Below are 65,375 nucleotides of genomic sequence, written 5' to 3' on the forward strand. Positions count from 1 at the left end.
ATAACATATTGGGTATACATACTTGAAACAATTCATTCTTCTCTTATTTTTTCCCCTTGTTATCTTACAGTTTACTGATCAGTGCAAACTTGCAGCCTCAAGCATTTCTAGGTCTGGCCATTAATTATGGAGTCTTACTGGGTTGGTCAGCAGTTAAAGGGAGCCTAAATCTTGCTGACATCTTCCCATTATACGCTTCTGCTCTGTTTTGGACCCTTGTATACGACACAATTTACGCTCATCAGGTACATCTATCTTCAGAATTCTAGTTACTACTTTTTTGTGAAGAATGTGAGTTAAAATGTACTGTTTCCTTTTGTGGGTAGTCATTAGTTCTTTGATCTTTAGTGACCGTGATTCCAATTGAATCAGGATAAGAAAGATGATGTGAAAGCTGGTGTAAAATCTACAGCCTTGAAATTTGGAGATTCAACAAAGAATTGGCTAAGTGGATTTGGAGTTGCCGCCTTGGCCTTCTTCATCCTTACTGGACACAATGCCGACCTCGGTAAGCGTGGCTCCCCTTGTTTTGTTTGATGATCTCTTCCAATCAAAATCTGATTAGCGCCCAACATCTTATGTTGTTGGACAGGATGGCCATACTATGCATTTTTGGCAGTTTCAGCTGGACAACTAGTATGGCAAATTTGGACAGCTGATTTATCAAGCCCTGCAGATTGCAACAAGAAGTCAGTAGCGAAAATTAGTGTGCTATGAATCATTCTTTTCATCATGCTCTCTCTATAGCTACAAACACGGAAAAAAGGAAAAAAAAATGATTCACCTCTAACATTTCGGCGAGAAACTAAGGAACCATGCTTTGAATAATGGCATCAGATAAGTTTGTAGGCCGTTGATATAAAAAGATTCCTTAAGTTTAAGAAACTGATGATAGTGAAGGCTTTCTCACATAGCTTATATAAGCCCATCAAGTGAAACTGTACTGCCTAACATACTGGCAGTACAGAATTTTGTTGGCCCTCCACACATCATAATGCCAACTAAATTGAAAATTTTCTGGATTGTTGGACTTTCAATATTCAAGCATCCAGATCTTGAGCTAAGCTAATCCACATTAGCATGGTCTCATGCAATCATAATCCTAGTGCAAGTGCACGTCTGTGATGGATTCAGATCTCTTGGTCCAATTCACAGTATGGTTTATTCTGTACTATAGAATGAAAGGGTCATTAGCGAACAGTCTACAATAGAATCAAAGCCCATTACATAATAGAAAATGATTTCTTGACCTTTTTTTTTGTTCTGGTTTTTTTTGTCTTTATCCTTGGTGTTGCACTCATGCATACTAGACTTGGTAAAAGTTGAAACCCCACGTGAAATAAGATGCTTTATTACATGGTGAAGGATTGCCAACTGACACTATAATCAAATAGGGAGTTTTTAACCCCTTGCTAGTCTCAAAAGGTCCATCTTTTTTAACTTATAGTTCATAAATATATTTCAATTTCATTTATAGGTTTAAAAGTCATTTCTATGGTCACTTCTGTCAGTTACATCTCTCTCTAGGATAATTTATTTATCGTATGACTTGGGATTACGTAGTTGTATTAGTTTCAGCAGAGCTCCATACCTCCATCTGCCTCTACTTCAGTAATATTTTATTGTGCTTCTGTCCTGAAACATCCATGAGACTATCAGTGTGTTAAGGTTTCCATAGTTCATCTCCTTCTGTGTTCATTTCCAGTAACCGATTCTGAAATTTGAATTTTTGGTTTTATCCCGAAATTCAAGATATGGGGATTGGGCTCGCTATTAGGTAGTTGTTTAAGTAATAAAAAATTAACAAAAAAGGTTTATCTTCTCTTAATTTAGAATGATGTATGACCTTCACATTGCTAGGCCTTTTTAGTTACATTTCTTTCCTTATTCATGTCAGGTTTGTATCCAACAAATGGTTCGGAGCCCTCATCTTCAGCGGGATTTTGTTTGGAAAACTCATGCAGTGAAAACTACATATGGCGCCACAATCTCTCACTTTATACCAGATTAATTAAGTTGAAGAATATGTGACCTGTCCATTATGATCTCCATAGAATGCGCTGTGATGCTTAAATCCCTTTCACATTATTGAAGGATTTGGTTGGTCAATACTATAGGCTAAGCAGATAGAGAGTGGTTTTGTTTAAAATTTCTATTTACCAAGAAATGTACGGTTTGCTGTTGATTACATGATACTTTTGGCTTTGCATTGACTATGTACTTTTGTCTTTGGTTTTTTTGTGGCAGTAAAGCTGCACTTGTGAGAGAACATTCTTCAAATGCCTTAAAAAAGTGTTCAATTCAGAAGCTGCACACTCACAAACACACACAATTGGTTGTAAGAAAATTGTTAACATTCAGCAGCCTCAAATAATCTAGAGAGAGAAACAAAGATGCTATTGAAAGTAAAACATCCAATTCAACGAGAGAGAGAGAGAGAGAGATTATTAGAACGGAACTATAAATCTGACATAAACCACTTAAGGGTATCCAAAAAAAGAAAAATTCACTTAAATATTAGAACGGAATGCATTCAAATATATATATATATATATAAAATCTAAAAAAACTGCACTCAACGCAAAGACTTGATCATGCTGGCTCAACCTGCTATAACCTACGGCCTGGCGGCATATCAGTTTGGGACTAGGACCACTATGTATCTCATTTTTAAAATCTTTATGTGGAATAATGTGTTGGGTTTGGTTGGGGTATACAGCTAAACCCAATTTATTTGCACCACTTGCTTCCAAAGTCCTAAAGTCTAATAGCATCGGAACGGCACAAGAATATTGTATTTCTGTTTCTTGTGTGGCGCGTAGATTTATTTTGTAGTGTAGTCTAGCTTGACGAGACCATGTGCTCTAGGATTTCTGTGTGGTTGTTGGCAGATTTATTGTGAACCATGTGGCTTATGGATATTTAAAACCTACAGTAGTTAAATGTCAATTCGTTGCCTATATGTAAATTATCATTTTAAGCATCCAGATCTTGAGCTAAGCTAATCCACATTAGCATGGTCTCATGCAATCATAATCCTAGTGCAAGTGCACGTCAAAAGTTTCTGTGATGGATTCAGATCTCTTGGTCCAATTCACAGTATGGTTTATTCTGTACTATAGAATGAAAGGGTCATTAGCGAACAGTCTACCATAGAATCAAAGGCCATTACATAATAGAAAATGATTTCTTGACCCTTTTTTTTTGTTCTGATTTTTTTTGTCTTTATCCTTGGTGTTGCACTCATGCATACTAGACTTGGTAAAAGTTGAAACCCCACGTGAAATAAGATGTTTTATTACATGGTGAAGGATTGCCAACTGACACTGTAATCAAATAGGGAGTTTTTAACCCCTTGCTAGTCTCAAAAGGTCCATCTTTTTTAACTTATAGTTCATAAATATATTTCAATTTCATTTTCAGGTTTAAAAGTCATTTCTAAGGTCACTTCGGTCAGTTACATCTCTCACTAGGATACTTTATTTATCCTATGACTTGGGATTAGGTAGTTGTATTAGTTTCAGCAGAGCTCCATACCTGCATCTGCCTCTACTTCTGTAATATTTTAGTGTGCTTCTGTCCTGAAACATCTATGAGACTATCAGTGTGTTAAGGTTTCCATAGTTCATCTCCTTCTGTGTTCATTTCCAGTAACTGATTCTGAAATTTGAATTTTTGGTTTTATCCCGAAATTCAAGATATATATGGGGATTGGGCTCGCTATTAATCCATAGGTAGTTGTTTAAGTAATAAAAATTAACAAAAAAGGTTTTTCTTCTCTTAATTTAGAATGATGTATGACCTTCACATTGCTAGGCCTTTTTAGTTACATTTCTTTCCTTATTCATGTCAGGTTTGTATCCAACAAATGGTTCGGAGCCCTCATCTTCAGCGGGATTTTGTTTGGAAAACTCATGCAGTGAAAACTACATATGGCGCCACAATCTCTCACTTTATACCAGATTAATTAAGTTGAAGAATATGTGACATGTCCATTATGATCTCCATAGAATGTGCTGTGATGCTCAAATCCCTTTCACATTATTGAAGGATTTGGTTGGTCAATACTATAGGCTAAGCAGATAGAGAGTGGTTTTGTTTAAAATTTCTATTTACCAAGAAATGTACGGTTTGCTGTTGATTACATGATACTTTTGGCTTTGCATTGACTATGTACTTTTGTCTTTGGTTTTTTTGTGGCAGTAAAGCTGTACTTGTGAGAGAAAATTCTTCAAATGCCTTAAAAAAGTGTTCAATTCAGAAGCTGCACACTCACAAACACACACAATTGGTTGTAAGAAAATTGTGAACATTCAGCAGCCTCAAATAATCTAGAGAGAGAAACAAAGATGGTATTGAATGTAAAACATCCAATTCAACGAGAGAGAGCGATACCTGTGTTGAGCCCAATCAGCATCTGAGTAGATAGAAATCGTCTTGAACTCTGATGGCCTTAACAACAATTCATACTGTAAAATACGTTTTAACGGTTGCCTAATGCTTTGTAGTGGGCCTATGCATGTTTTGACAAACTTTATTGCTACTGTAAGCTAGGTCAAAGCACCAACTACAGTTCGGCACAAGGAAGGATTATCAAATGCCGCACCACTTGAAGCCGAGAGTTTGGATGAGGAGGCCACTGGAGTGGTATCTGGACAATCTAATGTACCAAATTGGTTTATATAATGGAACTTCGCTCACAATGAAAAACGTGAGAAAGAGAGAGCATCTCTAGTTCGTGGATGTAGGTTCAACGTTAATCAAACCACGTAAATCGTGTGTTATTGTTAGTGTGTGTGAATGGTTTTGTTTGAGTTTAACAAAATTAAGTTCCAGGTTAATGTTTTAAGTATCTTGAGAGATAAATGGTGTATAGGTTTTATGATGCAGCACATCCAGATGACATTGAAGAGAACGTGTTGAAGACAAGTTCAGGAAAGATATATCATCCCCAAACACGCAGACCCGATCCATCACAAAACTAAGGTGGAAAACATTTATATTTTGGTATATTCTAAATTTTATGGAGTTTATTTTGGATAAATTAGACATTATTTTTAACCAGAAATCGTTCTGTAGGATTTAGATAATATTTGTGATTTTTGAGTATTTTTTTCAGTTTAAAACTAGGACTTTTCTATTTTTTTATTAATTTATCGATTCCAAATCTAGGTCTAATAGCTCGTTAGGATTCATTTGGGCTACTGGAGGGTGTATGTGGGTTAAGGTAGTTTTATCTTTATGTAGGTAGGTCCAACCCACTTTCCCTTAGGTGTGGGTCAAGTTTTGGGTCATGAGTCGGGTTCGGAGGTATTTTGTTGGAGTTGGGTCCATTTCAAGTTTTCTTCAACCCATTGGAGAAGACCCGCCCTATTAGTCACTTGAGCGGTGTCTCAAGTTCCCAAAGGAACGAGACTTTGTCTCTCCTTGCCTCCCTTGTTGTTAAAAGGCTGAGACATGACAAAGGAAAAGGAATCTGCATTTTATGAAGAAGAAAACCATCCCTGAAAGAGTTGTGTGTGTGTGTGTGTGGTGTAGAGGCGCCCCTCTGCTCCTCCTTGGTGGCCACCAAAGCTGTGAGTGCTACCTCTAAACCTCGGTTGAACGTGGATCATTTCTGATCCGTCTGCATGTTGTGAACGTGCTGAACAACCTCCCTTTTTCTTGGCCAACGTGATGGACGTCGGAGCTAAGCTCGTTCTCTCTCTATCTCCCTCTTTCCCTTAATCGCTCAGAATTGTGCTTGACTGAACCATTGGGCTCATTGTTGATTGATTACCCTTCATTTGTATCAGTCAGTCTTAATAAGGAATGTATTTTTTGGGTTCAATTTGATTCTCGATCGTGCATATTAGAAGGTATTATTAGGACATGTTGAACTTGCTCTCTAATTTTCATGAATTTTCGTGTTGAACCGAATTTCCCCCAGTGTGTTTTCAAGGTCTGTTAGGGAATGTCCACCAAGTGTTCGGTGAAACTGCCCAATGACCTTGTTGATACACATTGGGTCCTGTTTGAACAACCCTCTTTGTGTTCTTCTGTTATTGTTGTTTCGTCAGCTTGGTCGCGACTCACTTTCTTCTGTTGGACGCCATTTTGTTTGTTGTATTTTGGTCGGTATTTTTCTGTAGTCGTCATCTGTCGCCAGATCTCGTATCCAATATATTTAAATCCTACTGAATGCACGTCCTATAGACCTACCTGAATTGTTCTTAATCCTAACTGGTGTGGGATGTATATTGAAAGTTAATTCGCTTAAATATTGTTACAGGCTATTAAATAATTTTTAGACTGTTGTTAGTGACTGCATATGTTTATGCAAGTTTGTTGATCGATTCTAGTGATTCGATGCTGGAAATTGTCGACTATTGCTTCATTAAATTGTTTATTATATTTGTGGTTCATACCAACTGTTGGTGTTTCCCAAATCTAGGTTTATTGCGCACCAGTCTAACCTTATCAGTTGCATACTAGTCATTGCCTGCCAGGTATTTGATGAAATTACTTAACCAATGCACTTGGCTCGTTCAAGTGATTTTTTGGTTCCTCCCTAGTGCCAGGCATTAGCTAGGGTATTTTAGGTCCTTATTGTCGTGAGGTTGGTATTAGATCTGGGCTTCCTATTTCAGCATGGTTCGACACATTTTCGTGCCTAGGAGAAGATGGGGTGGAGGTGGACATATGGAGTGAGAAGAAGACGACAAAGTTACATCTACAAAACAATGAACTATGATGCCAATTGGATGTAATGGTCCAAAGGATAGCAGCGTTAGAGGTCAAATGTATTCATAGGTCTAATGAAGAGGACGATGGTTGCCTCTCATCCAATTCACCAGCCTCCTCTCTTAGACCGCATAGCCATGTTCAACAGAACAACTCGGTTGTGGAAATCAAGTTCAAATTTTTTTACTTTTCTGGGATATGCAAGCTAGTTGAGTTTATCGATTGGATAAATTAGATGAACAAAATCATTGACTTTAAAGAAGTCCCGTATCAAAACTGCATTGGTCTAGTCGCCATTCGCCTCAAGGGTAGAGCAACTGCTTAGTGGCACTAGGTGAGATAAACCAAACAAAACCAAGAGAAGGCTCCTATTATGGAGTGGGCGCAAATGGAGTGCATGCTCCATACCAAATTTTTACTTCATAACTACCATCATGAGCTATACCTAAGATATCAAAATCTCAAGTACGGTAAACGAAGTGTAGATCACAACACTGACAAGTTCCATGAACTCGTAGCTCGTAACAACCTCATGCAAGATGAGAAACCGTTGATCTCAAAGTACATTGGTGTTCTCAACTTTCAAATCCATAATATGCTAAATTTCATCGATTATTATACCTTTGATAAGTTTTGATGGGCTAGGTTAGGTTTAGATGGGCTTGGCTAGGTCTAAGGTTAAGTAAAAGGTTAAATCGGGTGACAGGGTAGGTTGGTTTTGACAGGGTTCGGTAAAAAAAACTGGTACACCAAAATGACACCATAAAAAATTCTCAAATTTTAGGAAAAGTTTCTCGACACCTAGGACTAGCTCGGGTTAAATTTTTAGGTTTAGGGGACTTGTATTTTAAGAATTAAAAATTAGACAAGTTGTAGGTCAAGATTGGGTTTTCTACAGGATGAACTAGGTTTGGGTAAAATAGACCCAACTTGTAAAATTAATATCTTTGTACAGAGATATGATAAAATTTTGATTTTTTTAGAGTATAATATAGATATCCTAAGGGTCTTTGGGGTCAAAGTTTCATATCCAAATGACTAACGGTTTGGGTTGGTCGACTTTTGCAAGTTTGACAAAATTTCAACTATGTCAGAAACTGGATTCTTGACATGTTTGGACTTATGAGGGGTTAAGAATTAAGTGGGGCTTACAAGAAAGGTTACAATGACTTGCATGTCTTAAGATGAAGGTTCTAAGGTTAGTGAAAGGTCTAATCCATCCGGGTTTGGCCAAGGTTCCACATTCAAGGCTGGGTTGGGTCGAGTCCTCCCAGATGTTAATGTAGTCCACATGAACCCAAAGTAAAGATAGTCACTACTTTACACTTAAGAAAATTCATAGCAAAGCAAGGTCTAAACCACATTTATTTGATAAGAAAGAACTCTTAGAAAAGGTTAATGAGTCGGGGGCTAGAGACTTACATGGATAAGGAGAGAGAGTGTGTGAGATGTCCACAAGAGAGGGGGCATTAACTAGAGAGAGGAGAGGGAAGGGAGTAAGACGATTTGAGAGAGAAGGGTCCAATTCATTCATCATACTTTATTTCTTCATATTCATATCCCAAATACACTAACTTGAGCCTCTTTTATAGACTAAAAGAGCTCTCATGAAAGCTTCACAATAGGGGTGGCAATTTCTGACACGACCCGCCAACCCGACCCGCCACCCCGCCTCTTAGGCGGGTTCAGGTTGGGCTTAAGCCAACCCGTTTAATAAACAGGTCGACCCGTGTAACCCGTTTATTAAACAGGTCGGGTTCGGGTTGGGGGTATGCCAACCCGGCTGACCCGTTTAATAAACGGGTTAGGCGGGTGGGTCAACCCGCCAACCCATCTGCCCGACCCGTCAACCCGACCCGCCAACCTGACCCGCGAACCTGAAAACCCGTTTACCCGACCCAACCCATTTATTAAATGGGTTGGCGGGTCGTGTCGGGTTACCCGTTTATTAAACGGGTCGGGTTCGTGTTTGCCACAGCCGACCCGTTTAATAAACGGGTCGAGTTCGGGTTGAGGTATGCTGACACGCCAACCCGCCAACCCGACCCGATTGCCACCCCTACTTCACAATACATAAAGCAAACTAAATTAGAATATACCTAATTCTAGATAAACCTACTCCTTAGATGAAACCTCCCTTGGCTCATCATTGTAGAGACCAATTCACAAAGATCATTTAGGCTTTGCCAATATCCATTAAGTAGAAACCCCAAGAGGTTGCACGAGTCCCATAGATAACTTAAATACCTTGGGGCATCGAAGAGATGGGTTCCACATGTCCATCCATAGAGACTTCTAGAGGAGACATCCCATGTGAGTCTCACTTGCCTTCAATGTCAGTGCTAAATGAGAGGGTGTCCAAGGGTGGGTCCCACACGAATTATATGGTCGTTGGCTAAGATCGCTTGACCACTTGGCTAAGGTGGTTTGGAGCATTGGGAGCTTGGATCTCATATTCAGATTAGCCACACTTGGATCCGTTTGGAAGATTTGGATCCTCAGAGTTGGGTCGGGCTCTTTCACTATTTGGTCTGTATCAAGGACTTGGGGCAATCGATCCAGAATAAGGTCTTCAAAATTTTGTATCTGTATCAACCGTCTCTGAGGCCCACCAACTTGCCAAACATTAGAAAAAGTCCTTTCAGCAAAAAGCCACAAGTCACCCCTGTGGCTAAAGCTCTCATGTGAGCACATAGCACCATAAGCTTGCCACTTCTTGCCGGCCTTCTCCTGGGTCTAGCCAAAATAGACCCCAAACCAACCCTCCCCATTAGTATCAACCACAAGCAATACCATTAAGTACTATACTTGTGGTGGTTTGGGACGCAAAGCATCAGAATGTCGGTCCAAGGCTCTCTTCATCGGTGAGGTCCATGAGGAACCCAATCAGGATATTGAGAGTGACCCCATTTATGATGAAGAGGTCAAGGAAGAGACTCTTTATACGGACCAAGATGAGGCCCTGATCACCCGAAGTATGTGCTTAGCCCTTCAGCAAGATGCAGATGATCGATGGTTGGCATGTACCATCAAAGGCAAGGTTTATAGATTCATCATGTTACGAGAATCTTATATCTGTAGAAGCTATCTCTAAGGTCAAACTTGAAACCTGCAAAAATCCCAGACCTTACCAAAAGTCATGGCTAAAGCTCTCACGCAAGCATACAACGCTGTAAGCTTGGCACTTATGGCCAGTCTACTCCTAGGTCTAGCCAAAACAGACCCCCAACCAACCCTCTCCATTAGTATCAACCATAAGCAATACTATCAAGTGCTATATATTTGTGGTGGTATGGGACACTGAGCATTAGAGTGTTGGTCCATCACTACGAGAAACATGTGGATTAGCGACGACCTAAATCCGTCGCTAATTCATCGCTAATTCGTCGCTAAACAGTTTAGCGACGGATTAGCGTCGGATTAGAGACGGATAGCTTTCATCGCGAATTTTTCGACGCTAAGTAGCGACAAAACTTATTCTTCACTAATTAGCGATGGATTAGCGACGAAAATGATCTGTCGCGAGTCTGTCACTATTTTAAATTAGCGATGGATTAGCGACGGAAATGATCTCTCGCGAGTCTATCACTATTTTAAATTAGCGATGGATAATATCCGTCGCGAGTCCTTCGCTATTTTAAATTAGCGACGAATAATATCTGTCACTAATCCGTCGCTAAATTTTAAAAAAAAAATTTAAAAAAAATTTTGCTCGCTGCCGAGAGGTATTCCGGTAGCAATAGGCCAGACTTGGAGCGATTCATCGGCGGCGACGGAGGAGGAGGACGACCCACCACCGGATCCCTGCAAGTCGTACTCCCTCGACCCCAAGATCTCTGATTGGGTCTCGCAGAGGTCGGAATGGACCGATCTCGTTGTTGACGGCCATGACGGAGACGAGGCCGATGTCGGGGCGGATGGCGTCGCAGAGGCGGTCGAGGTCGAGGAGGTCATCAGAGCCGACGGGGAGGTAGGTGGCGTGGAAGCAACCTGCTCCCTGGCGCGCTCGACCGCCTCGTCCGACTCCCAGCCGTAGAGGTGAGTGCGGGAATGGGGGTTGCCGAAGCGGCCGGTGAAGAAGGGCAGCATCGCGTCCAGCACCCGTGGGTCCACCGACGACGTCGTCTGCATGTCCAGGTACAACGGCCGCCCTGCGATCCGCACGCCCTTCATCGAGATTCCTCTGCCCTCCTCTGCTGCGTCGGAGTTGGGCGACGGCAGTCGCGGCGGTCAACATCGTCCAGCAGGATCGTCCGGTGAGCCTTACTGCGGCGAGCATGAGGCTCGGCTTCATCGACCAGCGGGAGCACGAGGCTCGGTTTAAATCGAACATCAATTTAAATTTCGAATGGGGGAGAGAGGGAAAATTTCGCGGCTTAGGTGGAACGGTTTAAATCGAAAATTAGCGACGGATTTAGCGAGGGAATTTTTCCGTCGCTAATTAGCGATAGATTAGCAAGGGAAAAATTTCCTCGCTAAATCCGTCGCTAATTTCTTACAGTTTTGCAATGAAAAATTTTTGTCGTCGATCTGTCGATAATTAGCGACGGATTTGAGACGGAATTTATACCGTCACTAATTTCAAAAATATTTCAAAGATTGGCGACGGATAATGTTCTCTCGCTAAGTCCGTCGCTAATTTGCGATGAAAAAAATCCGTCGCAAAAATCCGTCGCTAATAAGGCTTTTTCTTGTAGTGCATGGCTCTCTTCCTCAATGAGGTTCATGTAGAGCCCAGTCAAGATATCAAGGATGACCCCATCTATGATGAAGAGGCCAAAGAAGAATTCGAGAAAGAGACTCTTTATAAGGACCAAGGTGAGGCCCTGATCACCATACTTATATGTTTAGCCCCTAAGCAAGATGCAAGTGACCAATGGTTGAGAACCAAACTTTTTTAGTCTGCATGTTGTGAAAATGTTATATATGTAGAAGTTATCTCTAAGCTCAAACTTGAAACCTACAAGCATCCTAGACCTTACCAAATGCCGTGGCTCCAGAAGAACGTTGATATGAAAATGACTAGCGAGTATCTTGTCAAGTTATATATAGGCAACACATATTTCGAACAAGTGTGGTATGATGTGCTACCCATTGATGTTAGCCATGTCATCTTAGGTAGACCATGGCAAACTCGTTCTTGTTTAAAGGTAGAAAGATCACATTAGCACCATCTAGAGACCTACCTACATCATCCTCATCACCAAAGCCTAGCACTACTGAGCCACCTACAATATTGTTAGTCAGGAACGAGTTGAAGTTCCCTCTGTCAGGCATGACCATTTGTTACCTCCTTGCTTCAGACCCTATATTAGAAGAATGAGTTATAGATCTCCAAGTTCAGCCTCTGCTCGATCAATTTAGCAATCTTTTTCCCGAGGAGTTACCAACTGGACTAGTTCCCTTACAAGATGTCCAACACCAGATCGATCTCCAACCCAAAGCATCCCTCCCACACCTCCCACATTATCACATGAGCTAGAATTACGTACCTAAGTTGAGTACTTGTTATAAAAGGGATATATGAGTGAAAGCTTGAGTCCTGGCGGTGTTCCTATACTATTAGTTCCTAAGAAAAATGAAACATGGTGAATGTGCATAAATAGTAGAGCTATCAATAAAATCACTACCCAGTATAAGTTTCTTATCTCCAAGTTAAATGATTTGTTTGATCAGCAAAAGCTAGGATATTCTCCAAATTAGATTTGTGTAGTGGGTATCCTCAAATTAGGATTAAATACCATTGGGATTTGAACTTGCAACGTCCCAACAAAAAGTGACGTGCACTAGCTGCTCCTACCAAACAAGCGGAGCCCCAAACGCACCTTTTTTTGAATTAGAATATTTTGATGCACTGTGAACTAATGATTTATGAAGGTCTTGAAAATCAGGATTATACGTTAAATAAATAAACATCCATAATGATCATGTTGCACGAGAGCTTCGCTCATATGAGGTTGGGAACGTCCCCTGTACTGGGACATCGTGACTTCAATACCCACAGGTATAGTTCTATAACCCCACATGAAATAAGATGCTTTATTACATGGTGAAGGATTGCCAACTGACACTATAATCAAATAGGGAGTTTTTAACCCCTTACTAGTCTCAAAAGGGCCATCTTTTTTAACTTATAGTTCATAAATATATTTCAATTTCATTTTCAGGTTTAAAAGTCATTTCTAAGGTCACTTCGGTCAGTTACATCTCTCACTAGGATACTTTATTTATCCTATGACTTGGGATTAGGTAGTTGTATTAGTTTCAGCAGAGCTCCATACCTGCATCTGCCTCTACTTCTGTAATATTTTAGTGTGCTTCTGTCCTGAAACATCTATGAGACTATCAGTGTGTTAAGGTTTCCATAGTTCATCTCCTTCTGTGTTCATTTCCAGTAACTGATTCTGAAATTTGAATTTTTGGTTTTATCCCGAAATTCAAGATATATATGGGGATTGGGCTCGCTATTAATCCATAGGTAGTTGTTTAAGTAATAAAAATTAACAAAAAAGGTTTTTCTTCTCTTAATTTAGAATGATGTATGACCTTCACATTGCTAGGCCTTTTTAGTTCCATTTCTTTCCTTATTCATGTCAGGTTTGTATCCAACAAATGGTTCGGAGCCCTCATCTTCAGCGGGATTTTGTTTGGAAAACTCATGCAGTGAAAACTACATATGGCGCCACAATCTCTCACTTTATACCAGATTAATTAAGTTGAAGAATATGTGACATGTCCATTATGATCTCCATAGAATGTGCTGTGATGCTCAAATCCCTTTCACATTATTGAAGGATTTGGTTGGTCAATACTATAGGCTTAGTAGATACAGAGTGGTCTTGTTTAAAATTTCAATTTACCAAGAAATATACGGTTTGCTGTTGATTACATGATACTTTTGGCTTTGCCATTGAATGTGGATCATTTCTTATCCGTTTGCGTGTTGTGAACATGCTGAATAACCTCCCTTTCGCTTGGCCAGCATGATGTACACCATAGCTAAGCTCGTTCTCTCTCTATCTCCCTTATTCATGTCAGGTTTGTATCCAACCGTTGGGCTCATTGTTGATTGATTACCCTCATTTGTATCGGTCGATCTTGATAAGGAATGTATTTTTTGGGTTCAATCTGATTCTCATTCGTTCATATTAGAAGGTATTGTTAGGACAGGTCGAACTTGCTCTCTAATTTTCATTCATGAATTTTCGAGTAGAATCGAATTGCCCATAGTGTGTTTGCAAGGTCTGTTTGGGAACGTCCACCAAGTGTTCGGTGAAACTGCCCAACGACCTTGTTGATACACGTTGGGTCCTATTTGAACAACCCTCTTTGTATTCTTCTGTTATTGTTGTTTCGTCAGCTTGGTCACGAGTCACGACCCACTTTCTTCTGTTGGATGCCCTTTTGTTTGTTGTATTTTGGCCGGTATTTTTCTGTAGTCGTCATCTGTCGCCAGATCTCGTATCCAATATATTTAAATCCAACTGAATGCCCGTCCTATAGACCTACCTGAACTGTTCTTAATCCTAACCGGTGTGGGATGTATAGTGATAGTTCATTTGCTGGAATATTGTTAATGACTGCTAAATCATTTTTAGACTGTTGTTAGTGACTGCATATGTTTATGTGAGTTTGCTGATCGGTTCTAGTGATTTGATGCTTGAAATTGTCGACTATTGCTTCATTAAATTGTTCATTATATTTGTGGTTCATACCAACTGTTGGTGTTTCCCAAATCTAGGTTTGTTGCCCACAAGTTTAACTTTATCAGTTGCATACTTGTTGCACGCCAAGTATTTGATGAAATTGCTGAACCAATGCACTTGGCTCTTTCAAGTGATTTTTTGGTTCCTCCCTAGTGCTTGGCATTAGCTAGGGTATGTAAGGTCCTTATTGTCATGAGGTTGGTATTAGATATCGGCTTGCCGAGTTTTCTAATTCAGCATGGTCTGACATATTTTCATGCCTAGGAGAAGGTGGGGTCGAGGTGGACATATGAAGCGAGAAAACAATGACAGAGTTACATCGGCAGAACAATGAACTCTGATGCCAATTGGATGTAATGGTCCAAAGGGTAGCAGCACTAGAGGTCGAAGGTACTCATAGGTCTGATGAAGAGGACGATGGTTGCCTCTCATCCTGTTCACCAGCCTCCTCTCTTTAGACCACATAGCCTTCTTCGACAGAACAACTGGGTTGTGAAAATCAAGTTCAAAATTTTCTACTTTTCTGGGGTATGCAACCTAGTTGAGTTCATCAATTGGCTAAATTAGGTGAACAAAATCATGGACTTCAAAGAAATCCCCGATCACAAACGCATTGGTATGGTCGCCATTCGCCTCAAGGGTAAGGCGGTGGCTTAGTGGCGCCAGGTGAGACAAACCAAGCAAAACCAAGAGAAGGCTCCTATTATGGAGTGAGCGCACATGGAGTGTAAGCTCCACACCAAATTTTTCCTTCATAACTACCATCGTGAGCTATACCAAAGATATCAAAATTTAAAGCAGGGTAAACGAAGTGTAGATCAGTACACTAACTAGTTTCATGAACTCGTAGCTCGCAACAACCTCATGGAAGATAAGGAACCGTTGGTCTCAAAGTACATTGGTGGTCTCAACTTTGAGATCTATAATATACTATATTTCATTGATTATTGTATCTTTGATAAGTTTTGATGGGCTAGGTTAGGTTTAGATGGGTTTATGTGGGCTTGGCTAGCTCTAAGGTTAAGTCAAAGGTTAAATCAGGTGACAGGGTAGGCTGGCTCTGATAGGGTTCGGTAAAAAATTTGGTAAACCAAAATGGCAACATAGAAAATTCCTGAAATTTAGGAATAGGTTTTAGACAGCTAGGACTAGCTCAGGTTAAATTTTCAGTGTTAGGTGACTTGTATTTTAGGAATTAAAAATCAGACAAGTTGCAGGTCAAGATTGGGTTTTCTACAGCTGGACTGGGTTTGGGTAAAACAGACCTGACTTGTAAAATTAATATCTTTGTGCAAAGATATGATCAAATTCTGATTTTTTGAGGGTCTAATATAGATATCCTAAGGGTGTTTGGGTCAAAGTTTCATACCCAAATGACTAACGGTTTGGATTGGACGGCTTTTGCAAGTCTGACAAAAATTCAGCTACATTAGAAAACAAATTCTGGACAGGTTTGGACTTATGAGGGGTTAAGGCTTAAGTGGGGCTTAGGAGACAGGTTACAATGACTTACATGTTTTAGGATGAAGGTTCTAAGGCTAGTGAAAGGTTTGGTCTATCCGGGCTTGGCTAAGGTTCTACATTCAAGGCTGGATTGGGTCGAGTCCTCCAAGATGTTGATGTAGTCCACATGAACCTCTAAAGCACATTTATCTGATAAGGAAGAACTTTTAGAAAAGGTTAACAAGTCAGGGGGTAGGGACTTGCATGGCTAAGGATAGAGAGAGTGAGATGTCCACAAGAGAGAGGGGAGGCATTAACTAGAGTGAGGAGAGGGAAGGGAGTAAGACGATTTGGGAGAGAAGGGTACAATTCATTTATCATACTTCATTTCTTCATATTCATATCCCAAATACACCAAATTGAGCCCCTTTTTATAAACTAAGGAAGCTCGCATGAAAGCTTCACAATACATAAAATTAAATTATAAGATACGTAATTCTAGATAAACCTACTCCTTATATGGAACCTGCTTTGGCTCATCATTGTAGAGACCAATTCACAAGGATCATTTGGGCTTCCCTAAGATCCATTAAGTAGAGACCCCAAGAGGTTGCACGAGCCTCAGTTAGGTCGTACGCTGGTGACTTAGATGTTTTCGTAAATGCGGATTTGCGCAAATTTAAAACCTTTCTAATAGGAGTTTTTTCGCCAAATAATGTTTTGAACGAGGCAAGGCATTCGGAATCGCTTTGAACGATAGGGATTAGTCACCATTCATACGCTTATTATAGCGCAATTATATTTAGTAAAAGCAGGAACGTGTGCACATAACAGTACAATGACAAAGTAAAGCCTGGTGAATGAAACCATGCATTGGGCTAAGTAAAGTGCGTAAGCATGGCCCAGTGAATGAAACTGCAGATCGAGCTAAGTAAAATGCGCAAAGCAACATATATATATATATATATATATATATATATATATATATATATATATATATATATATATATATATAGTAAAGTAGTCGCAAGGATACACGCGTGGACACCGAAGCAAGCTTATGATGGCCTAGAGGGCGTAAACTAAGGACTAAGACCCTATGACACATATTTCACTGTAAATATCGAGTGATAGTTGAAAGGGTAACTGCATGAACATCGAAGTAAGCTTGCGATGCTCTAAAAGGTGTAAACCATGGACTAGGATCAAATATTATTTTAAAAAGGTGTACGGTAAGAAAATTTCTACCGTACTCGACAGTTAATCTAACAAATAACTTGAAAGGGAGAGAACGTTGTGCAAACCTGTTAAAAATAGATAGTTGTAACCAGATTATTGAGGGTTTCCAAAAGAGACCCTTGAGTGTTGAACTCCTTGCTTGGTATGGTTCTCCTCGCCTTAAGAGTTATCCATCTATTCACACATAATTAATGTGATTTAGTTCATACGATTGTATATAAGGAAGCAAAAAATTTACTTGTATATACATTACAGAGCAAACAAACACATATTGTCATAATTACAAGGGTCACACATCGCTGGCGGACATAGGCTGTGAAAGCCTCACACATAAGTCCACTGACTCAAAACACGACCAATTTTTAAGAATTGGGTTTTTTTTTTTTACATAAATTGTCTTAAATGGGCCTGTTTATTCTCACATCGCCTTGGCTTGGGTGTGGAAGGATGTGCCGTTGATGGCAAAGTTAGAGTGTGCTCTGACAGTATTTATGCATACTAGAGTGAAGTTGGGGTGTAGACCGACAATGTTTATCCATACTGAGGCATGTTAGAATGATAGCAGTAACCCCTTGGGTCGTGAGTTGCCATCTATATTTGACAAAATATTTTTTAGAGGTTATAATCTTAAAAGTAATACTTAGAGTGTGACATCGCGAGCATGACGGATCTCGAACTAGGTTTCCCAAACTTAGGCTCTGATATCAATTCTTTAATGCCCCAGATTTCCAAAACAAAACTTTGTCCAAATTTCATAGATTTTTTTTCCTTTGCAGCGAAATTGAAAAAGACTTTAGTAGTGAAAATAGACGATAGTTAGTCATCGATAAGTCACAGGTATGTGGACAATCCCTTATTGGTCACCAAAATATTTCATTTAAGCAAAACATTACTGCTTGGTAAAGCAGTACTAGATAAACTAGGTTTGTAAACGATATGTCCAACACAGTCTGGAGAAACCATGAATCTTGATGTTGCTCTACTCCACATATTGCATCGCATGTTCAGTACTTATATCCCTCATAAAATGGGGTTAGAACCATTCCTAGTCTATTAGAAAATATTTCAATTTTAACAAGTATAATACTTTGAAGACATAAAAAACCACTTTAGGGCCGTCGTTGAATTTATCGTAGTTTAATTCTCCATGACTTAGCATATCGGTATCCCATGAATCAAAGCAGGGGCTCCTCGAGCCTAGCTTAGCCATGCGTATACAATTTGGGTCATTCACCCGATCAGTCCAACTGTGTATCGAGATCAGTGCGTTACACATATTGATGCATAAGTAGCACTAACATACATGCATTCATTCATTCGTCGATGTACGTATAGCTAATGCATTGTTTTAATAATTATGAGTTCACTCCTTGGTACACAGAAGAACTTCGCTTCGACGTCAAACGAAGTCGTCTGAGTGTTTATTATGCTATATATTTTTGTATGCTCAGAAGACTGAGTGACACTGTCCGTAGTGGGGTGACAATTTTTATGTCGGCATAAACCCCCACTAAGTTATTTCGGATGCATCCTTCTACTTCTATAGCGAGGTTGAATCCCTAGATCTTAAGGATAATCCAGCCTCCTAACCTCTGAGTGACTGGGAGACCACCTGAACTCTTTGGTTCATAAGATAATATATGTCACTCGCGGTGGTACCATCATCGTCTGCCTCGATAAGCGTAAAGTCTTGAAGGGATTCAATGACATAATTTTTCTTATTAGAACGTCTAGTGCCACAGGCAATCCAATGCATTCTACATGTAGGGAATATGAACTCAACCCCAATCAGTTTTTCGAAGCACGGGTCGATTCCTGTGTGGACAGGGCTACCTTTATGTTTTATTTATATGCATGTAAACATCACTCTTGGCGTCTATGGCCTTTACGAGCGCTTCACCCCTTGCGGGTGGATAACCAACTCCAACACAATGGCGCCTACGAGTATTATTCTTGTACAGTGTTTTACATAGGCATACATAATCAATGATCTTTTTTGATCGATTGTTCGACGTGTTTAGCCGCAACGAGCATTGGCTTAACAAGGAGGGCATCATCGTGCCATCCATACTAGCTTAGGTGAGTATTTTGCCAGAAATTTTGGCAGCATCCCTCCTTTTTTACGGGAAAAACACGTTCCTTTCTAGCTCGGAGAGCACCTTGTCAAAATTTTTGGCAACATCTTTCCTATTTAATGGAGAAATCACTACGTTCATTTTTAGATAGATGTGCACCATTGTTTATACATTGCATCTTCCATGGTTCATTAGAAACCTAGGCCTTACACTGGTGACTTAGATGTTTACGTGAATGTGGTTTTGCACAAATCAGAAACCTTTTCAATAAGTGTTTCTTCACCAAACAATGTTTTGAAGGAGGCAAGGCATTTAGAATCGCTTTGGGCGATATGGATCATTCATCATTTTTATGCTTATTATATCACAGTTATATTTTGTAAAAGTAGGAGCCTGTGCACATAACAACGCGATGACAAAGTAAAGTGTGCAAAGCAAGGCCCGGTAAATGAAACCACGCATCGGGCTAAGTAAAGTGTGTAAGCAGGGCTCGATAAATGAAACCATACATCAGGCTAAGTATAATGCATAAAATAACATATATATATACATATATATAGTAAATAGAGAGGTAATCACAAGGGTACGCGCGTGGACATTGAAGCAAGCTTGCGGTGGCTGATCATGCATAATATTTGCACTTTATTCATCTTATTTTATGCATGATCCATGATAAAATCGCTTTAAAAACCCTTTTTTATTGTTAGTTTCGAGAAACCGCATTGGAATAAAAATTATCAGAAAATTGCATATTTTAAAGCTTGCCCTACGTTTTTCGGTGTTTTATTTAGTTTAAGAATTTTTAATTAGAGTTTTAATTAGTTTAGAAGAGTTTAAGTAGAAGTTTTCATTGGTTTAGGAAGTTTTGTTTTATGAAACATGTTTTTCAAAAGATCTCTTTTTGGAAATTACTAAAAATTATTTGGACTTGTTTTGAAAAATATGTTTTAACCTAATATGTCATTATAAATAGTTATGCCAAGGAGGAGACATTTTTTCCAGCATTGTAAAACACCCCCCCCCCCCCTTTCCTTCTCTCTCTTCTCTCTCTTTCCCTTTTGCCGATTTATTTCTCTACCCCTTCTCCGCTTTTTTCTTCTTGCTTTGAACCGCGTTCGTCGTCGGCAACTTCTTCTTCGTTGGGGAGGCGTGTGTGTAGCTGGGATCAACCTTCTTCTCAACCCATCTATCGGAGGCAATCCGCGATAGGTCGTTTCTTCTCCCTCTTTTTCGTCATAGTTTTTATTTCGCATTGCATAAATCATAGCATCGCTTCATCTGCATACTCGGTTCACGTTTTATTGACTGTCAACATATGTTCTTATTTTAGTGTTTTGTAGTTAGATGAGACTTAAACGTCTTTTGTCATTTAGCATCATAACAATGTTTTTCTGTTATTTAGTATGCAGCAACGTCTTTTGTTAGTTAGTATCCCAACATCGTTTTCTTTAGCATGTCTTTTGTTCTTTTTAGTTTTGTCAATTAGTAAGCATCGTCTTAGCCTTTCTTTTATTAGTCATTTAAATCAATGTTTTAGCTTTAGCTGTAATCTTTTCTTTGTTACAGGTTTTCATTAGAACTGCAAGCTAATTTAGTTTTTTTATCTTATTATCCATCTGCAAGTTAGCATTAGCTTTAGTTATTGATTTGAATTAACCGATTAGTATAGTCCCTTCTTAGCCGATTCTTTTAGCTCTTGTTAATTATTTTCTTTATCAATTTGTTAATATTAGTTTAGTTAATATTAGTTTGTCATGTTCAGTTGAGTGCTTTCTTGATCCTTAGTTTACTTTAGTTTCTTTAATTCTTGCTTTCTTGAATTAGTTAAGCTTAGTTTGTTACATTTGCTTTCTTGAATTATAGTTAGTTAGGTTATTTTGCTATTTTGTCTTTTAGTGTTAGGTTGTTACATTTAGTTTGTTCATAGTTAGTTCTTATTTTTAGTTTAGTTTGATCAAATCTTGTTTTTGCTGAATTCTTTTTAGTCATTAGTAGTAATTCTTGTTTAGATCGATTCGTATGGCTTTGTTTCTTATTTTTGTTTCTTGCAGGGAAGCATTTGGACGTGTGGTGAAGCCTTTTTTATGCCCTCAAAGTACCCTCAGAGCCTCCCTTCAAGCCCTCAGAAGTGCCTTCAGGGAACCCTCAGAGGGCAAAAGAAAACATGCGTTACCTGTTTCATTGAGGGAACAAAAAGAGAGAAGGACAAAGGGAAGCAAATCAATCAAGAAGGGACTAAAAGCCTCACTGAAGACACTTTTGCTTTTATTTTTAGAATAGGCTTTATTTTATTCAATTCAATTTATTTGGGTCTATAATAAAAATTGTTTATTATTTTTATTTGTTTGAGCCCTCTAAAGGGGCAGCACTCTCTTGTTTATTTAGTTAATTAAACTTTTAATTTTTAAGGCAATAAAGCGTAGTTTAGATTATGTGTGAATACAAAGTATATCCCGCTCTTCGAAATCGACCCAGACTCCACCACTCGTGCGAGCCGGTTTTTATATTTTTGGTGTATGGCTTTCACTTGATTTTGATTAAAAATATTGTTTTAAAAAGTGTTTTCTAAAACTCACACCGGTGGCCTAGAGAGCGTAAACTAAGAACTAAAACCTTATGACACATTTCATCATAAATATTGAGAGATAGACGCAAGGGTACGTGCGTGAACACTAAAGCAAGCTGACAGTGCTCTAGAGCACGTGAACTAAGGACTACCCATATGTGTTTGCTTTACATCGGTGCTTTGTCACAAACAAACACATATGGGTAGCTTAGTACTCTCTCTCTCTCTATGCATATATACATATGTTGTTTTTAGTTCTTTTTCTTTTCATGGTTGAAGCGGCATAATTTTCTTTATTTTCAAGCACACTAGATGTTTATGGTATATGTTACTAGCAAAAACATTCAAGAAATTGCATGATTTATTTGTTATTTGATTGTGGGAAATCCTGTAATTAGGCGGTCACTGTTTTGTTTACTTTGGAAAGTTAGTAGGAAAAACATTGTGAAACTGAATGGAGAAATGTTTTTTGGAATGTTAAAAGTACAACTATTAGTGAAAAAGAAATTTGATTCTTGAACCAGATTTTTTTTAAGTAAAATACAAGGACCTTCAGAAAAAGTCAGTAAAAGTATACGACACACTCGAAATATGAAAATTAAGTATCCATAGCCAACTGGTTAAGCGACAGGCTAGGGATTCTATTGAACCATATCAAGGACAGTTTTTTTTTAAATGTGATACTAGAGGGTTTAGGGAGTTTTTGGTTGCATATCTGAAGAGATGTGAGTTTAGGATAAAGTGCATTTCGAGTAGAATTAGATATACATAAATTTTATTTTGTAGTTAACTTCAAGTAAAACTTGAAAAACATGGTACACTTTACACTCAATTATCGGAAATTCATTTCATAAAACCAAGGTTTGCTCCAGTAGCAAGAATGGTTCCACTATAACACCTTTGATGCATGTTAAGAACTCTTGAAGATGAGTAAGTAGCTTCTGACCAATCTAGGTTTTACTCATCCAGGCCTCTATACCTAAGCCCTATGTTGCAAAGACACAGACATGAACTAGGACCTGGTACAGGTAAATCAGAATGGGGCCCCAAGTCCAGCTTGAGTCTCATGTTAATATTGCTTGTCTATTGTTAGTCTTCTTTCAGCATGATTATGTCTGTAAAGAAATCTTAGACAGTTTTAATATGAGATGCAGTTTCTTCAATAATCTATTATACTCCTAGACAGGGTTACCAGAAACTCCACTTACATGCGGGAAACCTTGCATTTCAGAAACTTGTGGGAAACTTCTGAAAATGTATGGGAAAGCTACTTTACATCACATGAGAAACTTTATATGGAAAACTTGTTTCCCTTATTTGAGAAACATGTTTCCGTATATTTCTTGAAAGTTTTCCTTAAATAATAAAAGTTCTTTTTCAATGAAATGTTGGGAAATATGTGTTATTCAAAAATTTAGTTGAAATCAATGTAATCATATATTTTATAGAAAAATTTATTAAATCTAACTATTTATCATAATATTAGTAAAAAAGTAAAGTTTGTGTAAGCCTATAATATTTTTCATGCATATTGTCGGCATTTGCATTTTTGCTACACACACACACTATATATATATATATATATATATATATATATATATATATATATATATATATATATATATATATATATATATATATATATATATATATATATATATATATATATATATGAACATTAGAAAGTCTCATTTCCCATTTTCATTTCCCAACACATTTGTCGTTTGTGTTTCCTTTGCTAGCAACCTTGCTTTTAGAACATTCCCAAAGGTAAGACATTGATATGGGGTACTTATAATACATTGCAACAGTGTATGGCTCTATGAGTTTTCATGAACGGTGTACTGTCTCAACTGTACTGACTGTTCCCTTTTCACAGGTTGGTTGTGGGGGTAGCAACATTGTTGCAGGCCTTCTCTTAGCCTTTTATGAAGAGACTAACATATTGGGTATGTGAGCTTAAAACAATCATTCTCCTAATCTCTTCCTTTGTTATCTTACAATTTATTGATCATTACAAAATTGCAGCCGCAAGCATATCTAGGCCTGGCCATTAACTGTGGAGCCTTACTGGGTTGGTCAGCAGTTAAAGGGAACCTAAATCTTGGTGACATCTTCCCGCTGTACACTTCTGGTCTGTTTTGGACCCTTATATACACCACTATTTATGCTCATCAGGTACATGTATTTAATGTGAGTTAAAATATACTGTTTTCTTATGTGTAGTCATAGTTCATTGATAACGAGTGTGAATCCAATTGAATCAGGATAAAGATGGTCTGAAAGCTGGTGTAAAATCTACAGCCTTGAGATTTGGAGAATCAACTAAGAATTGACTAAGTGGATTTGGAGTTGCCACATTGCTTTCATCATCCTAACTGGACACAATGCCGGCCTCGGTATGCATGCGCACACCCCTTGTCTTGTTTTATGATCTCCTCTGACATCTTATGTTGTTGGACAGGTTGGCCATACTATGTATTCTTGGCATTTTCAACTGGGCATCTAGTATGGCAAATTTGGACTCTTGATTTATCAAGCCCTGCCAGATTGCAACACAAAGTCAGAACTGAGAATTGACGCACTCTAAAATATCCTTTCTCCTCTCCATAGTTGGGACTTGGGAACATCAAGAGAGAGAGAGAGAGAGCCGAAAGTAATTCAACATTACCACTCATGAAGATCAACAAAATGTTGAACCCATGAACCGAACAAGAACAAAAGTCAAAACAAATAAAGAGAGCACAAGATAAAAGAACATTAGACAGATAAAATGAGCTCACGCCATAGCCGCGTGCCCAGATTGAGACAAAGGATAGGTAGCATCAGCAGGAGGGAGTGGAAGATCACTAAGATGCATACGCAAGATCGCATAAACATCTACCAAAATTTTATGCACCAGGTTTTGAATGTTAACTCGAATATGACGAAAATGAGCATCGTTACGCGCCATCCAAACAAACCACCAAGAGGTAAGCAACCACGTCCGCCAGATGAACCTCCACCTCTTGCTGCGCCTAATACAAACCGGCCCCAAGATCAGATCTAGCGCAAAGGACTCCTCCTTAACAAATACTTCTGGATGCCTCCAGGTCCTACTAAAGATTTCCATAAATATTGGGCAAGACCAGAACAAGTGAAATGTAGATTCTTCTGCAGCTTGACAAAGCACGCACCAACTCGGGAGTTGAATGCCCCACTTCTTTAAATTACTGTGGGTCTGGATCCTATCGTGCAAAATTAACCAAGCCAGGACTCGCGAACGGGGGGAAGGACCCTTCGCCCAAAGCACATCCTCGGGCAACCAATCAGCCCCTGGCGGTAGCAACGATCTATAGACTTTTTTGGTGCGAAACTCTCCGCTTGGTGCCAACGCCCACTGCAGCCACTGACCAAAATTTCTGAAGACCTCAAAATGGTCTCTAAAGCAGGCTAAAGCCCTCAACCACGATTTACGCAAGTGCGAGAGCGCCAAACCTCGGGTTCCCAGACGAACCGGAATAAGAGTTGGATCCCTATATTTAGCAAGAAGAAAACTAGCACAAGGGTTATCCGGTTGGTGGGCCAACCAACATTGCTTGGCGACAAGAACAATGCTTCGCAGTCTGGGCACCGGGATGCCTAAACCACCCATACGCCGAGGTAGAACCACCGAACACCAACCAATCAAGTGACGCTTACCTGTGAGTTTACACCCAGACCAATCTGGTGATAATTACCAACGGGGGCTCCCCTTGTGGCAGTAGTTAGTGTACGTCACCTTTTGTTGGGACGTTGCAAGTTAGAATCCCTACGGTATAGTTGTATAACTGGTAGGGGTCTGCCTAACCCCAGCTTTCTCTGTCAAATAAAAGAAACTGATGATAATTAGTAAATCCAATACTACTATACTTGGGCAAAAAAGGGTAAAATTTTATTATAAAAAAATAGTCAAAAACTTTTTTCTTTCCTTTACACACAAGCAGGTTTCCTTGGCTTAGTAAAAAAAAAAGGTATGGCTCCATGTATGTGGAGATCCGTTGTTACCACAATCTTTTGTTTATACTAGAAAATGGCCCGTCCTTATGAACGGGATACACGCAAGCCTGCACACACAATCACCCTTTCTCTCTAACTTGAAAATTTTTCTATTAATTTGGCCAACTTTAATTTAATCTATTATTAAGCTCAAGAGAGAGACTAGGAAATTCCTATCTTTTGTAAAATTACCCACACGAGGACTTTAGGCTTGGATTACTTTAGCCCCCTCTCTCTGGGGGTTAATCTAATTTAAACATAAAGTCCTCTCTCTCTCTCTCTCTCTCTCTCTCTCAGGGATACCGCCTACTCCCATCCGTGCCTACCGCCAAGCCACTGGGCTTTTCTCATGTTTTTCTCAAATCTGACCATACAAGTGCATTTCACATGCTTGATTTTATGAAAATAAACTCTTAGATCATCCTATTCTGAAATGCAGGTTGATTTTAATAAGGTTTGAAAATTGACCTTCTAGATTTTTTAAAATTTTCATAAATATTCAACACTTGAAAACTTGCATTTTCATCAAAAAATACAATCCAAGTATTGGTTCCTAGCAAATTGACAAACAACCCAAAAAGACTTGTACGGTAGTGGTAGGCACGGATTGGAGTAGGCAGCGACTCTCTCTCTCTCTCTCTCTCTCTCTCTCTCTCTCTCTCTCTCTCTCTCTCTCTCTCTCTCTCTCTCTATATATATATATATATATATATATATATATATATATATATTCCCATGTATATAATTTTCCTAAATTCTCTCGCTTGCACGACGGGCATTATGACAATGTTTTGACAAATTAAAAAAAAAAACATTTAAAATTTGGCTTGACCTATTCATTTTAAAAAAGTTTATAAAGAACAATATTTTTGTGTACCATTGCCTCTCATTGCTCATTTATAAGTAGTATAGATATAGATAGGGGTGGCAAAATCTGACCCGACCCGCCAACCCGCTTCTTAGCCGGGTTAGGGTTTGGCTTAAACGGGTTCGTGTCGTAAACGGGTCGACCCGCCTAACCCGTTTATTGAATAGGTCGTGTTCGTGTTAGGGGCATGCCAACCCGTTTGACCCGTTTAATAAACGGGTTAGGCGGGCGGGTCAACCCGTTTACACGAACCTGTCAACCCGCAACCCGTTTATATATATATATATATAAAGTTATTAACTTATCTAACCCGTTTAATAAACGGTTATCGTGTCTATGTTATCGGGTTGACTTGTTTAATAAATGGGTCGCCGTGTCGTGTAATCGCGTCAACCCGACCCGTTTATTAAACGGGTTAACCATGTTGTGTCGGGTTACCCGTTTAATAAATGGGTCGTGTTTGTGTTTGCCACATCCGACCCGTTTAATAAATGGGTCATGTTCGTGTTGAGGTATTCTGACCCGCCGACCCGACCCGATTGCCACCCCTAGATATAGATATGGTGCATGGGACTTGCGCACATTAGATATTTTTCTTTTTTTGTTTCTTGAGTTGCATTTCCTTATTCTTGTCAGGTTTGTACCTAACAAATGGTTTGGAGACCTCATCTTCAGCGGGATCTTGTTGGGAAATCTGATTCAGTGAAAACTACATATAACGCCACAATATCTCACACTATACCGCATTTAATATGTAAAAGAGGAAGTATATTTGACTTGTTTATCATGATTTTGATAGAATGTGCAGCAGTAGATGCCTGTTGTTGAATGATCATGCAGAGGCATTTGAGAGTTTCTATTGTGAAGGAAATTTGGTTTGTCATGCCTTTAAGTTAAATAGAATTATCAGATACAACTTTGGTCTTGTTCAAGGTCGCAGGTTACTAAGCAATATGCAGTTTATTGTTTATTATATCAAACTTTTTCGTTTTATTGGTGTGTATTTTCGCATTTGGTTTTTTGTGGCAATAAAACACAGAATACTTTTGAGATACGACATTCTTCAAATGCCTTTTAAATTGTTCAATTTACACACACACAGCAAGTAGGGCTGCAAACAGATCCGTTATGGACCAGATCTTTTCAGATCTGAATCCAAAGCCAAAATGAATGATGTAGATCCAAATCCAAATCAAGGTCTGAATCAGATCCAATATGGTAGGAGATATGTCAAAATACTGGATCCAGTGAAAAACAATAAAAAATGAGTTCCTTGTTTTTAAAAGAAAAGTAAGAAAAGAAATCAGATCAGATTTCGATCTGAATTAGATCCAAACTAAAATACTGGTCCATGTCCAAATAAATCAAATTCAATACATCTGGAACTACATTCAGATGTTACTGAAATTATCTGAATCTGAAGATACAGTGTTGGATTTGGATCAGACATCCAATTATATTCGATCCATTTGTGATCTAACACAGACAAAGAGAATAATTTCTCCCTCCTAACACATGTTAAGAGTGGACCCTATTAGTAATTAGAATTTTATTGTAGGTTTTGTAAAGCAAACACTATAAACGTAATCTCTGCAAGTGGAAAGCGTGCATTAGATCAGGACCTTTCACAATTAGAAAGGTTTAAAGAATAATTTCAAAATTTTACAATAAAAACAAATTAAAAAAATAATAATAATTTCTAATACACATTTGGAAGTTCAGATTAAGCAAAATCACCTATTATTTTTTTAATAGGTCCATTCTGACTACTTTTAACATGATTAAGCAATTTCAAATTTCATTCAAAAGGTGTTTTCAAGCAAACAAGCAATGCCAAAAACATATTAGATTAAGAAAAATAACTTGCAACAATAATTTTTTTAATAGGTCTTCTACTTACTGAGCTCATGCATGAGTTTGTGTGTGTGTGCCCACAGATGTGTCTGAGACGCCCACACACACACACACACGCACAGAGAGAGAGAGAGAGAGGATATGTACTGTCAATGCGTTACTTAAATTTGAACTGAGGACTAGGTTTCTTTCAACTCGATTTCACTCATCCCTCTGCCATCCCCATCTAGGATGCAAGTTGTTTTGATCAAATCTGACCCCATAGACGGATCAAGTATGGACAATTTAATAGGACTCAACCTTGGAACTGCATTTTAAAAAATATATATGAATTTTTAAATCAACAAATTTTGGCATGTTTGGAGCTCTTGTTCTTTTAATCACCAGAATATCCTAAAAACAGGTAAATTCCCGTAATGCAAAAGTTAATTCACTAAATGCACCGTATATCACTTCTATGAGGTCCAATTTCATCAAAACAACTTGAAATAATAAGATCCCAAGATGGGGCATGATGGCAGGGATGAGTGAAACCGAAACACTTCTTTGGGAAGGGAAAAAAAAGGTTAAAGCCACTTTAATCACTTCATTCCCATTGAGAGAGAGAGAGAGAGAGAGAGTCTGGGCGTGTCTGAACACGTTGCCAGCACGGATAAGCCGTTCATCCAGAGATAACTAAAGTTCCAAATAGACATGAAGAGTTTGACAAGCATAGAAATTTCATTCAGGGTGTCAAATGTCAATTGCCAAGGTGATGCAAACAGTCCCCATCGTGATAATCCTTCAGAGCTAAACAAAGTTCCGCAACCCTACCAACCTCTAAAAGACTGACATAAACCCAGAATTACACACCACACTCCACCATCATGAACTCGGACCAATCATGATAAGCCACAGAGTTTCCCCAAATGTCCATCCAACGCAGCCCGAGTCACCAAGTTAGGAAGGAACAGACGCAACTCAACGACTCATGATGGATCGTAAGCCTGAGGACAAGAAAATGTGACTAAAATCTTGAAAGAGGTCTCTGAAGAAATGTAAAGCCTTTTATACACACACAAACCCCGAGTTGTATACCTCGCTATTTTCTTCCACTAATCTTGATCACAAGACCTTGAAACTTGCAGAGGCATCCTCGCAGACCACCCATTCATCAAAGATGGGTCCATATTAAAATACAAAGGATGATGATGCGGAATTTCCTTAGTAGCCCCAGCCCCATTGTGCACATATGATGCAATCAATATGTGCACGAAATCAACAAACGCGCCAATGTATCATCTCAAATCTATTTAATGGTGATATACCGGTTCGTTCCATGCTTGGCCCAGTGATCCTTCAGATCCACCGGCATTGACAAGTCATGGCCCTCGGCAGCCAGCTTGTTGAGAAGTTTGTTGAAGGCGCTGCCACTCATCTTCCGCCCGCTCATACGAGCATGCCTCTTGTTAGGCATGATGGGAAGCGGGTACCTCGATATCGTGGTCGTGCAGCATGCAGACTGCCAACCTCCGTTGCCCCACTTGTAGCATGGCTGAAGCATGCCAGTGCAGGAGCAGACGGGGATCGGCATTGTTGAGTCGTCGAATGTCACTTGATTCAATCCCAAGTCCTGACCCTTCCACTCATGCTTGGTCACTGAGATCTGCTTGTTCAGATCCTCACCACCTGCCTGCTTCCTGGATTTCGGCTTTGGTGTTTTAAGGCAGGCGACAGTCTTCCTTTCTTTCCGCGGCTGCTTGACATGCCTTGGTTTTACATCAAGAACAGCATCCGATGGTGCAATGGGGTAGGATTCTGTGGTTGGGTTATCTCTGGCGTGGTAAGGAACATCTGAGTGCATGTGCTTGCCACCCGTACGCGAGATGGCACTGTGAGCATTGGGGGGATAGGCCATCCCATTTTCCCGTGCATATTCAAGAGCTGCAATTGCTGCATCACGTTCCAGCAAAGCTGCATTTCTCTCCGCGTATGCAGCATCTCTTTGTAGGATAGCCATGTCCCTCTCAGCCAATGCAGCTTTCTTCTCGTTCACTGCTGCATCTCTCTGCTGGATAGCACCATCTCTCTCGGCCATGACGGCCATCAACTTTATGGCTGTCGTATGTTGAGGCGTAATCCACTGTTCGACCACAAAGTAGAATTGTCATCTAGGGTTCCATTACACTTGGCCATGTTTGCCAACACAAACAAATGCAACCCTACAAAACCCACACACGTGTGTACCGGATGAGAAGGCACAGGTTTGTACTGTTCTGGTTTGTGTCTTCCATTTTCCCTTTGTCCACCTTCGTCCATTCTCCATTCACTTTTAGCAGTCAGAGAAGAGATGCTTGACCCGTGCTAATTATCAATTCAAACCAACTGCATTAGACAAACACCAGCTTCTTATACCAGAATATTATAAACTCTAATATAGACAGGTTACTTATTGCATAAGAAAATAGAATTTCATTAGTATGTGGATTCCAGTCTAGAAGTAACCTGTGTGGGAAATGAAGTGAAGAAGTACGTCCTAACAGCCAGATATAAACCTGGGCCAAGAAAGCAAATATCAGCAAGATCTGCAACACGCTGCATAAATCATAACCATAGTTCGCAAACTCGTGACTCGGGCTTGGTTTGAACCCCTACGGGGTAACAGAGTCAGCGGGTTGACTCAGTGACTTGGACGAGCCAGGATTCTATATTTTATAGTGTAAGCACATGAATAAGACATAGAAATAACTAAACTTCAAGCTAATATGTCAATAGATAAGTTACAAAAACATATAATTATACGTGATTGTTAACTTTTTTATTGAACAATATTAGATTCTTCATAACAAGTGACTTTATATAAGAATTATGCATTAAAATAATCAAATACATGATAAAAAATATATATTTAATGAGTTGGATCGGCAGTCCTGAATCGTGACCCAGTTGGGGTCCTATCCGAGTCGACTCGCCGGGTTTGCCAACTATGATCATAACCCACAGAGCATCAATATGCAAGCGATAACTAGTATAGATGACCACCTAAAGAATAGCCTATAGTACTATCTGCCACATTCAACGAGTATGAATCCCCACCTATAAATGGTTCATGAAGCACATGCACAGAATATTTACATCTTACCTTAACTCATAATAGGTTTCCGGAATGCCCGAGCACCATTCAAACCATACCAAGAATGGATTATAGTTCAATATTGCAGAAGACATGGCTCAGTGCTTACTATGGAGTTCATGGGTTCATGGTTCTGCATCAATCTTCTTTCTTTCAGTACATCCACATTTCTTAGCACACATTTTCTTACCTCCTGGGAATCATCCTCCCCAGCTTTAGGGTAAATGATTCTCAGGAGAACCATTTTAGCATCTGATTGCAGGTGTGCGAAAATCGATTCTCACGGTTTTGTGAGAGAATGCCTCAAACAAGAAAATGATTCCCCAACTCAGAGAAAAATGGAGTCATGAGGTCGAGGAAGGATCTCCGATTCGAGAGAGAATGATTAAAAGTGATTTTGAATCACTTTGGCAATGTGATTTGCAAACATGTCCTTAGTCATCCATTTAGCTGACTTAGAAACTCGATAACATTTGAGCAAGTTGACACTCCTAATTCCAGTGTTATCTTATACATTCTTGATCACCAAGAGAGCCAGCCACAATCTCAGCTATATTTTGGTAGCCACAGTTACCCTGAATCATAATGAATTCCTTTTATTCTCAGCACCAGTCATTAAGACTTGAGAACAAAGTTGCTCAAGATGGAAGTGAAATGGAGACGAGATGCAGGAAGCAAAAGTGAGAAACAAAAGGATTTTTAGGTCCATGTGTAGCAAAAAGTGAGAAGCGACTAGAAGGCATTTAAAATTTTACAATTCATAGATAAAAAGGAGTTAAAGTTGCTATATTATATGATACTATTATCATATCTAAAAAAAATTAACTACCTGCTTTTGTTTTTAAAAAACATAAAGCATGTGTTTATATAATACTCATGGGACCTAAAATAATTTAATTATTTTTCAACTATATGATTATAAAATTAGTTGACAAATCTTGGAAATGCTTGGGAGAGAAAGGTTTAGAATGGTTGACAAATCTTTTTAACAAGATTTGGCGGACAAATAAGATGCCTAATGAGTGGAGGAAGAGTACTTTGGAGACTCTATATAAGAATAAGGGTGATATACAAGATTGCACAAACTATCGTGGTATAAAACTCATGAATCATACTATGAAACTTTGGGAGAGGGTGATTGAGTCTAGGTTGAGGAAGGTTGTCATGATATCGGAGAATCAATTTGGTTTTATGCCTAGAAGATCAACTATGGAAGCTATACATCTTCTTAGACAACTTATTGAGAGAAATAGAGAGAGGAACAAAGATTTGCATATGGTTTTTATTGATTTGGAGAAGGCATACGATAGAGTACCTAGGGACGTTCCCTGGTGGACAATGACGAAGAAAGGTGTTTCTCTCAAGTACATTAGTATAATTAAGGATATGTATGAAGGAGTAGTAACCAATGTCCGCACTTGTGTAGGGGTGACAACCAATTTTCCTATAACGGTTGGGTTACATCAATCGTTTACAGTGGTTTGGACATATTCGACGAAGGCCTAATGATGCTCCAGTTAGAAGGATGGAGAAATGGGAAAATATATTAGTTAAAAGAGGTCGGGGTAGGCCTAGGAAGACATGGATGGAGGTGATAAGAAAGGATATGAATGCTTTGAACCTCACCGAGGACATGACATTGGATAGAAATGAATGGAGGAGAAGGATTCATGTGGAAAGACCCATAATGATTTTCTTTGTTGGTTCATATCGCCGACCCCAATTGTTTTGGGATGAAAGCGTAGTTGTTGTTGTTGTTGTTGGTTGGGTTACATCAAGGATTTGCTTTAAGCCCTTTTCTATTTGCTATAGTGATGGATGAGCTTACGAGATCAATTCAAGAAAATGTGTTGTGGTGTATGTTGTTTGTTGATGATATTGTTTTGATTGATGAGTCTAGAGCTGGGGTTAATGCTAAGTTAGAATTATGGAGACAGACATTGGAAGCAAGAGGTTTTAAGTTTAGTAAGAATAAGACAGAATATATGGAATGTCGGTTTAGTAAGCAACGAAGTAGTGATGAGAGTGTAGTGAAGCTTGGTGAGCAAGAAATACCGGTGGATGATTGTTTCAAATATTTGGGATCTATCATTCAAAAGTATGGAGAAATTGATGGAGATGTAAATCATAGGATAAAGGTTGGGTGGATGGAATGAAAAAGTGCAACTGGAGTGTTGTGCGACCGTAGAATGCCATTGCGGTTGAAGGAAAAGTTTTATAGGACGACTATTAGGCCCGCTTTACTATATGATACGGAATGTTGGGCTGCCAAGAGACATCATATTCAAAAAATGAGTGTAGCTGAGATGCGTATGCTTAGATGGATGTGTGAAAATACAATAAAAGATAAGATTCGAAACGAGGAGATACGTAAGAAGGTAGGCATTGCACCCATTGAAATTAAGATGAGAGAGAATCGTTTACGGTGGTTTGGACATATTCGGCGAAGGCCTAATGATGCTCCAGTTAGAAGGATAGAGAAATGGGAAAATATATTAGTTAAAAGAGGTCGGGGTAGGCCTAGAAAGACTTGGATGGAGATGATAGGAAAGGATATGAATGCTTTGAACCTCACAGAGGACATGGCATTGGATAGAAATGATTGGAGAAGGATTCATATGGAAGACCCAGAATGATTTTCTTTGTTGGTTCATATCGCCGACCCCAATTGTTTTGGAATGAAGGCGTAGTAGTTGTTGTTGTTGTTGTTGTTGTTGTTGTATGATTATAAAATTAGTCTATCATACATGTATCAAATATAAAAAGGTGAACATATTAAGTCCAAGCAAACAACATTCTTTGTTGATACTATAATTAGTAACTAGTAAGCAACAAATAATAGATAAACATTAAACTTATGCATTTATGAATTATATACAAGAGAGTACATAATGGTCTACATGCTCTTATAAAAAGAAAATATTGCCAAACACCTGTCCCTTGAATTTTTTGAACAAATAAGCTAAACCATTTTGGGTTTAATAAATGGAAACATTTTTGAGTTTCAAAGGTATTAAATAAATGTATTTCCATGCACAACTTACTCCTCAATTTAATTAAAATAGGTCAACTATGGCACTGTTTTTATAAGAAAACAATTCATCTGTTTTTTTAACAAAGGCACAATTCTCATGTCAAAAAGCTAAAACGTTGGATGACAAAAGATGTGTGTTTCAAAAATGCCTTGGCTTTCAACTTCTGAAGTGGCTTCCTAGGAAGCAAGCTTCTTAGGGAAAGTAGAAGTGTTTCAATAACCATGGTTGAGAATATCCATCATGCTCAAGTTCAGTCATTGATCATCAAGTTTGGTTTGGATACGTTTCTTAACTCAACATACAACCAAACAATAAGCTCCTCTCCATTCAGACCACAATGGTAGAATGTTACAACTAAAGAACAAAAGAATATTCATTGAGCAAATCTTATTGGTTTGGTTAAAGGAAAAATAAAAAAACTTGATGAAATTGAGCCAAAAAAAAAGAATATAAGTATGTTCCCTAGTCTACTGCTAAAGAAAATATCATAGCAAGGATGGTTCCACGGAGACTATAGTCTATTCTAGCAATATTCTTGAAAGTACATGAGGCGAAAAAAAATTCAACCCAGAGTTACCGAAAACTTCTTAGATTTGTGGGAAGCCCGCTTCCTGGAAACTCGCTTTGGAGTCCTCGCTTATGAAACTTGATGAGAATCTCGATTCTCCCACACTTCTCCTATGCTTTCCACACACTTCATCTATTCTTCTTATATGTTTTCTCACTATACTTTTCATGTTTTTTATGTTTTTCCTTTCACACTTCACTCACTTCCATGTGCTTTCTCTAAATTGGTAGTCATCTTTTTTAGATTTTGTTAAAAATTTAATTCTTACACCAAAAAATTAGTAAAATTTAAGAATAGTCACTTTTATTTTAGTTTTTATTTGCATTTTATTTTGATTCCCATTCAATTCTTATATTGCTTTTTTTATTTCTCGCTTCCCGCCTCCGATACATTTTAAAATGCAGCGCTTCTCGCTTCGCTTCTCATATTGTTTCCTGCTTCCACTTCCTAGGCTGGCAACCTTTATCCAACCCCACTACACCTAGAAATAACTTCCGGCTCTAGCTTACCAAAATTACCACACAAGTTGCAAGTCCCATGGAGCATTAAGTATAACAAGAGCAAGGAGAAAAAGACACAGAAACTGGTAGAGAGATATGAAGCTAGGACCCAGCATTATAGTTGCACATCTCCCAGGGATGGATAATGCAAAATGAGTTGGCAGCAAAACTATGTATCCTTACATGATCCAGCAACTAGGCATGCTTGGCATGTTTATTGCAAAAATATCTTTCTGAAGAAAAGCTACCTTTCAATCCAAAATTATTCACGAAAACTGACTAAAGTTAGTAAATAAAGTAGTTAACTGATTGTCATGATTGACATACTGTTTTATCGCCCATAATGTGAAGAATCAACTGTTTATAATTTGTGCATTTTGTTTCTTAATTAGTTACATTAGTTAAAATCATCCAATGTTATCTAAATGTTACTTACATATTAATATTTCAAAACTATAGATATCTTGGACATTATATATTAAATTCTTATACTTATATAATAGTTATAATGTAGAAGATAACACAACCTTGCCAAGTCACTGAGTTGACCCAACTGAGTCTCAGGTCAAGACCACACAATTGAGGCTACATGTCATTTGGCTTTTTACACTATGGGTTGAAGTAACTAGTTTGAAAAAGAACTTTCTTAGAGAAGTCAGATCTGGCATTCTTCAATCTTTTTCAGCCCAGTGAACATCTTCTATGATGAACATTTAATATGAATTCTACAATACAGGTTTCTCAAGCATGTTAACAGCGAGAACTAAACTGTACAATGTGGGTTAGAATTTGATTGCCTAGTTAATTTTTGAAAACTCTCAATGAAAAAAACATTTCCAACACATGGTTCAAAATGCCAAGTACCATAGACCATATTGACAGTTTGACACACATATTCATATCTAGGAAATATATCATGACAATTAGCCAAACTCCTCAAAAATGCAAGAGATAATAAAACATGCTTAACAAAACAACTTTAGTGTAGATGTAGAATGGGCAAAATATGTTTAAGGTGAAAAAGTATATCATCTCTTAACCTTTTTTTGTTATTTGCATGAGGTGTATAACAAGCAAATGACTGCAAAATCTAGAAACATGCCTGATTATTTCCAAAGACTGGAGTGTATTTGAGTCGGACTGATAAGTTTAGGTCTATACATATGAAGCATATCCTAAGTCTTTCTTTGCCTTTTTTCTCAATGACACCATTCTCTAGGTACTTGGTAGGCAATAATCTGTCACAGGAACACTCCATTTTGCCCTCCGTACCCATGTCGACACGTGGACACGCCATTTTACCCTCCATACATGCAAGTTTGTATTCAATATATAATTTATAATTATATTTTCAGTTTATAACTTCATATGTTCAGTATATAATATATATTTTAGATATAGCATATATATTTAGATTATATTCAGTTTATTTTGAATTTATTTTGTATTTATGTGATATTTAATATGTATATACATAGCCCCGTGTCCCCGTACCCACATTTTTTGGAATGTCGTACCCTCTGTACCTGTACCCGCACCCGTACCCAGGTGACATAGGCAATAATCAAGATCAAAATCTAGGGTACAGCCTGTGTATGTATACATGCGTTTGTGTGGGTGTGGGTGTGCATGTGTGTGTGAGCGTGTATGTGAGAGAGAAAGAGAGACTAGGGGTATTAACTTGGACAATGGTAGAAAAAATCTAGTGATTGATCATTCTGACAATGAAGACAGAATAATAAGAACCAGTGTTGTGAAAAGCATTGAGGCGTAGCGAGGTGCTCCACCAAAATCTGAGGCGAGGCGTAAAGCGTAAGCCTCAAAAAAAAATTGAAAACTTAAAAAAAACTATAAAAAATATCTAAAATTACAAATAAATAAAAAATGCTTTATTGATGAAGCAACAATCAACAAGAAATAAAAAATCTCAAATAAATACTGAAAAATAGGAGATTAACATGTAAAAGTAACATTAATGCAACAATTCTATTTTCTACTATGTGACCTGCAATACACAGATTTGAAATTCAATCTAATTCTGTTTTCTACTATGTGACATGCAAAATACAAGCAGTGGTCTTTGAGTAAAGAGGCATCAATACAATGGCTTGAAGATGAGTAACATTAAAGCCACAATTAAAATTATAAGAAAATAAGGTGTCAAGCATACTTAGCAAGATAAGAAAATAACAAAAATAATTTAGAAACAACATATAGTAAAAATCAACTACTAATGTTGTTCTTTACCAGTTTTAAGAATAAACATTATGACCAACAGCAAGGCCAAACTAGCAACTCAGACATTCACAAATAATCATTATGTTATACCAAGTTTTTAACATAATCAGTAGCTGCCAATACAAACATGCACGCATGCACACACATACACATACATATAAATGTATATACAATGCATGTTGTACAACATAAATTCTATCTATTTCATGTTGTATACCAGCCCAAAATTTAACGCTAAAAGAGAGTAGAACTCAATCAAACTGCAAACTGTTATTTCACACAGAAAAATAACAGAAAAGAAAAATATATACAAATTTCTTTCATATCTAAATGACAGAAAAATAACAGAAAAGAAATTTTGTAAATGAAGAGTGGAAGGAGCATTACCTAAATGAAGAAGCTTGTGTGGCCGAGAGAGAGACTGTGTGAGAGACGAGAGAGAGACTGTGTGTGAGAGACGAGAGAGACTTTGTGAGAAAAATACGAGATAGAGAGAGAGACTGCGTGAAAACAGATATAGGGTCGGGGGCCCTTTTTTAAACCTTAATTTTTTGTCAAATTAGGGCTTTGACCCCTCATTTGACCAAAATTTCAAGGCGTGCACGCCTCATCTTGAGGCGCGCCTTGCCTCGAGGCGTGTGCCTCAAGGCCTATGAGGCGCACGCCTCGGGGCTTTTACGCCTTATCCTTGCGCCTCAAGGAATAAAGCCCCTCGCCTTGAGGCGAGGCGCGCTTTTTGCGCCTTGAGGCGCGTTTTTAATAACACTGATAAGAACACATGAAACCACACCAGAACATACAATCAGAAAGACCAACCATACAATTTGGTTCCTAGATGAGTTGGTTGTGTGCTGCTAAAAGACAGGAGAAAAAAGAACAGGAGCTCCAACCTAAATCAGCCATCTCACAGTAAGGTTTAGTAACCCATAATGAACCAAAATCAGCCAAAAGTTGAAGGAATATCAAGAAGCCAACCTACTCAACAGATCATGATGCAGATTAAACATCTCCCATGTCTAGAAAAAGGATAAAGAACCCCCTATAGCATCTCTTATCTCAGAATCAGCAACTTGGCCATGTACTCTAACCACCTGTATGATATTGTCATTTGTAACCTATATTACACTTAAAATCCTATATAGTACATCTAGACGACCTCCCCTGAGCAACAGAGCCAAACAGCATTTGTTTGTAATCAACTTTCTAAAGGCTTGTGTAGCCGAGCTCATATGACAAATATGAACAGGCTTCCTGTGAGCCAAACCACAAGCCGTTCAGTTTGCTTACCAGCCCTACATGCCAATGCCTACAGTTGGTTTGGTTGATTTTGAACATGTTCCTAGTCCAATTTTCACAAATGCTTCAAGTTTGCTCTATAATTGCCTGCCTTTTTTATTGCTTTGTGATGCAATTTCCTCTTCTTTTGGTGTTGTTGACTAGGGATACACAACGAACCGAGCCAGCTCGGGCTCGTCCGTTCTTTAAATGAGTCGGGCATGAAGAGTAGGCTAAAGCTCGGACAAGCTATTGAGTTATGTGATGTGGAAATCCGCACTGAAATACAAAATATGGGAAAAGGGTCTATGGGGTTTGGTTGATGATACTGAAAGAGAGCCTAAACTTATACTTACCAAGATTGAAAATGGAAAGAAAGTGGCTCTTCCGGAGAAGAGATGTCTAAGGTCGTCACTAAATATAAAAAAAAAAATGAAAAGAGTGGAGGATGGGTCATTCCAAGATAATTGGTTGTTCATCAATAGTGTTGACATCAACAAATACTCTAGCTTGGCAAAATTTGACTTCGCTAGTGATGCATGGAAGTATCTTAAAGATATGTATAGTCTCAACTCAAGGATATCGCTCACATATGCAATGTGCAAAATAAAGTGAGTACTATAACCCAAGGAGAGATGAGCATTCAAGAATATTACAATGTTCTCTATCTTCTTTGGGATGAATTGGCTCTTCTAGAGCCAAAATGGTGTTGCCCCCAAGATATAGAATTTCATAAAAAATAAGTTACAATTGAGCATTTCTATCAATTTGTTAATAGACTTAGACCCGAATTTGAAGGTATACCTACTAGGGGTGGCAAAACCTGACACGACCCGCCAACCCGCCTCTTAGGCGGGTTCGGGTTGGGCTTAAGCCAACCCGTTTAATAAACGGGTCGACCCGCCTAACCCGTTTATTAGACGGGTCGGGTTCGGGTTGGGGGTATGCCAACCCGCCAACCCGGCTGACCCGTTTAATAAATGGGTTAGGCGGGCAGGTCAATCCGCCAACCCGTCTACCAACCCGTCAACCCGCCAACCCGACCCGTCAACCTGAGAACCCGACCCAATGTAATGAAAAGAGGCGAAAGCACCAATAGAGCAAAAGGGTCACTCTTTAAGAGTGACTACTAGAGCCAAGAACACAAACACCGAATGTGCACACACAAAACTCTCAAATATAGAAAATGACTAAAAGTCATAAGTTGGATTTATTGAAGAAAAGAAGAGAAGGGTGTAAAAACCCATACATTTAAGAGGGGAAGACCTCCTCTATTTATAGAGGAGGGAAGCACTAAAAGGAACCACAAGGGGGGCTCCCTTGTAGTCGTTGGGAGCCCCAACGGTCAGAAATCTGACCGTTGGAGCCCCAACGACTACAAGTGTGGGGCCCCCTTGTGGTCATTACAAAAAGGAAAAATAAAGAAAAAAGGAAAAAAGATACATATGTGGTTTTACAAGAATACCCCTATCGGGTATTTATCTAAATGAGAAATAGTATATATATACATATATGTATATATATACTTATATATATACGGATGTATATATATATATATAAGTATATATATATATATATATATTTTAACACGCCCCCTCAAACTTTACGGGGAGAAGACCGAAAGTTTGCTAAGGAGGAACATAAATCGTGGAGTTGGAAGCGCTTTGGTGAAAAAGTCAGCTAGCTGATATTCTGAAGTAACATATGGTAATGAGATAGTCCCTCTGAGATATTCGTCTCGAACATAATGGCAATCCATCTCGATATGCTTTGTCCGTTCATGAAAGGTGTGATTGTTGGCAATGTATATCGCACTTTTGTTATCACAGCAGAGCTTGGTAGGAGTGGAAATGAGGACGCCCATGTCAGCAAGAAGACTTCTGAGCCATACGATTTTCATAGTTGTCATCGCCATAGCCCGATACTCAGCTTCAGTAGATGATAAGGAGACCTTCTGCTGCTTCTTGCATCTCCACGAGATGAGAGATTCACCTAAAAAAACACAAAGACCCGTAATTGAGATACAATCATTGGGATTGCCTCCCCAGTCAGCATCAATAAAAGCAGTCAATTCAAGATATGAGGAAGAGGATAAGAAGAGTCCCTTTGAGATGGTATTTTTGATATATCGCACAATTCTCATTACGGTCGCCATATGAACCGTGGTAGGTGCGTGCTGGAACTGGCTCGCTGCATGAACCGCATGGGCTATGTCAGGACGGGTGATGGATAGATAAGTGAGGGATCCAATTAATTGACGGTAGGGAGTTGGATCTTCAAGAAGGACACCATCTTCAAGTCTAAGTTTCGCATTGATAACTTCGGGAGTCTCAACTTTCTTTTCATCAGATATTCCTGATTTGGTACAAATTTCAGCAGCTAACTTCATCTGAGATAAGATGTATCCACGTTCGGAATAAGCCACTTCAATTCCTAAAAAATATCGCAAATAACCAAGGTCAGACATATCAAAGGTATCTTTTAGCATAGACTTAACATCATTTACTCCCTTTTTGTCATTCCCAGTGATGATCATATCATCAACATACAGCAAAAGCACAATAATGGAGTCACCTGTTCTTTTCACAAAAAGAGCAGTGTCAGTATAACAAGAAGAAAATCCTAAATTTATTAATACGTTACTAAACCTATCATACCAAGCTTTAGGTGCTTGCTTAAGACCATATAAAGCCTTTTTTAATTTCAAAATTTTTCCATTTAAATCCATACCTGGAGGTGGTTCCATATACACTTCTTCATTTAAATTACCATTCAAAAAGGCATTTTTGACATCAAGTTGAAAGATTGGCCATTTTTTAACTGCGGCTATAGCAATAAGAGCTCGAACACTAGTCATTCGAGCAACGGGGGCAAAGGTTTCATCATAATCTACCCCATACTCTTGGGCATATCCTTTGGCTACCAACCTAGCCTTATATCTTTCCAATGAACCATCACTCTTAGTTTTTACTTTAAAAACCCATCTACATCCGATGGGTTTCTTGCCATTGGGAGGATCAATGATTTCCCAAGTTTGTGCCTTTTTAAGAGCATTAAGTTCAATTTGCATAGCTTCATTCCAATGAGCATATTGCTTAGCATCATTGTAATGAGATGGTTCATGAAAAGAGTGAAGAGCAAGTAGGCATGCTCGAAAGTTAGGGGAAAAGAATCATAAGAAACAAATCTATTTGGTATTTTGGAAATCCGATTTGATCTTCTTTGAGAAGTCTCTTCGGTGAACTCATTTTAGGAAAATTTTTCAAGGGCACAAGGAGGATTCCTTTCATTCCTTCTAGAGTAGACTTGAATTTGTCTTGAAACATTTTCTTCTAAGTTTTGATCATCGTTTGGATGTTCAACAAGATCTTCACTAAGAGATTCATTAGGATCAATATGATCATCTATGATGTTTTCTTTAGGCAATAAGTCAAATAAGAATGAATAATCAATATTTTCATTCGGTTGGTGCGAAAAACCACTTTCCTTTTCAAGGAATGTGACATCTTTAGAGATATAAAGTTTGTTTTTAAGTATGTCAAAACATCGATACCCTTTTTGTTTTTCGCCATATCCCAAAAAAATACATTCAATAGCCCTAGGGGAAAGTTTATCATTCTTGTGAGTTAAAACAAAACATTTACATCCAAAAATTCTTAGTCTTTTGTAATCGAGAGACATATTGTAAAGTTTTTCAAATGGAGAAAGATTTTTCAAAGAGGACGAAGGGGTTCTATTGATAAGATATGTAGAGGTTAGAACCGCTTCGGCCCAAAAGGATTTTGGAATGTTTTTTGAGATTAATAACGTTCTTGTAGTCTCTATTATGTGCCTATGCTTTCTTTCCGCAAGTCTACTTTGTTGCGGAGTGTTGGGACAAGAACGTTGGTGAAAAATTCCATTTTCTTTCAAATAGTTTTGAAAATCATTGGACATATATTCGCCTCCCGAATCAGATCTAAGAATAGATAAATTTCCCAAAAATTGGTTTTTGACCATTGCATGAAATTCTTTAAAGAAGGAGAAAACTTCGGATTTGCGACTTAGGAAGTAAATCTACGTGAATCGAGTAAAATCATCAATAAATACCACATAATACGAAAAACCTCCTTTAGACAAAATAGGGGAAGGTCCCCACACATCGGAATGAATAAGTTCAAATGGCCGAGTGGTAAAGTAACTTCTTTGTGGAAATGGAATAGCTTTAGATTTCCCAAAAATGCAATCTTTACAAGTCATGTGATTGTCTTTACAAGTATTGTTCAAAAACGGAAAAAGAGACATTTTTACAAAATTTGGATGGCCAAGTCTCTCATGCCATATTCCAATACTTTTGTCTTTTACAAGATTGCATGATGCCTTAGATGGGAGAGTCAAAAACTCCATAAAGTAGAGGTCACCCCTTCTATGGCCTTGCCCAATCAGCTTCCCTGACTGGAGATCCTACACGGTGCAATCCTTAGGTGAGAAAGAGACTTGGCATCCATGATCGGTGATTTGAGATACGGAAAAAAGATTTAAATTTATTTTAGGAACGATTCTTACTTTAGGAACAAAGAAGTTTTTTAAATCAAGAGATCCAATACTTTCAATTTTTAGTGATGTACCATCGGCCGTTGAAACACAAGAAGATATAGATTCGGAAAAAATAATTGAAAGAGAATTTTTATGAGATGTCATATGAAAAGAAGCACCGGAGTCTAGTATCCACATACCTGGAGGAGATGAAGAGTAGGCAATGGCGGCCCCGGATGTTGAAGGAGAAGTCTTGAGAAGATGTTGGAGAACTTCGGAGATGTGATTTAGAGTTTCTTTGATATCTCCTTCTTTGGTACTTTCTTCCTTCTTTGGAGAAGTTTCCCCAACCACGGCAACTTTTCCTTTGAGTTTTGGACAAGCCGGTCTAATGTGACCCGGTTCATTACAATAATGGCATATTATTCCCCTTCTAGGCCCATTGATATTTTTGTTAAAGTGGGGAGGTCTATATGCTTTAACATTTGATCCGGGCCTATTAACGGCCAAAACCTCATCATTCCTAATGCTCAAGCCAAGTCGAGTTTCTTCTTGACATACTTCGGCAAGAGCATCTTCAATAGGTAGGGCTTTGCTTCTATGGAGAAGAGATGCCCTAACTTGTTCAAATTCCGGGCGAAGTCCATGGAGGAATTGAAAAAAGTGCTCCTTTTCAATTTGTTCCCTTCTTAGTTCAATATCTTGTGGAGCAACCCATTTGGGCTCAAGAAGAGCAAGCTCATCCCAAAGAGGGGTTAGAGAGCTAAAATAGTCTCGAACACTCATATCCATTTGTTTAGTGGAACGAATTTTTTCTTGACAAAAGAATTGCCGAGCAAGATCCTTTTGGATATACATACCCTTAAGAAAAAACCAAGCCTCATTGGCCCTTCTAAACTTGGCAATATTAGCACAATTTTTGAGATCTACATTGTTCATAAACCATGCCAAAATTTTGGCATGGTTACTTTCCCAATCCTCGATTTTGGATTGATGTTCATTAATGGCTTTGATGCGCTCATCGCCATCTAAAGCCTTTTCAACTTCATTTTCAATTTTGGTAAGAACAAGAAAGGGTTCGGGAGTAGTTCCCATAACAAAGCCCCAAAGTTTCTTACCTCTTAGATGATTTTCCATAGCGGAGGCCCACATGAGATAATTGGACCCATTTAGCTTGAAAGAAAGCTCCACTTTAGAGTCACATTCCATCGGCACCAAATATTCTTCTTTTCTTCAAAACTTTGAGAGGCACGCTTTCCAAGATGACAAAAGAATAGCCCAATCACCAACCGAGCTCTGATACCATGTAATGAAAAGAGGCGGAAGCACCAATAGAGCAAAAGGGTCACTCTTTAAGAGTGACTACTAGAGCCAAGAACACAAACACCGAATGTGCACACACAAAACTCTCAAATATAGAAAATGACTAAAAGTCATAAGTTGGATTTATTGAAGAAAAGAAGAGAAGGGTGTAAAAACCCATACATTTAAGAGGGGAAGACCTCCTCTATTTATAGAGGAGGGAAGCACTAAAAGGAACCACAAGGGGGGCTCTTGTAGTCGTTGGGAGCCCCAACGGTCAGAAATCTGACCGTTGGAGCCCCAACGACTACAAGTGTGGGGCCCCCTTGTGGTCATTACAAAAAGGAAAAATAAAGAAAAAAGAAAAAAGGAAAAAGGGGAAAAAAGAAAAATAAAAAAAGGAAAAAAGATACATATGTGGTTTTACAAGAATACCCCTATCGGGTATTTATCTAAATGAGAAATAGTATATATATACTTATATATATACGGATGTATATATATAAGTATATATATATATATATATATTTTAACACCCAACCCATTTATTAAATGGGTTGGCGGGTCGTGTCGGGTTACCCGTTTATTAAACGTGTTGGGTTTGTGTTTGCCACAGCCGACCCGTTTAATAAACGGGTCGGGTTCGGGTTGAGGTATGCTGACCGGCCAACCCGTCGGGTCGACCCGCCAACCCGACATGATTGCCACCCCTAATACCTACTATAATTAAAACTCTTGAAGAGTTAACTATGTAGAAAAATAGGTTGAAAAAAACAACCACTTCAAAGGATGAAGAATTCGTGTTTGCTATGTCAAAGCCCGAAAATCACACTAGGAATTATAAACCTCCTTACTTTGTAAAAAATAATGACAATGGCAAACATTTTAATGACTATGTAAGAAGTCAAAATGATAAAAGAAGTGATCATGAATACAAGAAGAGTGGCAAAATAATATGTTCTCATTGTTATGAACCGGGACACATCAAGCCTTTTGACTCAAAAGAAAGAAAGAAGATCAAAGAGATGATAAAAGGGTGGCTTCGGTGGGACTATCTGTTGAAAGAAATGGTGTAGACGACTCCAAATGCATCGGCTCATTATCTTTGGCACAACTCTTTGAGACACTATAACCAATGTTCAAAAATCAAGCTTCTTCCTTCTCGAGGGCAGTTGTATCCACAAGTGTTGACCCTGGTAAGACTTCTTGGATCCTTGATTTCGGTGATTCTTTCCATATGACCCCAAATGAGTCCATATTAACCGAATGTCACACTAACCCAAATGAATCTTATGTTTCATCCGTCGATAAAACTTCCTTAAAAATTAAAAGTTTTGGGGGTTTTCAAAAACAACAAACTTTCTTTATACCAAATATTAGAGTAGTACCAAAATTAAATTTAAACCTCTTATCTGTTTCCTAATTTGCATATCATGGATATAAAATTTTGTTTTCATTTAATGATTGTTTAATACAGGATCTTCAGTCCAGAAAGTCGATTGGGCGAGGCCATAGAAGAGGAGATCTCTATGTTATAGACAATCTTGAGTTATAAAAACATACATTTTGTAATCTTGTGGAAAAGAAAGATATAGAAAATTGGCACAAAAGACTAAGATATCCTAGTGTGTCTAAATTACATTTGTTTTCATTTCTTACAAGTTATAAAAAAAGAGATTTTGTTTATGAAGATTGCATCCTTGGTAAAATGAAATCTTTACCCTTTGGGCCTAGACATTTTAAATCTAAAAATCCATTTGAGTTGGTACATTCGGATGTGTGGGGACCAGCTCCAGTCGTATCCAAATGAAGAGTATTTTATTATGTTGTGTTTATGGGTGATTATAGTAGACACTCTTGGATATACTTTCTTAAACACAAATTTGAAGTATTTAATTGTTTTAAAAAAAATCATTGTTATACAAAAACTCAATTTAGAACCAATATTAAAATCTTTAGAACAGATTCCGGAAGAGAATTTATGTCAAAAGAATTCAAAAATTATCTTGACTTACATGGGATTATTCATCAAAAATCATGTCTTTATAATCCTCAACAAAATTGACTATCCGAAAGGAAGCATAGACATATTGTTGAGACCACTAGAACACTTCTTATATCAAGAAATGTTCCAAAAATGTTTTGGGCCAAAGCCGCTCTTACGGCGATTTATTTGATAAATAGAATGTCTTCAAAAAACATTTCTCCTATTAAAAATTTATTTAAAACATCTCCTGATTATAAAAGGTTGAGTCTTTAGTTGTAAATGCTTTGTCCTTACCAACAAAAATGATAAACTTTCCCCAAAAGCAATTCCGTGTGTTTTTCTAGGCTCTGTCAAAAATCAAAAGGGATATAAATGTTATGACATTAAAAGAAATAAATTATATGTTTCAAGAAATGTTACTTTTCTTGAAAACGAAAATGGGTTTGGTAAAGAGAAAATCCACGATCATTGTGACTTTTTTTCTTTTCGACCTTGTCAATAAGCATGAAAGATGTGATAAGATTCATGATGTGCATGAGAGTGACAACAAGGACACTCATGATACACATGGGAATGTGAACGAGGGTCATGATAATATAGACCTATCTCATAATGAAATTCAAACCTATACTCGATATACCGAAGACCATTCACCATGTGCTTTAGAAAGATATTCTCAAAATCAAGATATAGATTCTTCTAGTGTAAGAAAATCCATGAGAATTCCAAAAGGCTCCTAGTAGATTTGTATCATATGATTCTTTTGAACCTAAATATAGATCTTGTCTAATGGCTATACACTCGTATGTAAAACCAACATCTTACCATAATGCTAAAAATCATCAAGAATGGATTAAGGTAATGAAAGATGAATTAGAAGCTTTATAAAAGGCAAAAACTTGATAAATCCAAACATTACCTAAAGGAAGATAAACTATAGGACGTATATGGGTCTATAAGATAAAAACTAAAAGTGATAGAACATTAGAAAAATATAAAGCTAGGTTAATAGCCAAAGGATATAGTCAAGAATATGAGATAGACTATGACAAGACATTTGCTCCAATCGCTCAAATGACCACTATTAGAACCCGATGTAAAAAATACTTTTTTGAATGGTAATCTCAATGAGGAAGTTTACATGGATCCTCCATCAGGTTTAAGTTTAGCACATGAAAAAATTATTCGGTTACGAAAAGCATTGTATGGTTTAAAGCAAGCCCCCAAGGCTTAGTATGATCGATTCAATAGTGTGATGACACAACTTAACTTTAAATCTTGTTATACTGACAATGCATTGTTTGTTAAGTCTTCTAATGCAAGAATGATAATATTACTTCTTTATGTTGATGATATGATTATCAAAGGAAGTGATAAGCAGAGAGTTAATCATATCAAAGATGTGCTCAAAGATAACTTCGATATGACAGATCTTGGGTTTTTACGATATTTTATTGGAATATAAGTGGCTTACTCACCTCGTGGTTATTTTTTGTCGCAGACAATATATGCAACAGATATCATAAAGCGGTCAGGACTCAGATGAAAAACGAATTGATACTGCAGTGGTCATAAATGCAAAACTAAGAAAGATGATAAAGAACCTCTGAAGGATTCAACTCCATATAGACAAATGATTGGAGCTTTGTCTTATCTCTATATTACTTGTCCTGATATTTCTCATATTATTCATTTTATTAGTTAATTTCAGCATGCTCCCACTACAGTACATATGAGTGTTATAATGAGAATTATTAGATATATTAAAAATTATATTAATTATGAGTTATTTCTTACATCTGCTTCCTCGTTAGAAGTTTCATATTCTGATTCTGACGGGGGATATGAATGATAGACGCTCAACCACTGGTTCCTGTGTTTTTTAAGGTGATTCTTCAATTTCATGGAGACGCAAGAAGCAGCAAAAAGTGTCCCTCTCTTCCACTAAATCAAAGTACCGTGTCTTGGCAACAACTACGTCTGATTTAGTATAATTAAGACAGTTATTAGAAGACTTGGGAGTTCACATTGCAGAACCCTCAAGATTATGTTACGACAACAAGAGCACAATATATATTGCAAGCAATCATAAAGGACCAAACACATTGAAATGGATTGCCAGTACGTTTGTGAGGAAATTTTGAAGAAGACGATCATGTTGCCTTATATTCCATCTGCGTATCAACTTGTGGATTTCTTAACTAGAGCGTTCCTGACACCTAGATTTCACTTCTTACTTGGCAAACTCTCGGTTGTTACACTGTGAGTTTTGAAAATAAGTCATTATTAGATCCAAACCCGACTTTGGTTTTGGATCGAATCCAAATCCAAACATTGGAAGTATTGTAATTATGCTTGTTGTAAAAAGGTATTTTTGTACCCTAAAATTATGTAATTGTTATATACTCAAAACATAATACAAGGAGGGTGTGTTGAGCTATTCTTAATGTGTTTTCTCTGCAACCCCTTCTCCCAACTTTCGTTTCCACTTCTTGCACAGGTGATTCACAGTTTAACATGGTATCAGAGCGGTGTTAAAGTTGGGCCTGAGTTTGCTTTCCAAAAGGATTGTCCAAAGAGGTGATTCGAGGTTTTCAAGTCAAGAAAATATCGACTCTTTAATCTCGGTTTTTGAGCGTGTCCTTCCTTTTTTTCTTTTCAGTCCAGATAAGGACATTAACGTCTCCCTTCTTTACTTCTTCAGCGTCTCCTCTTCTCTTTTTTTCCTTAGATATGAGTCTCTCAGAATCAGTCAGTTTTAACGTCTTCCTTCTTCACTTCTATTTCAGATCTGTTTCATGATTCTACTTAATCTGAAACAGATCTAGAACCCTTTCTCGATCCCTTTTTCACGATCTCTTGACAAGAAAAGATGCAGATTCCTGTTTTGTTTGGATTTCTTTAACCAAACAGAGTTCTTTTTGTTTGGTTCTCTTGACGTGAAAAGACGCAGATTCCTGTTTCACATTTTTGTTTAATCTAAAGTCATCGTTCCTCTGTGCTGATATTTAATATTGTGTTGTTTTAGTTGACATACCTTTATTTCTGTTTCACGATTTTTTGTCTTTTTAATCTGAAACCATCCTTTGTGCTGATATTCAATATTGTGTTGTTTCAGTCTGAAATACCTTTATTTATGTTTCACTATTTTCAGTCTGAAACACTCTTGCCTTGGAATGATTTTATGAATCTGATACTGATTCAATCCTTGACATACAGTTTTGATTAGTTTCCTTTTCTGATCATATCCAAAAAAAAAAAGCAAAATATTTGAGTAATTGTTTTCACAATTCCTTCAAATGGACTCATCTTTCTCCTCATCTCTCTCGCAATCGAGCCTTTCCTCTAATTTTCTTAGCCAATTGGTCTCTGAAAAACTTAATAATTCCAATTTCTTGACCTGGAAAAGGCAAATTGTTCCTTTTATAAGGAGCCACATCTGGATGGATCGGTCTCACCCCCTCCATAGTTCACTTCGCAGGAAAAGATGGATGATAAAGGGGTGCAATCCATTGTTCTCCACAAAAATTCAGATTATGTTGCTTAGATGAAAAGAGATCAAGCGCTAGTGGCATACATCACCTCAACACTTTCTCAGGAAATTCTTGTAGCCATTCCCGATGATTGTTCAGCCAAAGAGCTATGAGACAGGCTAGTTCAGACGTATTCGCAAATCTCTGAAGCGAGAATCGTGTTTCTAAAGAGAGAATTTCAAATGTTGAAGAAAGGTTCAATGTCTATTATGGAGTACCTGAATAAAATGAAGGGCATCGCAGATCAGCTGGCTATTGTGGGATGTCTTGTCAATGATAAAGACAAGGTGCAGCAGACCTTGAGTGGATTGGGGCCAGACTATCATGTTCTGGCAACATCTTTGTTATGTCTCCCAAAACTTCCCAAATTTGAAGATCTTCGTGCAAAGCTATTGCAATATGAAATGACTCTGAAAGGGTTTTCCGAGGACATCCATATGCATTCAGGAACTCAAGATGTGCTGGCCACGGGGCTGACTTATGGTAGAGGTAGAGGAGGAAATTCTTTTCGAGGTAGGTGAGGCCAAGGGAGAAATGCTTTTGGGGATCGTGGCCTTCTTCTGACGCCCAGTATACAGAGACAAAGGCTCATTCCTACTTGCTTCCTATGCAATAAGAAAGGGCATATTAAAGCAAATTGTTGGTTCAACACTCAAAATAAGGGAAAATCCCACAAACAAAGGCTAAGAAAGGAGAAGTAAAGGAGTTGCTATTGGCAGCCTTGGCAGGCTTGAATATGAAACAAAATGACAAGGGCATTTGGTATGTCGACTTCAGAGCAGTGACTCACGTCTCGGGTGATACGAGTAAATTCTTGAATCCTACTCCTTATGTTGGTAAGAATAACATAGTCACAAGAGATGGTTCTCATCACTCCATCTCATATATTGGAAATGTCATTATACCCATGTCCAAGTCTCCCCTTAATCTTTCAAATATTATTCATGCTCCTAATATTCAGAAGAATATTGTTTCTGTCTCAAAACTTGTTGATGATGTTAATGTCTCAGTTGAATTTACTCCCTCTTCTGTTTATGTCAAGGATCTTCGCACGAGTTAGACATTCGCTGAGGGAAAGAGACGAAGCAACATGTACATCTTCCAAGAAGATCCCTCCTTCTCTGTTCATTCTGCTTGTTCGTCCTTGAAGCCTCATCAACGTCCAGCGTTTGCTTCTTCTGAATATGTGTTTGCCATTTCTGAATGTAATAAGCCAACTCTTTGGCATAGTCGTTTGGGTCATTATGGTCGTCATTTTATTGAAAAGCTTGTCTTGAATAATTTCATTCCTATGTCCAGTCTGAGTTCAGAAACAAATAATATAAAGTGTCCTAGTTGTCACTTATGTAAGAGTCATGTCTTGCCTTTCAATTCAATTAATAAGAGAGCTTCAAGGCCTTTTGAGGTCATATGTTCTGATGTTTGGGGTCGTGCCACAATTGCTTCTGTTTCTGCTAGTAAATATTACCTTATTTTCATTGATAGCTATTCATGTTATACTTGAATATTTTTCATGAAACATAAATCAGAAGCTTTTGGATTGTTTCAAAAATTTCATTCCTTTGTCAAAAATCATTTCTCTACCAATATCCTCAATTTCCAATGTGATGGAAGAGGTGAATACTCTTCTAGTGATTTTGTTGGTTTCCTTCAACATAATGGGATAAAGAGAAAAGTGTCTTGCCCACATACACCTCAACAAAATGGGGTAGCTGAGAGGAAGCATCGACATATTGTTGAGAGTGCAATGAGCATGATGCACGGAAGTAATCTTCCTATCACCCTATGGACAAAAGCTTTTCACTCCATAGTTCATGTGATAAATCGATTGCCTATGACCATATTAGAAAATAAGTCACCACTTTTTTATCTGTTTGGCAAACATCCCGACTATCATGAATTACGCATTTTTGGATCTGTTTGCTATGTTCATGTTGACAGCTCATTGAGACATAAGTTTCAGGACAAAGCCTTAAAAGTGCAGGTTTGTGGGATATGCTGAAGACTACAAGGGGTATAGGTGATATGATCCATTGAGCAACGCGTTAAAATATCGAGAAATGTGGTTTTTGACGAGATAAATTTTGACAATCAGTCTGATGTTCCAAGTGTTCATGTTGTTGATTCACGTCCCAGTGTTGAGGTGTACTATCCATGGTTAAATTCAGAACTCTTCTCCAATGCAAGACAAGATTGCCCTACAGATTGCAGTCGGAAAGAGATACATGAAGAATCAACAACTGCATCCCAACCAGAAGAGGTTACCACACAAAACTTGGAGCCAGTAAGGTATAAAGGTATTGTATACACCCGGCGAGAGAAAGAGTCATTCATCCCTTGCACAGACATTGGCTCTTCTACTCCCGCTCCACAAATGTTGGACATCAGAAGATCCACCCGGACCCGACCCGACATCTGCTTGACAGGTGGGTAAGTTATAAAAAAATTTCATTGGATTTTCAATTGTTCCTAACGTCCATAAACAAAGAGGACGAGCCTCTCACATTTTATCAAGCCGCAAGTTCTAGAAGATGGATTGAAGCAATGAATGAAGAAATGGAAGCCTTACATGAATGTGGTACATGGGAAGTTGTGCCTAGACCACAAAATAGAAATATGGTTGGGTCGAAGTGGGTGTTCAAGATAAAATATAATTCAGATGGAAGCATTGAAAGGTATAAAGCTAGACTTGTAGCCAAAGGATTCACACAAGAACAATGACAGGACTTTGATGAAACTTTCAGCCTTGTCGTTAAGATGGGAACCATTCGCATTGTGTTGAGTCTAGCCATTGAACATGGATGGACGTCGAGTCAGCTAAATGTTAAAAATGCCTTTTTACACGGAGACCTAAAAGAGGAAGTCTATATGGAACAACCCATTGGGTATGCAGAACAAGATGCTAATCAGTATGTATGCAAGTTGAACAGATCACTCTATGGATTGAAACAAGCTTCTCGGTCCTGGTTTGAAATTTTTTCGCTGGAAATACAGAAGCACGGTTTCTCTCGGTCTCTTCTAGATCACTCATTACTCATTCGCAATGAACGAGATGTCACCACTCTTTTATTGATATACGTAGATGATATCATTATCACAGGAAACTGCAGAAATCATATTGAGGAAGTGAAAAAGTTATTAAATAAGAGATTCAAAATGAAAGATCTGGAAGAGCTATGATATTTCCTTGGGGTTGAAGTTGATAAGACGTGTGATACACTTACTCTTACTCAACACAAATACACGATGGATATTCTTAGTAGAGCAGGCATGAAAGATTGTAAATCATTGGCAACTCCAAGTATCATTCATCAAAAATTGAGTTCTAAAGGGGATTTATATGGAGATCCCACTAGGTATCGTAGCATAGTTGGCATGTTGCAATACCTGACTTTTACTAGACCCGACATAGTGTATTCAGTTAATCAGGTATCTCAGTTTATGCATGAACCTCATACATCGCACATGGAGGCAGTTAAACGAATACTTCGTTATCTGGAAGGTACAGTTGGTGATGGGTTGGTGTACAGAAGAAGTGAACCAAATCAAGGAGGCCATGAAATCATAATTTATGCTGATGTTGATTGGGTTGGTGACCCAAATGAACGAAGATCAGTTTCTGGTTATTGTGGTTTCATTGGATCAAACATGATCTCTTGGAGTAGTAGAAAGCAAAAGGTTGTTGCCAGGTCGAGTACAAAGGTTGAATACAGGTCGATGGTTGTTGCCACTGCTAAGGCTACATGGATAAGACATCTCCTGACAGAGATGGGAGAATCAATTGCTCGATCACTTCTATTGTGTGATAATCAAAGTGCCATTAATATGTCCTTTAATCCCATCTATCATAGTCGAGCAAAGCATATTGAGATAGATCAACACTTCGTCAGAAAAAAAGGTTGAAGAAAAGGAGATTGAGCCTATATTTGTACGAACTGAAGAGCAAGTTGCAGATATTTTCACCAAAGGGCTGACAAAGGACAGATTTTGGTTTCTGAAACGCAAGTTGCTCATGGTCCAGGACCATGCACAACTTGAGGGAGGATGAAAAGAAGTCGTTATTAGATCCAGACCCGACTTTGGTATTGGATCGTATCCAAATCCAAACATTTGAAGTATTGTAATTATGCTTGTTGTAAAAGGGTATTTTTGTACCCTAAAATTATGTAATTGTTATATACTCAAAACATAATACAAGGAGGGTGTGTTGAGCTATTCTTAACGTGTTTTCTCTGCAGCTCCTTCTCCCAACTTTCGTTTCCTCTTCCTGCACAGGTGAACGTGAAGATATTCACAGTTTAACAAGTTTGAGGAGGGGTGTTAAAATAAGCCTCTAATATATATATTTGTATGTATATATAGATAAATATATATATATGTATATATTAAAATATATATGTATGGAAACCTACATTGTAATAGGCGTCAGCCCATTAGGGGCTGACTGCTTATTTTTATGTTTCTTTTTATTTTTTGGTAAATATAAATGATGTACTGTGATTGGGCAGCTCCAACTAGCAGTTGGAGCTGCTCCCAACGGTCACAAATGGGACCGTTGGGCGCAACAGCTAGTTGGGTTGCTCCTTATGTCCCTTATGTATTATAAATAGGGCTTCAAAGCCCTTGTATATTTCAATGCCTTTAGAGCATTTCATGCAATACGAGAACATTTATTTTGATCCTTGTGTGGGTAGTGTGGCTTGATCAATCAAGTGTTCTTATTGGTTGGTTGCGTTCTTGGAAGTACATAAGTGACATTTATTTGCTTTTGTTTTATTTCATTATAATTCTTTGTGTGAGAGTTCAATGGATGCAACGGCATGTTCAAGTGCTGAAAATATTTTTCCTCCCACTTGTGAAGCTAACTAGGAGCAGTTTACTTCTCTTTACAATCCCTAGATCTGTACATGTTCAAAACATTGCCATTTTATCTGCCATCTAACAAGGAGCCAAAATAAGTATTCTCTAGCTGAGTTTGAAGGTACCACTAACTGAATGTCCAGTTGTCCACATGTCCACATGTGCTAAACAGCAAATAGGTTTGAAAGAAATTACACCACAAAGCTTGAATCACATCCTCTGCACAATAACATGAAATCATTGGCTACTCAATGTGAACCCCCTACATTAGCGAAAAAAGACAAGGCCCTATGATGTTGGCCTTATCAGGAACAATCCAGATTGGGTGCTGGACCACATAAGCCCATTACAGCTCCCTACATTGCACATTTGTGCATGCAATGCACCTGTGTGTGTGTGTGTGCATTACACCATCCCTCATCAAGTTCTTGACTTGTTTGCATAAAAGTGCCACCGCTTGACTTATCTTGTTTCTTTCTTGGTTGAGGTGTTTCATGTAATTGCAGGTTCCAATTTATTTCTCTATTCATGTTTGGCTGCACTGAAGGTTTTCCAACCCCTTGAACTTATATACATTCTTGATTTTGTTCTATTATCCTCTTGTTAAAGATTTTTTTTATTTTTTTATTTTACAAGTTTGCTGCACATGTAAAACCTCCTGATGCTCAAGCATAGAACTTGTCTTTGCTGTCCATCCAGCTAGAGAATACTTATTTTTGCTCTTTTGCTTAAACATGTTTTTTTTGTCCAAACTTCACCAAAATTAGCAGAAACTATGTAATGTGCTGGGCTTTTGTGCTCTTTCACTTACACATTATTTTTCTTGTACAAACTTCACCAAAAATTAGCAGTTTTTGTGCTCTTTTGCTTAAACATTGTTTTTATTGTAAAAACTTCACCAAAATTAGCAGAAACTATGTAATGTGTTGGGTTCTTGTGCTCTATTATAAACTCATTTGGGACTGTCTTATCATTTTTATAGAGAATACAAAACTCATTTGGGTGCAACAGTGGTCCCAATCGAATGGGTTAAAAATGATTTTTCGAGCTTGTACACGAGCTGAGCCCGGACCGAGCCTGAGCTAGCTCGACCTGTTTTGCTCAGGACGAGCTAAACGAGCCCAGCCCAGCTCGAAACCCGGCACAAGCCGAGCTTGAACACAATAGTTTAGGCTCGGACCGAGCTCGAGCCAAGACTGAAAGCCAGGTTAAGTGAGTGACCCGAGCTTGGCAAGCCCGGCTCGAGCTCGGCCTGTGTGCATCCCTAACGTTGACTCTCTCTATCTCCACTATTTTCTTGGTTGTTCATTAGCAAAAATTATCAAATGGAAGCACATTCACGTCATACCATATGATATGGTGTAGTCCTACACTGTATTGTTATGATATACATATGCCATACCCATTGTGCAGTCAATCATCAAATGGAAGCAAGAAACTTGATTCGTGCTCAACAAGGCTAGATATATGTATTTAGGGAAGGTCATGGTCCAACAAGTTAATACTAGGATTGCTTTTTAACCTCATTTTTACACCAAATGCTTTAAAATTGAAGTTCACCATCTATTTCTAGGGTTTTTAGGGACCCAACTTGGAATTTTCACATTTTTTTATTTTTCTCATCATCCAAAACGACACCCTCCAAAATCACATAGAAAAGCATAACCATATTTAAGAAAGCTATTTTTACAAGGTCTACCCAATATCAATATGGAGAGATTGAGATGACAGCAAGGAAATTTGGTGGACTAGTTAACCAACACAAGACATAGGCTCTTTTCCACTTATCTGCAGTTAAGCAAAAGCCTCAGGTCATACTTATTCAAAACCATTGAAATGAATGGAGAAAAGAGATGCTGCAAGATTTCAACAGAGAAAAGAATGAGCATACAACCAATGGCACCAACCACCATCACCATTAGAGGTATATGCACATTACATCCACCATCAAAAAACAACAAAAATCAGAAAGGCTCTCAAACATATGAAGTTGCAGGAAATTCTGAAGATGCAAAATACATAATAGATGATGAGATGCCAGAAATCACCTTAGGGAGAAAACTAATCAGAATATGTAGATTACCTTCAGTCTTTATGTCATTCATTCAATATTGGTATATATCTATAATTCATACTTTTATGTCTTCACAAGTTATGGAGAAATGATTTAAGTATTAAACCCTTTTGATAATTTGTAATCAATTGTATATGAAACTATTATTTTGTTATAGAAAAAATTATCAAACATGCATTTTAATCTGTAACTTTTCTTTTCCACTATCTTTGAATTTTTATAGTACACCTTTTAAAGCAATTAATTAGGTCCATTATGACATAGTTACAGATTTATAAAAAGATAAACTTTGTAAATCCCCTTCTTAGCAAATGAATCTTCACGCAATCGACTGCAAATGGATGTTAGAATATAATGTTAAACCCCATTGAATCAAATAATTACATTTCAATTCCAATACTATCCACAAATTAAAAACAACAAAAAAATGGCATTTTTAACTAATATTTGACAATGCAAATTGCTCAGACTTTGTAGAATACAAATTACATGATTGACAAGAATAGAATTTTCTGTTACGTGGAATGACACATAATTCCACAACCAGATAAGAATATCTAAAAAGTTTGGAATGAATCCTCAGAGATATCTAAAACTTTGCAGTGAATATATTTATATTTTCTAAGTGGAATGGTTCCACTTTGAATGATTTAAGCAGACCAGTGAAATATTTATACACAAGTTGCAGAAAAGCTATAGAAAGGCTTTTAATTTGTGGACAAAAAATGATAAAGATGATTAAAACAAAAATAATCAGTTCTTGAACTGATGAACTAAGCCAATCATGTTCATTTGCAACTGGAAAACAAAAACATTGAAAGAAATTTTAAGACAATGCATAGATGATAATGTAAATTAAGCGAAGACAATAATAAGCCTAGCATATGAGTTGAGAATATGCATATATGAAAGAAACTGGAACAGAGCAACAGGCTCCCATGCCATCATTCTTGAGAAGCTCAAAACATTCATTGAAAGAGATTCATTTAACTGATGATGATGAAGAAGAGTAGAAGAGAAAGAGAAGATGAAAAGGCAGAAGAAGAAGATTACAAATCCAAAAAAGATAAATACTTGGAAGGATTTTCTTTAAGCAATTGATGTTTGGATTTTGCGTAAAGTCTTGACAGCAAGTCCCATGCATTTGGAAGTTTGTAAAGCACATATTCCGTTTTCACTCAGTAATTTTTGCTTATTTTCACCTTCAAATATGGTTTCCTGTTTTTCTAGCAAATCTTCAATGTTGTCTACCAATTACTATCACACTTTTGCTGCATACGTCTAACGTCAGTCCTTCAAGTTAAAAGCTATAAGTCATCCTTCATATCTAATTGCTCATTTGTACCCCATATTTCACATGTTAGAACTCTTTACTTCACGGCTATGCAGTTCAAAACTTGATATTTGAAATTCCTTGAAATATTATTGTGTAATGGTCAGTTGCCTGAAATTGGCAGTTATTGCTAGCTCCATATTCAGCACCTACACTCGATGACTACATTTCTCCTTCATTTTCACAACCTGCCACAAGAAGAAGCGCATGCCTACTCCCACAGGTAGCTTCTAATAAAGGAAAGCCGTTCATCCTATATAATGCAACATTTTGCAAAGAGAGAAGCAGCTAGGGCGCAAACTGGACTTTCGATATCTAATACAGAGATAAGAGTACTACATCTTCCTCTACACGCATAGAGCAGCACTCACACACGTTACCTTCGGAGAACAACAGCAAAGGCGCAAAGATACAATGCAGATGCTTCTAAGAACGAGGAAGGGAAGGGATGGAACAAGAGATCGATCATTCTGCTCACCGCAAAATACATAAACTTCGTGCTCTTGCGTCTCTATGCACCGTACCAAGCCTACTATGCCACAGTTTTCCACCAAATACTCCACATTATCTACTATCATAACCGAAAACCGAGCATCAGTGACAGCAAATACGCCCAGTTTTCGACTCTCTGCATAAATATTCATCCATCGGTAGTGGCTTCCGTACCACTCGTGTAAAAATAAATCACAGGTACGAGAACAAATAGCAGAGAATCCCTAGAGCTAGCTGCAATCCAACTACTACACTTCTCAGCAGCCGAATTTTTCTACGCATCCTTCGACAAAACCTCGTCGAGAAGAGCAAAAACTAGAAAAAACGAAAAGGAACTAAGCAATTAGCATATCGTCGGAAAGGAAATCCGATCAGAACGACACCAAACCCTATCATTAAATTTCCTCACTTACTTCGAATTCACGAGGAGGAAGCAAAGCCCTAAACGATCATTCCACCACGGCAGACGCCGAAACGCACAGCAGAGTACAAACAGAGGAAAGTCGGGGAAAAAGATCGTCTTTTTCCTAACTGAAAGACGAATAACTCCAAATATTTTGCGCCGATTAAAGAGCAAGAAGAAAAGAAGAAAGAGGATAAAGAAAATCACTCACCTCGACAGAACGCCACGCGAATTCCTTCACTTTGAGATCACACCTCTCTCTCTCTCTCTCTCTCTCTCTCTCCTCCCTGTTTATACCCAGCGAAATGTGATCGAGGTTGGTGGTAGACAGAGGGGGTTTAATTTAACACCTTGTCCCCTTTCTCTTTTTCATTTTTAATTTTTACTTATTATTTCACTCTTTTCTTTCTATCAGGATACGTTAGGTGAAACCCGGGCAAACCCCAACGTCAAGCCAAGAAGCTCAGATGTGAAGCCGTTGAAGTGGCAAACATAGTATTCTTGTATGGTGACGGCAGTCATTGTAATGCATTACATAAAGACTGTCTCACTCAAACACCGAGGTGCTATCTCATGTGGTAAGCGGGGTCCTGTGTCAAGTTGAAGGCCCAAGATCGAATCTCTTAGCAGCATGGGGCCATGTGGCTGTTGTTTTGATAGGGGTCCACCTAACCCCAGCTTGCCTTTAAAAAAAAAGACTACCTCGCTCAACTTAAGATAAATATATGAATATTTTAATAAGGTAATTGTCATTTTACAGTAATACATTAAACAAAAAGAGTTTCCTCTTTCATCTAAGATTCTAACTCTAAAACCAATTATATAAAAAAAGTAAAGAAAAGAAATCTTAAGAACGTTGGATTGGAGGCAAAAAGTCCTTCAAAGTTGCACTTGACGGAAGGCGGAAGAATTGAGCTTGAGGTGCTCGGTTTGTTGGTATTGGTACAAATCTCTCTCTCTCTCTCTCTCTCTCTCTCTCTCTCTCTCTATATATATATATATATATATATATATATATATATATATATATATACTACAAATTAAATCGAGCCTCAATTAGGGGTGGCAATTTCTGACACGACCCGCCAACCCGACCCGTCAACCTGACCCGCGAACCTGAGAACCCGTTTACCCGACCCAACCCATTTATTAAATGGGTTGGTGGGTCGTGTCGGGTTACCCGTTTATTAAACGGGTCGGGTTCGTGTTTGCCACAGCCGACCCGTTTAATAAACGGGTCGGGTTCGGGTTGAGGTATGCTGACCCACCAACCGGTCGGGTCGACCCGCCAACCCAACACGATTGCCACCCACCCCTAGCCTCAATGTTGTTGCAGGGCTTGGGTTGGTTGACACCAAAGCCAGGAAGCAGCAATGCTTGCTACCGTTGCTTGAAAACAACCCTCACTAGGTCTATGGCTTCACCCATAGTAGCAAATATATGTGATATTTTGAAAATACTATGATTTTATCGCAGTATTTTTTAAATATCACATGTTTCAGAAATATTGCAATATTAGTGTTATTAACATGATATTGACATCTTGTAAGTTTAATGCTTTTTATTTTATTTTTGCATCTTTTCTTATATATTTTAAAAATATAAATATTTTTTCCAAGAAAAATAAATTCTTTAAACATTAGAAGATTAACCTTGGCGAGAAAATGCTGGAATTTAGATTTGTCACTATGGCCTCATCGACATTTCACTATCTCTGGAGATTCTACTTTGAAGGGTTCACTTCACGGTGAGATGAATATTCGGTTCATGGCCAGAATAAAAGCCAAAGTGTTGCAATGTAACGTCAGTTTTTTCAAGTAAAGCTAATTCTTGAAATCATTAGCTAGTTATAGTTTCTTTCTTATACTATTTGTTCAAGAAACTGCCAAGCATAACACAATAGAGCATACTGGCACACAGAAACTCCCAAGAAAATTATAAGCATGGGCGTTACAAAAATTAGGACATTAATAGAGTATGTTGCTATTATTTATTCTATTGTTAAGTTAGATGATATGAGTATCAACTTAATTGAAGAAAGTTTTGATGGTGCACAGGAAATCCTTGCAAGTGGTGGCTACTAATATTTTTGTACGAGCACTAGGTTACCTACAAAACAAAGTTTCATTCATGGTCGGCCCATGCAACTTTGCAGCGCATACGACCCTTTTCATATGAAGACCCCACCCTCTTTGATTATTCTCTTCTTTTTTGTAGAGTGAATGATATTATATTACATGTAAAAATTCAGAGAGACAGTAACGTCTTAGCAGTCTTTCAATGGATATGTGCTCTCATATCCAAACCTACAAGTATTAATGCTTTGATTAATATAGATCAATACACAACATAGTATATCAATAATGTTAAATCATGTTTGAGTATAAATCAAAAGTTATGGTACAATGAATGAACAAAATACCTTCAATTTTACCAACATGCCAATGATATTTTTTCTTCCACGCCTCATGCTACTCAAATTTGCAAATAAGTGTGCAAGTGAGGTTGCTCTCCATGTGTATTCATCAACACGATCCATGTCTACCAATAGTTGTACGTACAATCCATGAATAAACTTTTGACCAATGTCGATGAATACGCATGTGCTGACGTAGTAGAGCAAAAATACTCTCACCTCCTTGTTCATCTTAGTATCGGCCTTTCCTCCAATACACAATAATTTTTTCTTCATTCTCCTCGCCCTTCTAAGGTCATAGTGATTCCTCAACCATGATAACTTCAACTTTTCACCTTCAAATGCATCCTCCTTTGTTTTCAAATAAACATCATATGTGCTTGAAATCTCCCCATTGATGTGCACTCACTGACTCTCTATGACACTTAAATTTAGTAATTTGTATCACGTCCTCTAACATTATGGTCATCTCAACATCTCTAAACTAGAATATATTGATTGTCGGATTCTGGAAAAATGAACAATGGACTTTAAGAGATTGTGAGTGATGTTTCATGGTGTGACCTCCAAAATTTTTAAAAAATGCATATGATCTAGTGAGTCCTTTGCATATTTCGATAGTGAGATAAACTACTCATGTGATTGGTACTAGTAGAACCGGTGCATGCAGGATGTTGGATCTTCTGATTTTTTTGTTGTCGATCATGTGATCATAATTAATTTTATTGAAATTAGTTAAATATCATAGTTTAATTATTGAATATATGACTCAAATTTAGATCACACATATATATCGCAAATCAATCATTGAATTACAATATTCAAAGAATTTGCCTTACAAACATGCATACACAAACAAGTATAATATTTTAAAAATTGAATTGCAAGAATCAATTTAGTTATCCTAAAAACATACTTCACACATATATGAAAAACTAATCAATAAATTACAAGAATCAAATTAGTTATCCTAAAAATATGTTTAAAACATATGTATATATATATATGTGTATATATATGTATGTATATATGTGATAATTTAATCAATGAATTGTAATACTCAACGTAATTATCTTACAAACATGCTTCAGACACATACATATATATATAGCATTTTAAACATTGAACTATAACAATCAAACTAGTTATCCTAAAAACATGTTTCATACACACATATAGGATAATTTAATTTATATATATATATATTCAAACTAGTTATCTTAAAAACATATATTAAATATATATTTATATATGATCATTTAATCACTAATTGAATATAAATTTGACAATTTAATGAATGTGTATATATATATACTAGATATCTTAAAACATGTTTCAAACAAATAAAAAAAAATACATGTTCATAAGCACTGAACCTTGCTTGTTGTTGCATCATCTTCCTCTGAGTATTCCCATGAGCATCCTTTTATGCACTATGAATCCCAGCCTCAACCTTTGGTTAAGCATTCGATACAGCCAAAAAGCATTCACTCTCCTTCACTTTCTAAGGACCCTCGATATAAATCTCCACTCCAACTTCTTTGTTCTCCACTTGTTAAGGTACATCCTCCGTCCTTGGACAAAATCCTTCCCCTCTATTCTCCATAATGTCTATCTTCATCTTGTCATTGCCATTGTAGGTGGCCGCGTCTCAAGCTTCTTCTAGCAAGGTATTGAGGTTAACAACTTCAGACTGAGCCAATAGCTCTAACTTCTTCACCACCGGCTACTGGCATGAGTCCCCCACCCCCTTCTAGATGCTTTTGGGATGCGAGACATGAATGATGCCACAAACTCCTCAACATCTTTTTCAGCTTCAACCCTAGATTTTAGTCACATTAAAGGTGTTAATTGTTGCTTATTTGAACACGGTTTTTTGGGTCTCAGCTTACTAAAGTTGCATTTTTTGTGAAAAATGTCGAAGATCTAAGCTTTTGGCCATGGAGCAAGGTCCCTCTCTACCAACTCGTCAAGCCTACTTCGTACTTAATAGTAGGAAGGATCAACCAATATGTATTTTTTCTTCTTTGTTTTTTACTAATGCATTCCAGTAATATTACATAGTGTGGGTGCGGGCCCTTTCAAGACAAACTCTTAACTTGTCATTTTGTAATAAACAAATAAAAAAAATCAACAACAAAATGAAGAGTAAAGGTAAACACATGGGCAACAGAGACAAGGAATATGCTAATGAAAAAGCATTATAAAAAACAATCATAATACGCTATTGAAAATGCAAAAAAAAAACTTGAAAATGATGAAAGTGTTCCATGCTCATGTTTATAATACAATATGCACAACGGATAAACAACCAAATTCGATGATAGAGGCATATCAATCGTTAAGAAAACAAAGTGATAAACAGACACTCACTAACAAATGATTTAAACAAAGGAAAAAGTAGAATGTGCTATTGAACATTTAAAGATAGCATGAAAACCATGCAATTCTTTCATAACTTTTTCATGCCAATATTTTAGTTATTTACTATTTCATGTCGTTGTTTAAAATAAAAAAATGATTCAACCATTACTTACTGAAAAAACTCACCGTCGATGATTCTAAAAAATCAACAATGAAGTATCGTCGATGAATCGCCAAAATAGTTGCCAAAAAATCACCAAAAATTTTGGTTGGAGGAAAAATGTTGGGGACCATAAAAAACCCTAGTTTATGCAAAAATGGCTTTGAAATGCGAACCATCACTTTTATATCGATGATCATCACATTTAATTCTTGTACAAACATTTGCAAAACTAGAAAAATTTGCAAGCAAGTCATTCTCCAAATTTGCGAATGTTTTGGACCTCCGCAAATAAGTCAGGACTTGCACATATATAGAGCAACTTCAGAGACATTATATGCGAATGTCGCCACACATTTGCGGACCTCCTTAAGGCTAATTTACTTAAAGGATATTCACTTGTAGCTCGCGAATGTCAAACTATATATATGAAGATAGTACCTTATTTGCGAAGATCAATCAGAGTGCGAAGGTCGATGATATTCACAAATATTAATTTGTGAATGTTGCCACATATTTGTGGACCTCCTTAAGGATCAGTTGCTTAAAGTAGATTCACACAGTAGCTTGTGAATGCCAGATATAAATGCAGATTTTGTACCATATTTATGGACCCATTTGCAAATGTTGCCACATATTTGCAGACTTCTTTGATGATCAATTACTTAAAATAGATTCACACGATAGCTTGCAAATGTCATCTATAAATGCAAAATT

The 65,375-nt window shown here is 37.8% G+C and overlaps 2 protein-coding genes across 6 annotated transcripts in view; one reads left to right on the forward strand and one right to left on the reverse strand.

Annotated features, from left to right (window-relative positions):
* LOC149835869 (4-hydroxybenzoate polyprenyltransferase, mitochondrial-like) overlaps positions 1-2,047 on the forward strand; it is a 13,654-nt gene extending 11,607 nt beyond the window's left edge. The window contains exons 3-7 of the mRNA XM_090009667.1: positions 1-12; positions 96-245; positions 373-508; positions 593-689; positions 1,898-2,047. The exon at positions 1-12 is cut by the window's left edge and continues 58 nt beyond it. Coding sequence (XP_089865793.1) covers positions 1-12; positions 96-245; positions 373-508; positions 593-689; positions 1,898-1,967 — 465 coding nt within the window. The 3' untranslated portion in view covers positions 1,968-2,047. The remainder of the gene's footprint in view (positions 13-95; positions 246-372; positions 509-592; positions 690-1,897) is intronic.
* A 27,145-nt stretch (positions 2,048-29,192) lies between these two features.
* On the reverse strand, positions 29,193-60,021 carry LOC149835870 (barley B recombinant-like protein D). 5 transcript variants are annotated; one of them, XM_090008808.1, is made up of 5 exons: positions 59,930-60,004; positions 38,332-38,388; positions 30,976-31,025; positions 30,718-30,855; positions 29,193-30,613 (listed from the first exon to the last, which is right to left on the reverse strand). In XM_090008808.1, exons 4-5 carry the CDS (start codon positions 30,787-30,789, stop codon positions 29,780-29,782), a joined length of 906 nt encoding a protein of 301 aa, XP_089864934.1. In that variant the 5' UTR covers positions 30,790-30,855; positions 30,976-31,025; positions 38,332-38,388; positions 59,930-60,004; the 3' UTR covers positions 29,193-29,779. The 5 variants fall into 5 exon arrangements, with proteins under 5 accessions (XP_089864934.1, XP_089864936.1, XP_089864937.1 ...); XM_090008810.1 differs by lacking the exon at positions 38,332-38,388 and having other exon boundaries at positions 30,718-30,834; positions 59,930-60,021; XM_090008811.1 differs by lacking the exon at positions 38,332-38,388 and having other exon boundaries at positions 30,743-30,855; positions 59,930-60,021.
* Between the last annotated feature and the right edge of the window lie 5,354 nt (positions 60,022-65,375).

The sequence above is a fragment of the Nuphar pumila genome, chromosome 6 (assembly GCF_984573655.1).
Source record: "Nuphar pumila chromosome 6, dmNupPumi1.hap1.1, whole genome shotgun sequence".
Lineage (NCBI taxonomy): Eukaryota > Viridiplantae > Streptophyta > Magnoliopsida > Nymphaeales > Nymphaeaceae > Nuphar > Nuphar pumila.

What these genes read in the sequence shown, in the direction of transcription:
- LOC149835870 (XM_090008810.1), bottom strand. Translation starts at nt 30,789, where the DNA reads ATGGACGAAGGTGGACAAAGGGAAAATGGAAGACACAAACCAGAACAG. An exon ending in AACCTGTGCCTTCTCATCCG is followed by an intron (nt 30,614 to 30,717) that starts GTACACACGTGT and finishes GTGGTCGAACAG; the next exon opens with TGGATTACGCCTCAACATAC.